At 43.8% G+C, this 72,089-nt stretch overlaps 3 protein-coding genes across 4 annotated transcripts in view; all 3 read left to right on the forward strand.

The window, feature by feature from the left end:
• The first annotated feature begins 3,542 nt into the window (after positions 1–3,542).
• On the forward strand, positions 3,543–22,268 carry mccc2 (methylcrotonyl-CoA carboxylase subunit 2). Its single transcript, XM_030359118.1, has 17 exons — positions 3,543–3,762; positions 4,917–4,983; positions 5,167–5,251; positions 5,472–5,573; positions 7,053–7,180; positions 8,161–8,273; positions 9,600–9,713; positions 11,939–12,003; positions 13,193–13,292; positions 13,891–13,986; positions 14,468–14,540; positions 14,636–14,712; positions 16,207–16,273; positions 19,525–19,681; positions 20,038–20,152; positions 20,817–20,902; positions 21,793–22,268. Exons 1-17 carry the CDS (start codon positions 3,631–3,633, stop codon positions 21,908–21,910), a joined length of 1,695 nt encoding a protein of 564 aa, XP_030214978.1. The 5' UTR covers positions 3,543–3,630; the 3' UTR covers positions 21,911–22,268.
• A 2,414-nt stretch (positions 22,269–24,682) lies between these two features.
• On the forward strand, positions 24,683–48,572 carry tmem8b (transmembrane protein 8B). Of its 2 annotated transcripts, XR_003977174.1 has the most exons (14): positions 24,683–24,856; positions 28,635–28,824; positions 30,146–30,353; positions 32,499–32,632; positions 32,897–33,165; positions 34,893–35,275; positions 36,731–36,827; positions 37,111–37,234; positions 38,701–38,843; positions 39,996–40,174; positions 41,421–41,567; positions 44,064–44,157; positions 44,285–44,401; positions 47,226–47,527. XR_003977174.1 is itself a non-coding variant. In XM_030359571.1 (13 exons), exons 1-13 carry the CDS (start codon positions 24,772–24,774, stop codon positions 47,565–47,567), a joined length of 2,418 nt encoding a protein of 805 aa, XP_030215431.1. In that variant the 5' UTR covers positions 24,683–24,771; the 3' UTR covers positions 47,568–48,572. The 2 variants fall into 2 exon arrangements, 1 of the variants encoding a protein (XP_030215431.1); XM_030359571.1 differs by lacking the exon at positions 44,064–44,157 and having other exon boundaries at positions 47,226–48,572.
• Positions 48,573–70,976: 22,404 nt separating this feature from the next.
• The window catches only part of tars1 (threonyl-tRNA synthetase 1), a 13,954-nt gene continuing 12,841 nt past the window's right edge, over positions 70,977–72,089 (forward strand). Inside the window, exons 1-3 of the mRNA XM_030358989.1 lie at positions 70,977–71,134; positions 71,465–71,545; positions 71,748–71,938. Of these exons, the coding sequence (XP_030214849.1) occupies positions 71,075–71,134; positions 71,465–71,545; positions 71,748–71,938 (332 nt within the window). The 5' untranslated portion in view covers positions 70,977–71,074. The remainder of the gene's footprint in view (positions 71,135–71,464; positions 71,546–71,747; positions 71,939–72,089) is intronic.

A 72,089-nucleotide genomic window follows, 5' to 3' on the forward strand; every position in this document is an offset into this window, starting at 1 on the left:
CCACACACACGCACGCACACGCACACACACACACACACACACACACACACACACACACACACACACACACGCACACACAGACACACACATACACGCACACACACACACACACACACACACACACACACACACACACACACACACACACACAAATACACACAATCTGAATCTAAATGAGGTAATGCTCATCGTTCAAGAGGGGGATTTCAATGGTGTCCTTTCGGCGTTTCAATGCGAGCCAGGGGTTAGCACCTCTATAGCGGCTGTCTCTTGGTTGGGATTGTGTATACGTTGGAGCGCCCAGGAGTGCTTTTAAGTGATGCGAGTTAGAGATGCGGAGGAGGAGGCTACACCATTACTGGAACTGATACTCCTGTTACAGCCCTCGCAGCCACACTTGTGAAGAGCCCAAAGGGCTATGTGTATGTGAACGTAGGAATGAGCCATACTTCAACGTTTTTAATGTCACCAGCACTTGGGCATTTCTATCCTGACAAATGTAAAAGTAGAGTTAAACAAACAAGATGAAAAAGTGTTATGCCCTGGGAGTGGATTTGCTACCATTATCATGATGATATATCATGTTCCTGTCAGTGCACCCTTCTCAAATACTCAAATTCTGACAAATAAATAGATGAACAGGAATGCTGCCTTTGCAGTCATCTATTACATATCTGGGAACACACAATTCTTGTTTAGTTTTTAAAGGCTGTTCAATTTAGTTTTTACAATTGTCTTTCCCTAATGTTTTCTTTTTAATTTCTTGTAGCTGCATATTTTATTCAAAACCATCCGAATGGCTAGTCTCTACAACCATCGTTCCACATTCCACGCGAGTTGTTCAAGTCTCAAACAGAAACAAACAGAAATGTTTGACTAAAAGAGGATTTTAAAGAACAATGTATTCATATAATTCACAATAGTAAATATTCCAAGAAAAAAGTCGAGCACAAACAAAAATCCTGGGTTGTATTTTTATTTGTATTTGATAAAATGTGAAGAGAAAGGCTTTCACACTTGCAATGCAGTATAAAGTTGTGTTGCTTGAATAATTACTAATTTACAAGGTTAGAAGCTCAATTCAATAATATGTAAAACATCAGAGCAAGTAATCGTAAAAATATAACACAATGATAATAGGCAAATTCCATTTTATCAAGTAACAAGAGTTATATCTCATAATCTTCTATTATAATGCTGTAGCATTTTAGATTGTGCGTTGTTATAGCGCCTTGTCAGACTAATGAGGAACTCAATTATAAGAGCCACAAGCCCAGGTTGAAGCAGAAGAGTACTTTTGGTCAGACTCTTTTAATAAGATATAAGATTGGTACGGACTTCCAGCTTCATCATTTATTCAAGTGGTTATATTTGACTCTCTCTTCCCCTTGGTGGGATATGATAGGACAAATGGTTCAATCCTGTTTTAATGATGTGGTTCTTCTTGGGAAGTGGACCATGCTGTTGTAAATCGTCTTCTGTGTCATTTTCTGAGGGGATGACCAGCCTGACAACAGTCTTAAGGTGTGTTATATACGATGGCTTTCCTCATACTAATGTGTGTGTGTGTGTGTGTGTGTGTGTGTGTGTGTGTGTGTGTGTGTGTGTGTGTGTGTGTGTGTGTGTGTGTGTGTGTGTGTGTGTGTGTGTGTGTGTGTGTGTGTGTGTGTGTGTGTGTGTGTGTGTGTGTGTGTGCGTGTAGATGTTAACACAAAACAGAGTTTCTCCACTGTGGGAAGACCGAACGAACAATCAATATTGCTTATTTTGAAAAGTATACATTTTCTTACGGCTTATTTGTCTTGATATTAGTAGAGAGGTAGCCTACCTCTGGAGCCTTTTAGACCCCTGGGGACCCGATTTCCCCACCCAGTTTTTTACTGGTTGATAATCCAATAATTTATACCACATGCTTATTGAATATAGTTGATTTGGTAGGGATGCCTGGTTAATAGGCTAATGTTAAACTGAACTCCAACATGATAAAAAAGTATTAATTCATTACAGTCATAAGCAGATTATTTGTTAATTAATGGAACAGCATTGGATCACAAATTCCAGATGACGGCTATGCCATATCGAGTTCATACTTCTCCTCATGAAAATGACGATCACAGAAACTTAAATGTGTTTATCCATGTTGACCACCTAATATTGTGAGCAGCCAGCCCAGTGTTGTTGTATGAATACGCATGGCAACGCAATCACGATCGACTGGCTTGGATGGTCGCTGCGCAACAGCAGACGAGCGGCAGGACGGCGGCAGGGACGTGATCTCACTCGGAGAGGAGGAGAGAGGATTGTACAGTTCCTAAGAAAACAGTAGCCGCCGCGTGAGTGGAGGTCACGGGCATTTCCACGCACGTTGATCGAAAAGGTGGCCAGTGTAGGAGTTGAAAGGGCCCTTCTGAGTAACGGAACAAAAAGCTCTTGTGTGGAAAGCTCTTCAGCCAATCTGCCAGCCGCACTCTCACTAGGAATAAAGCACTTCACGGGTCAAGAGTTTTCATCGCTTTTCATTGAAGCTTTTAGGCTCCGATCCCCCACTTAAAACCAACTTTAGCTTCCAATTATAATTCATAAACGTTTTTTTTTTCTCCTTCTATATTTCAAATCTGCATGATAGGCCTATTGATTACGGAACAACGTTGAAGATGTAACCGAGAATATGGCAGACTAATATTATCATTTCATTTGTACATTTCATGTTGTTTTCAACTTGATCAGGGCTGTTCCAGGACTGATTTGTAAAGAAAATGCTGCTTGCTGTGACCACTCAGCAGAGGTCTGTGTGTAGGTCACAGATGACTGATCTACCAAACCCACAGACATCTATTTAACCAGCAGGTGCTTTGTCGATCAAACTAGCGAGGACTGATCCATCCATCATACTTCTGGTTGGCCACTCCCATGTGTGATGTCACTAAAGGCGCGACTTCAAAATGTCTTGTAATGGCTTATCAACCAAGCCCCATGGGTTATCAACACGGTAAGATAGGGCCCCTTTAACTCGTTCTCTAGGGGTAACAACAAAAATGCAGTTTTCCGCTGTTTTGCTCTTTTGCACTTTGCCTTCACATTATAACTTTGTAACTTATCACAGTGTTTTCTTCTAAGAAGAATATCACTTACTTAGCTGAGATGGTGGGTCAACGTTTTGTCTAGTATCATTCAGTTTCATCTTATATTCTATTAACTTTACTTATATCAAGTGAGGTCACGTTTCCTATCTATCATGCAAATCACTAAGCATATTCTTGGTTGCAACCGTTTGTACAGCCTGGCTAAAAGATGTGGTAGGCATAGACTGAAATATCTTCCAAGGAGAATACTGCAGCTATTCCACATAACACATCCCATGTTTATTATCACTAAATCTTGAAAGATAACAACAATTGCATTGTCTAGGACCACATAAGTAACCTTTTCATTAATTTCCAATCTTTTTCCTATTTAACTTGATTAATTTCCAATCAAGTTAAATTGAAGTAAGTACAAACTCATGCCACTAGGTGGCGATAATAACCCCCACTTCAGTATAACACCAGAAGAAGAGATTTTGTGGTAGGGCTAACCTGCTAGCAGAGAAGACAGTTGCTTTGCAAGTGAACTGCTGGTAACTTTTGCAACATGCTTCTGCAGAAGGTCAGGCCATGGCTGCTCCGCTGCAGAAGCGTTGGCTTGGCCTCCTCCAGGACTTACTATGGGGACCAAGTAGCGACGCTCGGCTCGGCCCCTGACTCCCAGTCTGCGGACTACCAGGTACACATTAGTGCTAAACTTGGCTTATAAAACATGCATGTTTTGTATTTGACAGCTCACTTGTATGATACCTTCTTGGATGACTCGAAGACATTATATTATCCATGAATACTCACAGACGGTCACATGCACCTTATGAGCAAATCATATAAAATACACTCCTAGTTAACACTTTGCCGACTCACTTTCCTCGGTGAGGTCAAACCTTGAGACATTATGGGGTAAAGGTCTTAGCATCACTAATATGATGCCTATACTGTGCCCCCCACATTTTATTGATTGGAACCAGGTACGTTAGATATGTTTGAGACTCAGTGGTGCTTTAGGGTGATATATTTTAACCGAATAAATGACAATACATGTAAGCCACAATATCTCTAACACCCAACACACAATAGAAATAAACATATCAAAATACTAGGCTTTAATGTTATACTATGGGTGATACTTTTCCAAACTATTTTTTAAATAAAGTGAGTTATGGAATAGCGTTTCAATTATATTGTTATGTTGCTGCAAAACCAAAAAATAACACATGGTGGCGGTATAGTCTTTATTATTCTGTTGGTGTATAATTCCATCATCATTGCACAGAAGCAGATGCTATTTATTGAATCTCGTTTTTGCTGAACCCTGGCTAGACTTGACCATACTTGAAGAATTGAGGACCTATTATGTTATGTATAAGCTGTCAACATGTCATATATGGAAGAGCACCTTCAGATACACTCAATCAAAGCCCTAGACACTGAGCTGAACCGATAGAAAGTGAAGCATGATTGACACCTGTCTTGATATGTTGCCTACTAGTATAAATAATATACATGCTGGCGTAGAGCCACAGCAAAAAATAAAGAATTTACTAACGATGAGCACATTATATAAATGATTATTCCTGCTTCCATAATCCGAAGAATGCATGAGAAACCAAATCCAGGTATAACTTTTCCTGACCCAATCGATTAAACATAACTGATTTAATGTTAAATTTCACATCTCATCCATAGACATTGAGACTTTATAGTCGCCTGCCTCCTTTGTTAGCCACCTCAGCAGAATCTGTTTTTGTGGTAGATGCAATCTGTTGGCAACATCATAGTGTTCTCAAGGTTTTTTGTGAAATCCTTGACCGATTGATATATTTGTATTTTCAGAAAAATTATGAGCAAATGCAAGCTCTCGTTGAAGAACTAAAAACCCGGTCAGAGAAGGTCAAACTTGGTAAGTGTCAGGATTCATGAGAGGATAAAGCTGTAGACCCTACTATGTTATGAGGTTAATGTTTAATGTAATGTTCTTATAAAGCCTCATAATATGAATTTGATAAACATTAGGGGATGTAAAAGGGCATGTGGATCTCACCTGTGGTGTGATAATGAACAGAGCCTGCTTTGGTTGATTCAGGTGGAGGAGAGAAGGCCAGGAACCTTCACGTATCTCGGGGCAAGCTCCTACCCAGAGAACGCATAGACAGACTTCTGGATCCTGGGTACTACTCTGCTTCAACAGGCACTTTTACACATTTAGTTTGTTTAATAATAAACATCACATTCAATAGTTCCTCCATGACACTGTAGTCTCTATAATAACCCATGTGTTCAATGAAATAAAACATGAATCGCATACAAGTTTATATGTACTGATGGTTATTATCTAGTAACATTATGCTTTATATTTAAACGATGTACTGCTTCCCCTCTTGTCGCCAGGACGCCATTTTTGGAGTTCTCCCAGTTTGCAGCATATCAGTTGTACGGCAAAGAAGAGGTCCCAGCTGGGGGTATCATCACTGGAATCGGACGGGTTTCAGGGTAAGAATCTCTTGAATATCTTTTTAAATGAGGTCGGATGCCGTTTTGCATCCGTAACCAAACCTGGTGTCTCAACCTGCTAGTGCTCTGTAGCCAGCTAGACGGTTAGCCTCGTAATGAGTGACCAAAGGTTTGATGCCTACTTGCAATCCTCTTCAACATGGCAGTCCTCTTCTTCACTAAACTGTCCTGTCTCTCTCCATTTCTTAACCCAGAAAAATGCTGAATTTGAAACTTGAAACTTGAAACTTTCCACAGGGTCAGTTACTGTTTTGGTAACTAACCCTGACGCCATTGCACCAATATGGATAACAAGCAACAAGACTACGAAAAAATAATTGGCTGGCAACTATTCTATTCATTTTTATCAATAATCTTGTTGCCATCTACCCTGTTTTTAGACCTTGTCTGACTCTCTTAGCCAGTTGCCGCTTCTCGCAACACAATAGAAGTGGAAGCGGCCCAATCCAGCCGAGCCAGCTCTTAAAAGAAGTGTTGCCCGAGTGTTCTGCAGCCAAACAATCACACAGCGAATCCAAACGATCAATAGTTCTAACAAAGAGGGGCTGAACAAGTGTGGTCTGAAACCAGTCAAGTGCATCCCACTGTGGTCTAGCCTAAGTTTCAGTGCGCCAAGTCTAGAGGCGCCGTGTTGTGTTGACGGTGGTAGCGTCTGTGAGGTCACCCTTTGGCTTACACACAACCGTTTAGAGGGTGTAGATCATTCTCCAATGGAGCATCACAGTTTTGAAAGATTTATAGTGGATGAAACACACCATATTTGGCGAGTTGAGGGCTGGAATTTAATATGTCCGTCTTGTCTATAGCCAAAATGTATAAGCATTCTATTAAATAGCATTGTGATAGACTGAACTCCTCCCAGTTAATAGGTGGGAGAATAACAGATTAACAGTGTTCTGTCCACTCTTTCCTCGCTAGCTTGCTCTGCTACCGTGTGACATGACCTAGCGTAGCACAGCTGTACTATGGCGTGTCCATAGTACGATTCTTGTAAACAAAGAGAGGTTGTTGGCCAGTGTTTGTTATTTGTAGAACACATCCGTAACAGGATGTGATTTTATTGGTAACATTATTGTAATCGCTATCGATCAGCATTGGCTACAGATATGTCGTGGTTATTTTAAGCTACAAGCTAGTTGAACTGTTGCACATTGCAGTGTTATAAAAGAAAATAAAAAGGTCAACCAGGACCTCAGAAAATACATAGCATGAAGATGAACTAGCCACTGGGAGCCCAACCGAATGAAAAAAATATTTATTGGCTTTGCGAGATTGAAACCCCATTCCTTCCCATTGACCTAGAACGGCGGCATTGCTGCATCCGCCTACCTCGCACCGCCAAAAAGGCCGTTAAGAAACAACTCATCTCCTCCGTCATGGCTGCTGCTTGGTTGTGATGCACAAGCTCCATTACCAGGGATCCAGTGTATAGCTCTTGTGCCGTCTCATCCCTCACAGAGTGGAGTGTGTCATTGTTGCCAACGACGCCACAGTCAAAGGAGGGACATACTACCCTGTTACAGTGAAAAAGCACCTCCGCGCACAGGAAATAGCCCAGCAGAACCACCTGCCGTGCATATATCTAGGTGAGTGGGTGATCTTTACTTTTACTGGGTCGTAAAAGAGTGCCTAATCAGGGCTAGCTGTATAGGAGAAGATGTTGCCATGGGACACTTTAAAGCTGTTACCATAGACATGTTGTCATTAATTGACACACTACTTTGGAAACAGAACTTTGTTGTTGATGTTGTTGCTTCAAAAAGTGAAGAGAAGTTCATGTTTAAAGACGAAGGCAGCTCTTTATAGACTTTTTCCGGATTGAATAATGGGCAACATGGAACGAGTAAACGCTCCATTATCAGTGTTGGTTTGTCGGTGGACGCGGCATTCCAAGATGAAGCTCACGAATGTAGAGAGAGAGAGAGAGAGAGGGCGGTTTTAAGCCTGACCTAGTGATTCCTGCCTGGGTGCCGCCACCGAAGAAAAGCACTGCCCGGATGAAGCCCTCGGGGCTCCCGAAAGATTGGGCACCATTTATCGAGTCTGACACGGCCAAATAAAGCACTGCACGATTAATGTGCGGGGGCTTTTGCCTGCTTTTCCACTTATTTTCTTTCGGGGTGGATTTGAAATTTGTTATCGCTGTTATTACTTGCTCCCGTCTCACCAAAGGACTCTGTTTAGCTCCTATTGTTTGCGGAGCTACAGTGAAGAAATGATTAAGCCTATGATTATTGATGAGACGGATAATAACATTAGGCGTGTATTTGTTAACACCGGAGAATCCGTTAAGCGGCGCAAAATTGTATTTTACATGATGAATGAAAATCCAATGGGCCATATCTCAACTGGCTAATTGTGTGCGAGTCTATTGGCCCGGGGGGAAAAAGGTCTGTGTTCCTTCCTTCCACAATGCATCAGCTTTGATCAGCCTAAACGGCCGCACCCGGGGCGGGCGTGTAGGTCGGACTAGACTGTACAAAGGAATGAAAGGTCTTACAGCACATTGCTACAGGCCAGACATCAAAGGTCAGCCGATGATGGCGCTCTCTCCCTGCGTTCCCAGTGGATTCCGGCGGAGCCAATCTGCCCAGGCAGGCCGATGTCTTCCCTGACAGGGATCACTTTGGAAGGATCTTTTTCAACCAGGCAAGGCTGTCATCCGAGGGTTTGGCCCAGGTGAGTTTTGACGGTCGTGATTTTGTATTTTCCCTCCAATAAATTGTAGTCTTATTATATATATTTTTCCATTGCTTGCTCTGTGAACGAACCATTGAAACGAGGAAATGATTGATATCGAAATTGGGTTCATTTTATTCTTGTCGCTCCATATTTTAGTTTCTAGTTTTTATTGTGAGGCACATAGGAAGGCCCCAACTCTGTTAGCCGATTGGACTGGAAGTCATAGACCCTGCTGCGCTACACTACTATAACGTAATCATAGGGGATGAAAAATGGATGAAGTCGGGCAGAAAACAAAAGGCAAGTGAAACCGAGAGAGATGTAAAAAAAAAAGAAAAACGTCCTGGAAAAAGTGAATGCCACAGTTCAACCGAGTACTTGCCAACAGAGGTTCTCTGGTCACACCTCACACGGATGTGCAATCAGTTTTGTGCCCAGTTTGTTTTTGTGTTTGTTTATTTGAGTCTGAGATTTAGAGATGTGTTTCGGCGATGGCTGTGGTGGGTGAGAAGCGGAAGCTTCCGGAACACGAGGGCGGTTGTAATCATAGGAAGGTGATGCCTGCAGGCACATCGGTGCAGCGTAAATAGACGGAGGTCGAGAGGTGACCTGTGTCACCGCGTGTTTACCGGCCCGGGGATTCACAAAGAGCAGGGACTCTATTAATTCCTCTCGTCCGGACGGGGACTGGCCTTTCTGAGGGCCCGATGAAATATTTGGCAGCGTTGTCAACATTAATTACTGTGGAGTCTGGGATGCCAAGCGAGTTTGACCCTGTTTTGAAAGCCTCCATATTGAAAAATTATGCCGATGTCCCTTTATATCTCTTCTCCCCTACATCTGAAAGATTCAACTGTTGAGGCTAAAACGGTGACGTTAGTCTACAAGCCTCTATCTGTGAAACCCAAAACATACAGAGCAGAAGCTCTGGTTCATGTTTGAAGCGTGACCCAAAAATGAAAAATAAGGGTATCGTTTTTAGCCATGCAACGCATCTGCCACGTGAATGAGGCAGGGCTGTATTTTAAGATTTCTTGTGTGTTGCATGGACGATAATTTAATAATTGTAGCCCAGGGGCTTTAAGAATCATTCACCTCGCCCTGATAAATGAGAGCCGGAAAAGCGTTGTGGTCAGCATTCTTGAAACTTGGAACATCAGTAGTTTACCGACCGCTGCTGGTTTCGCTCCCGTCTCAGCCTTTACCCGTTTCAACTCCTCCATCGACCTGCTGTTTGTGGTCGACCCAGAACGCACAGCAAACCTCTGAACGGGCTTATGGTTTCCAGAGTGAGTCTGCTAACGCAACCCTTCCCCCTCACAGATCGCGGTGGTGATGGGCTCCTGCACCGCCGGCGGAGCCTACGTACCAGCCATGGCCGACGAGAGCATCATCGTGCGCAAGCAAGGAACCATTTTCCTGGGAGGACCGCCTCTGGTAGGGTCACGTCCTCGATATGTTACAGAGAACGCGGACATCAATAGTATGTTGCTCTGCGTGAGCGTGACGGTGACGGGTGACGTGGCAAAGGTTGATTGGACCCCCTGCCGAAAAAGACATCTGTACCGTGCTCAAGTACGAATGTAATTGAGCACGGTACAGGTGCCTCCCCCTCCGCTGTGCGCTGGTCTGTGCTGCGCACACTAGGCAATCTCAACTGTGCCTGAGTACGGTTGCCTCTTGTACAACCGTCGTCATACGTCACCACCAAGCGTCCGCTGCTTAGTAGAACCACACAGAGAACACAGTTGACCCTTCACTGACTTTGTTGCTTATTTGGAGTCGTCCTACTCAGATACAGCCCTCTCTCACTGAGCGTTTTAACACTGCCAAATAGGCCGTTTTATGCACGCCTTTTCGCAGCACGGTCCGCGCGTTTACACTCCCCGAGGTAAATTGCCTGCTTGAGCTAGAACCCCAATTTACCCTCCCGGACCCTGCACACATTGGTGGTTTATTGGGTTTAACTCTGTTGTAAATGCGATGGCTCCGCGGTTCCAGGGGGGGGGGGGGGGGGCTTGGGTAGTAGTGTCTCCACAGAGACAACGCAGCGATATGATCATGAGCAGTTAACTTCTAATTGGAGAGAAAGTGAAATCCGCGAGCTGCTGATCATGTGAGAGAAGGAGATGCATTCGTATGAAACAAAGACGTTGAAAGATGGTGCGATCTACGAGAGAGTCGCAGAGGAACTGTCCTTACGAGGCTTTTGTCTGGGGAAAAAAACAAAATGTTCAACAAAATAAAAAATATGTTGGCGTTTTTGCACTTGTAAATAGTTAATCGCGTTTGTAGCCTACACTCGGACGTGAACTGATTCTTGCATGCGGGTGTCTTCATTCATAAAAAAAAAACTAAACATTCGGGAGTGTGCAAATTATTCCAAAGAGGTCTAGACTCTTGACCATCGCACCAACGTGAACCGCTTGCCGTCATGTTTACTGTTTAATGGGAATGAAGGGTCGCATGGAGTATGTTATCCAGCTCAGGTTGCGTAGCCGTGCGTGTGCGCGTGTCGGCTCATGAGCATCTGTACTGTATTTGAACTGGACTTGAGTACGGTTGGCGTGCTCACACTAGCCAAACAATCCAGACTTGAGCACGGTACAGATGGGAAACAGACTTGGGCACAGGACAGATGGCCTAGTGGGAGTGCGCCCTTTCAGAGCTTTCAATTCTCTGGGTCAGGACCCATGTGGTGTTGGATTTCAGGGAAAAATAAATAAATAATGATGGATCAATTATTTTAATTAATGACTACATAGTATAATGAATATATGTAAGTATGCAAATTAAAATCTCCAAGGGATCATTTGCCTGTGGAAACACAGACGACCCACTATATGAACAACACGACGAGATTATAACGCACGACTGCGTTATGGAAGGATGGCTAATGAAAGGCCGGTGCCTCTTCTCTGGTTAGTTTCTCTGGTTATGGTAAAAGGCTGAGTGGTTGACGGCAGCGCTCATGCTATCTGCCTCTTGGCTCCGCAGTGTAGCACCACAGTGTAGCTTCATCACCACATGTAGATCTTGTTCCTGGAACATCTAATAGACTGCTGTCTAATCTCATCTGAGAGCCCTGATGCGGTAATGACCCAAGGCCGCACGGATACGCATTCAGGAACTCGACTGTTTCCTGGCCCGCAGACATCGGTTATTATCTTAGGAACTGGTCAGGGGTGTAGGGGAAACACAGAATCAAGATATCTTCTATGATTCGAAATTGATTCACAACTTCCAAAAATTGACCTTTGACTGTTAACATTGTTGCACTCATTTGATAGTACCTTTTCAAATATTAAAAACAACATAATCCTATTTTATACTTTACGTTGCAGGACGTCATTTGCACCATCGCCTTTCTTAGCACTGGTGTGGATCCGCAAATTAGCACAAGTATGTACTGAATCGTGAATCATATTGAATGAAGTTGATTTTGAAGTCTAGTCTAGACTAGCTAGTCTAGACTAGCTAGGGGCGGAATTCTTTCGGTATCTCATGATTTGGTTTGATTTTGTTTCTTGGGGGGTTAACGATTTGATTCAAAATCAACTTCATTCAATATGATTCACGATTCAAAATTGAGGGTCGGTGCATGGAACGTTTCTGGTACGGTGTACGCTTGTGAGAGTGAACATCTCTGCCTCGCGATGTAGGTGAAAGCTGCCACCGGAGAAGAGGTGTCTGCTGAAGACCTGGGCGGGGCTGATCTTCACTGCAGGTAAGAGACCGGTCTTTTATTGTAGGAAGCAGCCTCCCCATGACCTCCCAGCGCCCTGTCTGAGCCGCTGTTCCCTGTGCTGGTGCCACACGGCTAATGGACAGTGATTGGGGAATATATAGTAGTCGCTGCGAGATAAGGATGTGGCTCTGGATAGGACTGCAGTGAATCTAAAGGCTGGTTCCCATTTGTATGATCGCTAATCACATTTCATTAAAGCCCATATGGCTTCCATGTAAATTAATTGATAATTTGCATGAAATAATATGTATTATAATTGTTGTAATTTAGCAATACCATGCGTGAATTTACAATGCGTGTCTGCATGTGTGACAAGGCGCTACGCGTTCGTCACTCTCGTGCGGCTTGCTGACAGCACTATGGAGCAAGCGCTACGGCATGAAAGCAAAGGGAATATTTTTTCAACATCTCAAGGACGAAGTCAAAGATGGTTCAACTCACTGTTTTTTTTTTTGTGTGAACACCGCGACAATTTGCACCAATGATCATTTCTGTTCATCTGCTTTTCATTGTATGAATTATTTATATCCAACCATTTGGTAACCGCTACCAGTGATCAGTAATGTCACAACTTCAGTCGGTCATACTCACCACAGTTCTCCCGTCACTCCTGGTATTTATATCAGGGGATCGCGGTGGTCGAGGCTGTCCCATTAAAGGGGTATTTCCATTTCTGGCAATAGTATGTGTGACTTGTATGTCGTTGCAGGCTTTTAGAGTAAGGTAATGGATTTTTATTATATTTCAATCATACATTAAAGGGGACTTTTGACTGTTTTAGTATGTGATTGTTATTAAGTGATATTTATTTATTTAAGCCTGGGTATGGTTGGTGTTGGAGGGGGATAGGAGAAGGCCAGAATATAGTCTTGTTCTATGCCCATCCTTACAGGCTGGTAAGAGCCTTCAAGTTTGTTTTACTATGTTAGTTGTGTTTGTCTTAATGTAGGATGTATGTGAGATCAGCTAAAGCATTTTAAATAAATGGAAATTTCAACGCCTGCTCAACTTTAATCGAGCCTCCGACTATGATAGACCACGACAACACGTGTGTTGTGCAGTTAATTGTATCCTGAAGCATATCATACGTGATCGTTGATTTGATCTGTAATCTGCTAAGCATCCCATGTATGCTAATGTGTAATCAGATGGGTTTCCCGTTCCACAGGAAGTCTGGCGTTACGGATCACTACGCCTTAGACGACAACCACGCTCTACACCTGGCGCGGAAGGCCGTCCGGAACCTCAACTACAGGAAGAACATGGAGGCAGGTCTCGCCGTCATGACGACCGTCTGCACGAGCAAACCCGCGACGTCGACCAAGGCCTTGTTTCAACGTGTGACTTGTTTGTGAAATCAAGGCGTTGTTAGCCTGCTGAGACGGCAGTGGGAGTCCACATTTTCTCCTTGTTAGATGTATTTTGCGTGGCGTATTTCAGTGGTGACCCGCTGTGGGTAAATTATGCTTATCAAAACAAGCGAGTTGTAGTCCTTCGAACTGTTTAACACGTTTCCCTCGAGGACTTGTTTTTGGCAGAGATGTAAGAGGGAAAGCAATGCATATCATGGAAGTGTAGAGTAGTATTCATCATTTAACAGTTGAAAGGATAAGGATGATTTTCTTTATTTTTCAATGATCATTGGACTTCATGTTTAGTTACATCAGAAGTCAAGCCAATGTTCTGTGTTGTTTTTTTTTTGCACCGCATTATACATAATCAGCCGGGGACCTTCATGAGTGGGAGTCGGTGAATCACACATTGAGTTCTCAAAGAAGGAGAAGCAGCCAAAGCAGAGCCCTGTGACAATAACCCATGTCTAGGCATCCGTAACACGTCTGCCATCATTTTGTTCTCCCCCCTAAGGTGACCATCGAGCCGTCAGAGCCCCCTCTCTACCCGGCAGATGAGTTGTACGGCATCGTCGGGGCAAATCTCAAGCGTAACTTTGATGTTAGAGAGGTAACACGCGCTCACTCATGCACACACACACACACACACACACTCCCACTCGCACTCTCTCTCAGGTTTTGCACTGTCGAAGTCCAAAACCTTCGCCTGGATTTGAATTTGGCCTCAGTTGGTTGGGGATGGTTTGTGTGTTTGTGTGTGTGTGTGTGTGTGTGTGTGTGTGTCAAGTTTATGTTATATAAGAACAAAGCCATTTGAATATGTGTGTGAGCCCTTTCTTCATTCGGCAGTGCTTACAGTTTAGGTCCTGCCCAAATACTGTGAAACGTACCAATTCTTTCTGGACGAATAATCTGTTTGTTATACTTGAATCACGGTAACAAGCTTTGCCTCACAAACATTATTTGTCAAATGGCCAACAAAATGTGTTGTTTAACAATAGCTCTGCATGCAATCACCCTTTAACCGAGAGTTAAAAGTGATGTTTTATTCTGCATCAGTGTTAACTTTTCGCGTGTCCTCCTGGTTCCAGGTAATTGCCCGGGTCGTGGACGGGAGTAAATTTGATGAGTTCAAAGCGTTCTACGGGGATACGCTTGTTACAGGTTACTATATTCTTCCATTCTCTCACTGCAGTGCAGACATTCCCATTCCTTCAAGTTCCGTCCTCTGTCTGACTTTATTGTCCAACTGTTTTCAGGTTTTTCCAGAATCTTCGGCTACCCCGTTGGAATCATCGGCAACAATGGAGTGCTGTTTTCAGAGTCTGCGAAGAAGGTAATATTCCATGTCTCTTACTTTTGGCAAACAGTTCCTGTGTTTTGAGGATAGCAAAAAAAAACGTTGGAACCAACGCAGAAGGAAGTTAAAACAAATTAGAGGGTCGTCCAGTTGCCTGGATGAATGGCATTGAGGGATCGATTCTAAAGGCAAAAGCAACCGTCTCTTCTCCCTGTTTCACTTTCCTTTTGAACAACCACGGAAGTTTCATGCCACCGAAAGCAAGTGCCTATTTGTCGTCCACGAGAGAGCCTGTACTCGTTAGCCGGGGAGGCAACATTGCCACTTTGCATCGCTGGGGTCAAGAAATGCATAGATTCACACCGAGCGAATCCTTTTAAATAAAACCAATTTGAATCCGGCCTGACACGTTTGAGATGTGTGACTGGTGGCGGTTTGACCGCTGCCTCACCAGTCAATTGGAAATAACACTTCAGACTCGCTCGCCTCTTGATTTGGCAAGATGACATTTGAATAAATGCAATTGGATGCCTTGGTGGTGGTGGGGGTTGGGGCAGAAAAGCTAATATTTAGACAAACGAAAGGACATCAGCTGGTCCCCCTACTTCCCCGAAGTCCCCATCGAGGTGCAGAGGCTTCAATTATACAGTCCAACACATTTATAAAAGCCTTGTGTTCCCCCACCACCAAACAGATACTTCATAAAACAAAACAAGAAGACGTCTCTTATCAGACAACGGGAGTTAAATCTGTTGTGGCCACAATGGAAGACACAATCCAATCAGTTGAGACGTGACAGGTTTCCAGGACAGCTGTCAGAGCCGGCTCCTCGGTACCACCCGTCTGTGGCGCTGACAGGAGGATGGCCGCGGTCTTTGCGTAGCTATCATCCCGGGCCAAACAAACCCTGATTGTTATTACTTTAATCGTGGATCCCCATCTGTTTTAAGGTTTCTGGGATTAAAACGACAAAGGCAAAGCCCTGGTCTGATTTGTGTTCCACTACACCCAACGTTCCCTCACTTCTTGGCTCCTGGAGTACTGTAGGCCTCAAGTGTACCTGTTGTGGTGGATGGTAATCTCTGCTCCCGTTGACAGTCTAATGGTTCCGTTGTTAAACTCCTGATAGCCACTTTTGTAGTCATTTTGTATTTCTTTTTTTTAGGGTGACAGGCACCCTCTACCAATTGTACCAGGCTCTGCGATGATTACGCTACCATGTCATTTGCTCTGTCATCGGGACCAAATGTGATGCTGAATATAGAGAATGCTTAATATTTTAGTGCGTTACTGCGAAGTGTGAGAACCTTAAAAATCTCTCTGTGAAATGAATTGAGGCTGAGAAGGGAGGGCCTGTTTGTCTTGTTTTTGTTTGGTAGTAAGGTGGATTGGAGTCAGACTTGTGTTACTTAGTCATTTACTTAGTTACTTAGTCAAAATCCCATCTCTTTGTTTGAATTGTATCTTCTGTGTTCCTGGCCTCTACCCATGAAAATAAACATTGACAACTTTGTTTTTTTTCTTCTACAGGCGACCCATTTTATTGAGCTATGTTGTCAGCGTAAGATCCCACTCATTTTCCTGCAAAACATAACCGGTAAGTGTGTTTTGTTTGACTCGCTACTAGGGATGTCCGATATTGGCTTTTATGCCGATATCCGATATGCGATATTGTCCAACTCTAAATTTTCGATTCCGATATCAGCCGATACCGATGTCGATAATTGGGTTATTTTTCTTCAAACCTAATTTAGGTAACATTACATATCTCCTGTTGTGGAATTAACACAACATGCTTAATGTTATTGTGAAGCCCCACTGGATGCACTCTTGAATGCAACAAGGCTTTCCAAATGTTAACATGGTCTGTGCAAAATAAGAAAAATACTTCAACTTAATTTAAGGGAAAAGTGCCATGTTTATTTTTATTTTTATTTTATTTTTTTTTCAAAAAAAATCCGATACCGATATTGACAGATATTACATTTTTATGCTAATATCGGGCCGATAATATCGGTGGGCTGATAATATCGGACATCTCTACTCGCTACATTATTGGGTGTAAATCATCACGTGTTGGTTGCAATAGTCTTTGAGGTACTGTACAATATATTTTTTCTGAGCCACAACGACTTGAAAATGAGTGTGCTCCGTTTCATTCGTTTTTATTTTTGAAACCAGATCAACAAGTCGAACATTAACTTAATCAAAAATTATTTTTCGATCGGGCGAGGGGGACGCGGGGGTCGGCAAAGTTCTACAAATACTTTCAAGACAAGAGCCTGCTGTTGTTAGACTTGTAAGGCAGCCTTCAAGATAATCTACTCTGCATTATTCTTTTGTTGTCACAAAAACAAAGTGGTAAAAATATATAATTTGGTTATTGTATCGTAAGATATAAATGGCATTTCTCCACCTTGCTCATCCAACACCATACTCCAAGTCCCAGTCATCTGAGGGTGGTGAGTAGTATATGGTGTATGCGCCGGGGCCATTCAAAAGCCTTGGTTTATTCTACATTTATGCTGCACCTGGTGTTATTGGCACTATGTACCCTTGGAGGGAACAGGGTGTTACAGCTGACAAACAGGGTATCGCATTGGTTCTCCATTTGTTGGAGAAAATAGTAGTGCACTTATAGTTTGCCTGATGATGAGAGATGCATGAGCCTCCATTCTGATTGGTGCCACTTTCTCAAACAACACAGAAAATTCATCACGTAATGTAATTCATAAAACTATTTTATTTATCAAATGTTATCCAGTATGACATGCTGTTTAGTGAGTCAATGGAGTGAGAGCAGACAGTGTTCCACCCAAATTAATCAAATATAAAATGTCATTATCCAAAAACAAATGATATACAAATTATTAATGTTATATCTTTTTGCACATTCTGCTTTTGATAAAAAAAAATACCTTATAGCTATCATAAGGTATCTCGTCAGGTTAACAGCAGATTGTATTTTATTTATAAAATAGGAATAACTAAGTATTTTATCGACGTTGGAAGGTGAAAAAGACAAACCAAACGCTGCTTATAGCTTTTCTGTTGCTGGTTGAAGTAAAAAAATCAATCAAGCTGCTTTTTGTTAATCTGCTTTTAAAAATAAGTTTTAAAAAGCGGGGTACACAGATTCTTGACCCAGATCAAACCAAGATTTTATTTGGGCCTGTGAAGCGTCTTTATGAACTCTGAGTTTAAAGGAGCAATATGTAACAATTGTACTGTACTAAATCCTAAAATGACCACAATATGTCATCCGTGCTAAATCAAAATACTGTCACCTCCATGATCAACTGATCATCGAGTCTGCGCGCCTTGCGCGGGGTAAAAAAATAAAAGAGACAACTCTCCAATGTTGTGAATTTACCCATTTGTTACGCTCTGCATATCGATGATGCACTTTAACTCGATCAAACTTTATAGAGAAGATCTTAGCGTTGTAAAAAAACATATTTGGATCCTCTCAAACTAGCTGTAGGTGTATTACTGGCTGAGACTTGAGAGATACTGGCAGACTAGCTTCTCTAACACCGGGATTCCACCGGACGCGTCGCGCCGCAGAACGGCTGCGTCCTCTGCCCTGCGTCCATTCCTACCGGGCGCGTAACGGCAGCGTAGGGCTGCCTTGCGAGCCAGCCGTATTCACGCGAGATCACGCGATAATCCTAAACCTAATGTACTCACCTTCCACTCCCAAAACTATTGCAATTAAATGCCACGCTTTGTCCTTTCTGACATTTTCCTTATAAAAATGATGATTTGGTACATAAATGACTTCATGTTGCTGAACTTTGACAATGAGTCTCTCGTCGTCCATGTTGCCGACCCTCTGAGACCCTTTGATTGATTGACTGCTGACCTGGTGCCAACGGTCATGACGTAATAATGTTGATGTGAAGTTACATGAGCTGAGTATTGTGTTTTATTTTGAAAATTGACCGGATGCTCTATGGCTTTTACTTTTCACTTCCTGCCCGGCTCGACCTGCTCTGTCGAAATTGACGCGGTTTAGCAGCGGCTCGCGGCAAAAATAGAATTGGAAGGAAAGATAGCGCCGCGGCGCGGCACGCCGCTCCTGGGACGCTGCTGAAACGTTCCGCGGCGCGCCCGGTGGAAATGGTCTCATTGATTAGAGTGGAAGCGATCAGCAGCGGTGACCGCGGCGGAGCCGTCCCGCGGCGCGTACGCCTCCGGTGGAATCGAGCCTTTAGGCATTGCTCCCCTGATAGGGAGAACAGTGGCAAGGGGAGCTTGAGTGCAAGATAACAGGTCGGTTATGAGAGAAATTCTCTCAATGGCTACACACCTCCACCAAATTGCCTGAATTTGAGTAAGAAGCTACCTTACAAAGCGTAGAACCACTGAACACCTCACCAGCAGAAGAACACCTCAACATCTGGAAGGCAAGACAAAGAAAGCCTACTCCCACAGACGTAAAGAAACAACACCTGTTGAAACAACTCCCTCCAGGCCGGAAAGACAACTGGGTCGACTGCTAAGCGCTAAAACGCCTCAGTGGTGCAGTGGGAGGTTGTACTTCAGTAATGGGGACATCCCACCAGCTCAACCATGTGTGACCGCAAAAAACCGAGACCGTATAAGAGGCCCACTGTTGACAGTGACCAGCGCTAGAGAAGACCTGGCCATGTTCACTCTAGCCCGGCTTTGTGTAAAGAAGTGGGCAAGCACAGTCTGACGTAGGATAAGAAAGCAGAATTACCGGAACAAAGTTGTCCTTTGATTTGTGACACCCTGATCTCTGTACTCGTCTTCTGAGAAGCGTGGTTTTATCTGCATTTGTTTTACGTGTGTTTTTGTGTGATCGTTCCTTCCCTGTGCTAGGCTTCATGGTGGGCCGTGAGTACGAAGCCGGGGGTATCGCTAAGGACGGAGCCAAGATGGTGATGGCGGTCGCCTGCGCCGACGTGCCCAAGATCACAGTCCTCATCGGGGGATCCTACGGAGCGGGGAACTACGGCATGTGTGGGCGGGCTTACAGGTAACCAGGCCCCCCCCCCCCCACCCGTGGAAATTTCCGGTTAAATTCAGTGACGTCACCAAATTGTCAGATACGAACAATCCATTTCATGATCGCTGAACCGTTGGCCCGATGAGTGCAATTAAGTTCTTATCGCATGGAAGGTGATTCATGAAATGCGTCACAAGGGGGGGAAGGGGGGGGGGGTAACCATGACGATGATTCACCGTTAATGTATTCGTCAGCAACTTGTCTCTTTATCCATTTTTTACCTGACCTCGGTTGAGAGTAGAAGCAGTTGTTCTTCATGTTTTACATGGCTTGCTAAGTGGTTGAATGGGCCTCACACTGACCCTCTGCCCCCCCCCCCCCTGTAGCCCAAGGTTCCTCTACATGTGGCCCAACTCGAGGATCTCTGTGATGGGGGGGGAGCAGGCTGCCACAGTGCTAGCAACCATCACTAAGGACCAGAAGGCCCGCGAGGGCAAAGAGGTGTGTGTGTGTGTGTGTGTGTGTGTGTGTGTGTGTGTGTGTGTGTGTGTGTGTGTGTGTGTGTGTGTGTGTGTGTGTGTGTGTGTGTGTGTGTGTGTGTGTGTGTGTGTGTGTGTGTGTGTGCGTTAATTAATTAAAGGGGACATATTATACCACCAGGTGCGAGTGTGATTAGCCTTACGAAAATCTGCCCCTAATGACATCACTAGTGGGCGTGTCCACTAGGTGGACACGTCATATGGGGCAGATTTTCAAACGTCTTGTAAGGCTAATCACACTCACACCTGTTGGTATAATACGTCCCCTTTAAACAAATTGGAACAGAGGCTCAACCTGTTTTGTTGTTGTCTGTAAGGCGTTCAACAAAAATTGTCAAATTGTTGTTATTGATTATTTCACGCTACCTTTTTTGAAGAGTAAGTAAGAAAAGGGCTGTTTATCCAGTAAAACCGAAGCTCTCGAGTTTACTGGAGCGGTTTACTGGCCCGCCTCGGCCTCTCAAACATGGAGTTGACTATCAAAGGAGCATCGCAGCGTCTATCTACATAGGTCTATGGTGACGACCGCTACAATTGTATTTTATTTTTCGTAGGTGGAAGCTCTACTGCTAAAATGGGGGGTTTACATTCCCTCCTGATGCTAACTCGTGACAATCTCTCCCCAGTTCACGGCAGAACAGGAGGCTGCCATGAAGGAGCCAATAGTGCGTCGCTTCGAGGAGGAGGGGAACCCCTATTTCAGCAGTGCCAGGTCGGTCTCCCATGTTGGGCCTCCAGTAGTACAACACACCCTGCTTTCCATGTTCAGTAGGACAACACGCATGTCCACGTGCACCAAATCTGAACAAAGTGTATTTTTAAAGTTTGACAGAATCTATTGTATTGGAGAAATCCTTCACAAGGACATTTAGTTGTCACACACCTACCCACCCACCTACCTCCCTACCTCCCTACCTACCTACCTACCTACCTACCTACCTACCTACCTACCTACCTACCTACCTACCTACCTCCCTACCTACCTACCTCCCTACCTAATTTGAAAAGGCGGATTTCAAAAACACCACGGCCGGGTGGTACAGTGCTAAAAAGGAGTCTTTTTCGCTGACGCAATCTCTAGCCAGAGTTTCTTCACAAGAGATTTCTAGCCTTCAAAATTATATAAATTCTCTTTTTTCCCACTCCGTGCACCGCAGTCGCACCTCAGTCGCACCGCTAGCCTCTTGTTTGCGCTCGCCTGTGTCGCATCTGTCCCAACTAATTGATGAGCCATTACTCCCCTCTCTGCGCGTCCCGTTTCAAGCTCCAGAAGTTCCTCCTCTGTCAATTCGGGCTCGAACAAATAGGTTTCCGGATCAGTGTCTGAGAATGAATAATCATCCTTGATTTGTTCAAATGTTTGGAACCGGCCTACCACGGAGAATGACACACTTACTATGCTGCCAGCTCTTTGTGGGTGCTTCAAATCACTTGTGGTGGTGGTGGCGTTGTTGTCTCATTATCGTTGAGCACAGCTGAAGAAAAAAAACGGTGATTCGGGAAAAAGAACTTGCAGCACTGTGGTGACTTTTTCAAGTCCTGGTTCTGCTCGATTGTGTCCGGTGGTCTAACGCCTCGCTGTTTGTGTTTTTGATTGACAAGGCTGTGGGACGACGGCATCATCGACCCGGCGGACACCCGGCTGGTGCTGGGGCTGAGTCTCAGCGCCGCGCTCAACGCACCCATGAAGAAGACCCAGTTTGGCGTGTTCCGGATGTAGCGCTCTGCCGGTCGGCTTCGCCCCCCCCCCCCCCCCCCCCCCCGCGTGTGCTTTGACGAATCCACGGACTGTGGAGTGATGGGGACGGTTACCGGTGTGGAGAGAGTGATATTAATATAGATTTATTGGACACCATGACAGGATATCTGCGGTGCCCGGAACACTGTTAACTGCCTTTTTAATGGGCGCCTTTCCCGCACTAGGCGACATTAAGAACCACCATAATGACTTCATGTTGTAATCGTAAGCTTTGTGTGTGTGTTTCACAAAATGATTTTGTAAGTTAGGAAAAACACGAAAATAAGTGGTCATTTAAAACTTTTTGGGAATAAATGTCATGATTTTCCTGTATGGTCAATACTGATTATTTATTGTTTTTGCTGAGCAGCTTGTATGAAAATCAATAGGGGGCACTGTTTGGCTGTAAATAACGTATTTCAGTATAATGGAGACAGGCTAAAGGACATGTTCTTATTTACAACATTTGACAGCAGTTATTATACTGCATTGAAGGTGAATATTTCACCACAGTGTAGGAGGGTTAAAAGCAATCTGGAATCGGCCGGACATGTAGCTTTTCCTTTGTTGCTTTAGTTTAACAAAATCATTGACCTGAATATTATTCTCTTTTCATCGATTTTTCTTTGTTCATAGATGATTCTCTGTTCATGGTGTAGAGAATTCTATATTCAGTGTATGGAGATCATTTGATATCGTCTAAATGATACGTCTGTTTGATTATTCTTTATCGTTATAGCTATATATCTGTTTAAATAGACACCCACACCCACATACATACTTGGATGATTTTCTCTACTTGGTGTGTATGTAGGGGATTCTAAAAGTCTAGCAATGTAGCATGCTGGTCTTTAGAAAATAAGTATAAATAGTTTCCACTTTAATATATCGCTGCATTAAAAATGAGGGCTTTGCCTTTCCACACTAAGCAAGGCTCCTACACATAATACATAGAGCAATATTCCTCAAAGCAGTCCTCGAAAGAAGAAAATATCCCCACTGCTAAACTTGAGTATTTTCCCATTCGGTGGCTTCCCTTTCTGTCTTTCTAAATAATGGGTTCCACCCAGTGGCTCTTTGCCTCATATTTCACATCAAAAACTCGCTCTGGCACCAATACTAATTCAGATATTTGGCTGCTCCTTCACTCACATCCAGGCAAAGGAGAGGTGTAACGGCGCATTTAAAGTTGAAAAGCAGTCATGAATGTATTTTATTTTTTGTCAGGCCAGCACGGCTGAAAGGACCAGGCCAGGGTATGTCTTTGCCCCCCCTTCAACCCCTTTATCCTCCCCGGAGAAGTGAGACACTCACAGTGGGAATGGGATTGCTTTGAACACGAAGGGACTGGCTGGCTCGACTTCTGGAAAGAATATATTTGCTCAGGTGTGCAAGTGTGCGCGGGGGAGTCTGTTGCCAAACCCTTTACAACCTTACCTCGCCACCACCTCCACTCAGGGAGCTGGCGAGCCCCATCCTCTGGTTCTGACGACTGTTCTTCTGAATGCCCATCGCTGCTGGACGGCAAGGTGAACGAGTAAAAAATAATAATTTAAGTATTCATCTCCGGTGGGTGATTGATGGCTCCACCGTGATTATTCCCAAACAAGCCGGCAATACAATGCATTGACGAATCATGCATCTGAACATTTCTAACTATGCTATCAGGCGTGTGAATTCAAAGCACAGATAACAATATTGTCCCCACATGCACCATTCAGATATTTTTTGTTTATGATTTGTATTTTGATATGTTCGAAAAGCAAAACAGACCTCTTCGCATCGCAGATCAAATAAACATCTCCCTGACCCTTTGTTTTTGTTTTCATCAGCAGGTCAAAACGTGTTTCTAGGCTGAAGTTCAAAGAGTTGTCTGACAGCCAACAACTCGCTCCACTCTGCCGCAGCAGAGTGGCTTTCGTCCCGCCGCCTTTTTCAAGTCGCTCGCTGTCAGACGCGCTCGGGCGCGCACAGATCAAAGGCTTTCAGTAGCTCGCGCACTCGTCTCGCAGGCAGCCCTCACTGTTCTATGTTTTAACAACTCCTGTTCCTGCGATCGGGATCAAGAGCAATTTTCACTGGGCGCCCGCGGAACTCCCGATCTCTATAGCAACGAAGAAAATGACAGATCATTGTTTAGAGAGAGAACACGTATTTTGAACCCCCCTAATTAGAGTCGAACTGATCGGAAGAGCCGTTAATTCACTTAATTAACACTAACTAAACAGCCTAAGCTCACTGTAAAAACGTAGCTAACACTAATTTTGATGGGGTTCAAAGTTTATGATTTGAAAATATCTAGATTTTAGGTAGGCCTACCTGTCCATACATGCCCAATTCCTCTAACCCGTGTCTGATGCGCTCGTTTTATTTGCTCTGCATTGCAGACCCTCGCACTGCTGAGGACAATGTCATGATATGCATTATCACATAGAAACCAAAGGATCACGTTGTGTCACAACTTTTCTCGGGCTAATGGCAAATCAGTGGTCAAAATCTTTTATTTCACGGCGCCTCGGAGCTCAGTACGCGTCCTTTTTTTATTCCACTTCTTATCGTCGCCTTGTATAATTATAATATAGTCAACGCTGAAATGACGAGCGATGTGGTGCAATCTACGCCTGCATTCCCTTGCGACGGACAGACCGGGGCTCCAATGGGACGCGTCGACGACCCGAGTCGGACCAATCAGCGCCAGAAGAGGAGGCGCGGCTCCTCCCCCGCCTCGATTACGTCATGCACAAACAGCTGGTCGTTGGCAAATCTGAAAAAATGTAGACCTGGACAGCGACGGAAAGCTGCTCTCGGGCTGTAGCCCATAATAAACATTTTAGCTTTTAACGATGTGGCATTTGGAGCGTCTGGGCTTAAGATCGAGCCCGCCACAGCTCCTGGTGCTTGTTTACACGTATTTCTGCGCGCTGGGAGGTAAGTCCTGTACACAAGTCCTCCGGGCTTCATTAAGAGGAGCTGTTCTTTGTGGGGGTGCTGAAATTCTTCTTATCAGAAGCACGGGGCTGCGCTTGCATATTGCCTTAGGCTGGAGTGTTTTGTTTTTTTGTCATAGCATGTGTTCTTTGATCATAGACAAGCCACTGCAAGTACTTTAAGACTAAATACAACTGTTCGATTATTTTTCCGTAGCAAAGCGAGAGAATGGGGGTACTGCCAATGATGGCACGCAACAGTGATAGAGGCTCTTAAAGGTTGTTTGTGGTCGGCTGCATTTGCGATGTTCAGTTTGGAGAAGTATGCAAGAATGTGGTTTTCGGATCGTCCCTCTGCTGTTGCGTTCAGGGGGCTTCCGTGGCATCAGTCAAAAACGTTAAGATTTGCTCTCCGTCCGTGGCTTTCATTTATCAACAGAGCAAAATAGAAAGACTGGGAGAATGTGTGTCACGAAGACTTAAGACAGACCCTTTCCAAATGATTTATTTTGGTAATTCTGCCCAGTAAAAATAATGATATCGTACATGTCAATGTGTTTTATTTCTGATCTATGTGATGTCCCACTATGCGGCCTATACCGCATGTGTCTGAATGTGTTTTTCTGTACGTTTCCATCCGTCAAGACGTAGCCCCATGATCACCCGTTCACCGAGAGGACCCCGGACACAGGCAGCAGCGCCCAGTGGGGTCTTAGTGTGGAAGCAACAAAACACACACTCAGTCCGCACATGTATACCAACAACTGAGTATCCAACTGGCTGGGTTGTTGATCGAACAGCTCGTAAAGGTTAGGAGGTGTAAAGGTGTAGGCGGACATGTGGGGCGATGCGGTCCCTTGGCAGACTTGTTGCCGTTGTGCTTGAAGGGAACGTGTCTGCTCGCCTATATATACCGTGCATGCTGTATGGAGCTGGCGATGCGCACCGGCCACGGATCTATAGTACGGTGATGATGCTGTTCACTCTTCATGAGCGCCGTGTTGTCTGTTTTCACACCACATTCAGATGCATGGCTTTTTCAGATAAGGTGCATAGAACGCGCAGACTTTGTCCCTTTGTTCAGATGCATAGGCTACGTTAGAAATAGCACGTGTAGATTGCGCCATATAATTCCAGACACATTGTCATTGAAGGTGACAACAAGCAGGAGGAATACCGAACGGGGTGATGTTCAGATGCCATGCTATCTGATTTAAGTCATTCAAAACCCTTAAACCTGAGACGGAGAGTTGAATGCATGTGCTGTATCAACCTCCAAAGTTACACGTATTTATATTGCAATAAAATACATATCGCGATATAACGTGCAGTGACATAGCCTTTTGAGGTGAACAGCTCTTTACACACAACACCTACATTGATATGATCACAACACCCGTCATTTTAATGCCACTTATGGTCAATTATCAAAACTAATGTGGGCACTATTATATTAATCTGTATGCAAATGTTTATTCAAAGTATATATATACATATTTCTTTTTCTGATGTATTAATATAGTCAAGGAACACATTTTTGTTTTTGAATGAATTATTGTAATCTATTTCCTGAGCCGAACAACACTTTTAAACAATAATGCCCATCTATTTTTCCTACCTCCTTTCAACCATGAACGACTCGCGGAATGAATAATCTTAGGTCTTGTTCTAGGGCTCCCTGGATACTGGTTGTTAAGGCATGGTCGTTTTGTTTGAAGCTGATGCTGTTGCTGTTGTTAGGGCATGTGGAATGTCCAGGCTCTGTTGCTATGTCAGAGATTTTCCCGTTTGAATGTTCACTGACACTGTTTTTATATTCATGGGCATGTTGAACACTCCTGGGCGTCTTTAGGTCCTGGTCTCTTTCTCTTCCTTTGAGAAAAAAATCGGACACACTTCTATTGAGAGAGGTGCGATGCGGCCGCGCCAAGGTTATCTCTTATCAGTGATTTTGTGTGCGATGTTTTTCACATTAGTACCTGGCACAGCGCTCACTACTTCCTATCGTCATAGCAGTAATGGCTCTATCCTGACCCACCACGACCCGACCACCCTAAATCTGATGTGAAAGGGGCGAGGATATAAGATAAATATCTTCTATTGGATGTTTGATGAGATCTGCCCTTGTATTTTCACTATAAAGGTATTTTCAATTGGAGGCAAGGTAGCTGATGCACTTGGTGTGACCTTCCGGCCCTTCAACTAGTGTAACACTTTGCCATGCAATGGAAGATCACAAAGCAGCCCTTGTAAAGTGTGCGCTTTACAGCATATGGCGAAATGTTTGAATTGTCAAATCACGGTCGTCTTTAGTGTATTTCGTTCCTCTAACAGTGCAATCAAATGAATTACCTTCAGCTTCAGATTTTTATATTTCTTTGGACTTCAAGTTCTCACATAGCTGTAAGCCGCCAAGGTTCTGGTGTGTGTGTGTGAGTGTGTGTGTGTGTGTGTGTGTGTGTGTGTGTGTGTGTGTGTGTGTGTGTGTGTGTGTGTGTGTGTGTGTGTGTGTGTGTGTGTGTGTGTGTGTGTGTGTGTGTGTAAGTATGTCTGCAAGCGTGCAAGTGTTTACACGCAAGTCGGTAAGTGTGTGAAAGTGTGTGTTTGTAGAGAGGGGAGGAGGAGGAGGGTGTGAGTGAGAGTGAGAAAATACAGAAACAGTTTTCTCCAAGGCGGAAGACACTCTGGAGCACATTGTGCATTCCAGGAAGACACACATCCACGCTACACTTTCACAGCCCACTGAGCCCGCTCTCCGGAGGGTCGCTTGCTCTGCCTCGCTATCATCATTACAGAAAATAACATGAGCAATGCCAATTTCCGAACAAAAAAAAAGAAAAGTGAGGGGCTTTACAACCGTGAGCATGGAGGATGAGGCCCCGCTGTTTCTCCAAGTATCTCGTTAATCAGAAACATGTCAGCCGGTCGACCTGGATTTTATTTTTCAATTGACAAATGTGCACACGCAAGGGTGTGTATTTCTGAAACCCAAAAGAGATAATTGTTTCGGTTTTCCTGTTACTGTAAATGTCGGGGATGTATTTTGAGCAGAATGTGGTAAAAGGAAAAGCATAATCAAATGTATTGTATCTAATGTTAATTAATATTCCAGAACACAAATACAAAGAAGAAGAGGCTTAAAATAGAACACAGGCACGCTGCCCTCACTCTGCATGACAAAGTGTCTCGTGTGCCTGTCATGCTTATCCCAAAATCACAATATCTCCATCAGTAATGAATTGAGTCACACCTAATTCCTCCCAATTTGAGCCCCCCCCCCCCCCCCCCCCCCCCACCGGCCCCAACACCCTCCATCTGCTGAGCGGGTTAATGTCGGGCCGACCCACGTCGGTAATGTAGCAGATTACACCTGTCTTCTTGTTCCCCCGCCTCTCACACACAGCCTCATCCACACCCAGTAGTGGATGTAATCCAAGGATTTTGACATAACGCACCCCCCCCCCCCCCCCCACACCCATCTCCCCCCCCCCCCCCCCCCTCCCCCCTCCCCAGACCCTTTGAGGAAAAAATGGCTCAAACTCTGCAATCGCGTCTGTTGCGATTGTAGTCGCTACCAGCTAGAAACTACTTCCATCTTCCAGCCCGTTTGGAGTTTGCCATTTTACGACGTGCAGAAGAAGAAGAAGAATTTGTGAAGTGCTTAGATCAAAGGATGATTACAACATGCATATCTCTGTGTTTATATATTTATATACGTATATATCTCTATATATGCACACTCCCTCACTGTTCATTCTTTCCTTTACCGCTTTCCCCAGATTGCCTTTTTGTGACTGATTACTTCACCCGAACGCCTCGTAAGCTGAATGCTTTCAACTCCTTCGCCAGCGTGGAGCTCTTCCACTTCCACGTGCCGGAAGACACGGTCATGGCCGTCTGGAACCTCATCACCTTCAAAGAGCAGGGAGGAACCTTCGGGGACAGCTGCCCCGACCACAACGTGACTGTGTAAGCAAACCTCGCACTGGGTTTTATGTGTGTGTATGTGTGTGTATGTGTGTGTGTATGTGTGTGTGTGTGTGTGTGTGTGTGTGTGTGTGTGTGTGTGTGTGTGTGTGTGTGTGTGTGTGTGTGTGTGTGTGTGTGTGTGTGTGTGTCTGTGTGTGTGTGTCTGGGTCTGGGTCTGGGTCTGGGTTTGTGTTAGTGCGTTAGCGAAAGCTTTGATAAAAAGACTAAAAAAGTCGTTTAGCTCTCGCTTTTATCCAACGTGAGTTACAGTGGTTTCATGAAGTGGTCAGATAGAAGGGGTAAGGTAAGGATTACGTTATGAAGGGGTTCGGTTATCAAAGGGTTCGGTTATGAAGTGGTTGAGTTGGAAAGGGGTTAGGTAGTGGTTTGGGAATGAAGGAGATAACTAAGGTTGAGGTTATGAAGGGTTTAGGTTATGAAGGGGTTAAGTTGAGAAGGGGTCAGGTAGGGGCTATGTTATGAAGGTGTTAGAGAGGGGGTAGGTTATGTAGGGGTTCAGTAATGAAGGTCTTAGTTTGTAAAGTGGTTAGTAGGGGTTAGGTTATGACGGTCAGGGAGGGGTTAGATTATGACAGGGCTAGGTAGAAGTTGGGCTATGGAGGGGATATGTTTTTAAGGGGTAAGCTTATGAAGGGGTAAGGCAAACAACGGTAAATAGCAGATGCTGATAGTTGGTGGGTAATCTAACAGTTGTTAATTTAGATTAATAGCTATTGTTTATTTGTAAAGTGCCCTTCCCACATAGCTCATCAAATACTTTCAACAAACAACTGTTTGATCTCTCCAACAATACAGGTTTATAGAGGTCTGGGGCTAATGCTTTATTCAACTCAAATAGATTGTCCACTAATTGAGTGGATTTGTCCTTATTTAAGATATGAAGGTTTCTATTTTTAACGTGGGAGAACCTTTCGCTGTTGGTGCAGTTTTGGAGTTTTTCCGATTGGATTGTGTGTGATTTAAGTATATACAGCCTGTATATATTTTTGCCCGTTGACAGCAACTTCATCTAAGTCTGCATTTGCCTCACTGTGTTTATGCTAATATTTATGAATAATCCTCTGTGGCTAGCCTTGGGATTGACATGTTATGTATTGTATTCCGTCTCTCCCTCCCTCCCTTAGATCCCCCTTCCCTCACCCTCCCTCCCTCCCCTCCCCTCCCCCCAACCCCCTCCCTCCCCCTCACCTCCCCCCTCCCCCATTTACTGCCTTTCCCCCCTCCCTCCCCTCCCCTCCCGCTCTCCCCCCCTCCCCCCCTCCCACACTAACCCTCTGGGCTGTATTTATCTGCTGATCAGGTACTTCAGGGCGGGGGCTCCTCCTGTGATCAACCCCCTCCACACCCACTTCCCGCGGGACACGGTGGTCCCGGGGTCCTTCGCTGTCACCCTGACGTGGACCCTCCCCAACCGCACCACGGGGGCGTTCAACGTGACCAGCCCGCTCCCGGGGGACTGGTTCCTGGCCGCCCACCTGCCCAAGGATGAGGGCAAGATCTCCGTCAAGGTTAGACGCATCAATTACCCAAATGACAGAAAGGCATCTGACACTACATGATTAAAACGCCCACACACACCTACACACACATAGTATATACGTATATATATATATATATATATACACATATATGTATGTAGTATAACTATTATTATTATTTATTTATTTTGTTTTGTTCGTTTTATATCGATAAAATATCTGTATTTTTATGTATATGTAACATAATACACATTTGTTTTTGATATGCATATTTATTTTTAAATTTCTATATGCATGTATATATGTGCGTGTGTGGTTTCGTGTGTACGTCTTGCGTTCAAAGAGAAGCCCCCACCTCAGAGGTACCAGAGAACACAAGCCGAGCAGAGGAGGAAAGGCTGTTCAGTGCTGGTGCTCTGACCTGCGGAGAGCAGAGCATGTGCATGCTTTCGTTGTCTCCCTCCTCTCCCTCCCGTCTCATCACGTACGCCTATCTGCCCACAGAGGGCGAGAACAAAAAAAAAGCCTTCCGCACAATTTATGTATCGTTTTTTTTGGCCGCGTGTTTATCTAGTGGCCCCCCCTGCTGACTCGGTGATGGGTGGTGTAAACGTGCCTGAGGAAATAGGACTGCTACAGAAAGCCACCAGCCAACGTGGAACATTGCATTCCACTCAAAGTCATTCACAAAGAAGACAATTAGGCTTAAAAGTTGGGGGGTCCGATTCTAGCAGCATGCTTTGCATAGACATGGTGGCGCCATGGTGCAGTGTGTAGCTATCAGACAATCTACTCTGCGGCGTGCAATGCTTGCTACATTATGGAGAGACAAAGAACCACAATCCCTCCGTTTGGTGCGGTTGGAATCAGGCAGCATGTTTCCAAAGGTTCAGCAAGACATTTCTGGCTGATTACATAATTAATAATCCGATATATATATTTGAGGAAGGTTTATTTTACAATCATATTTATCATTCTTTGAGTAAAGTTATCAGTATTATTGATTCCATTCTAATTATATTTTGAGATCCTTGGCACTATTTGACATCCCTATTTCAAATTCATTTTTCGCTCACATTATCTCTAATAAATTGCTTCGCCCGTATCATTTTTTTTATCATTTTTCAATGCACATTACGGCTCGGCGCATTACCTATCAACAAGAAAAAACTCACCTCGACGAAACCCAAATCACCTCATTGAGTCTATTAACTGAGCCATTTACCTAGAGGATAATTGTGGTCATTATCTCGACACCATTTCTATCAATTCGATTTGCGTATGGGGTGCATTAACGCGGCAGATTAAGGAAAGAGCAGGTGGTAGCTGGCCTTATATGGCCTTAGGGTAGACACAGAGGCATCTGATCCCTGTGATCAACAAGGTTGGCCTCTCTAATTTCTGCATTGACACAATGGTCGTATTTTTACGTCTTTGGAAATAATTCCGAAGTGGTGAACATAATGAACAGTTTGAGAGCATAGCAACATAATAGGCAATAGGTTTGCGGTAAGGTTGGATAGTGAAAAAAACTGAAATGAGAAAAAGGACATGACAAAAGAATGAATATAATTAAGAGTATTGCCTAGCAACTAGCACGTGGAATTCAGCAAATTCGTAGATAGTTTTGTCTCATTAATTTTTCAGTTTTAAGACCGTGTCTCTGTTGGAACATATGACAATGTAAGCGGGATGTATTAGCGCACAGCATCCGGAGCAACTGGGAGCTTCCACACACAGGTGGTGTGAAGTTCCTATCCCACAACAAAAGCTTGAAGTTTCTGTCCAATAGGAATGAAAGATTAATTTTGGCACATTTCCCGCTTTTTCTGAGTTAGATGTTGGAGTCACCCCAAACTTTGTTTTCGGCATGCCAGACTCTTTGTGTGTGTGGATGGGTGTGGGCGTGTGTGGGAGAGTGTGTGTGTGTGTGTGTGTGTGTGTGGGTGGGTGAAGTATGTGTTGTTTTCTACCCAGATTGACTTTATCTGAAGCTCACCACTCAGTGTAACTGACATCAAGTCATGTTGCAGTGTTCTTCAGTGTTGTTTTTCTTCCGAAAAGCCTCCCGACAACTCCCTGACGGAGACTCTAGTCTGCCAAATCTTTGTACCGTTTTGTAGCATCCAGATAATCATTGCAGCTCTTGTTGTTGTTGTTGTGTTACCCTTTCAGGGTCTGTACGAGGAATGCCAGTATCTCTTTCAACCCCAGCTCATCGTCCAAAGACTCATTGGGATTGCGGTGCTCTATCCAGGATACTTTATCGACCAGATGATCCCCGTTCACAACAGATCTGCACTTTATAAGTGAGTGATGGACTGTTGAAAGATTGCCTCAGAAGGGGGCAATTTACCTGCATCCCTCTGAAGGCTCAGCTAATGCTACTCTTTCAGTATATTATTAGGGTGTTATATTTTTTTCCCCATGTGGTTTAACAATAAATCCTACTGGGTGTGTGCTTGCGTGTGTGTGTGTGTGTGTGTGTGTGTGTGTGTGTGTGTGTGTGTGTGTGTGCGTGTGCGTGTGCGTGTGCGTGTGTGTGTGGGTCCACGCACGATGTCTCCCCGCAGAGTGTTTATCCCAAGCTACGTCTCGAGGGTGAAGGTCCAGCTGGTGAACTGCAGCACCAAGAACAAGAGCGGCGACAGCTGCCCCGTGGTGCTGAAGATCCGGGCCCGGGCGCCGCCCGTCCACAACTCCAGCGCCCTGGACTGCAGGGAGTGGAGTCCCTGCGAGCTGGACTCCCCGCTGCCAGCCTGGGGCCAGTGGTACTACGTCCTGGTGGAGCGATACCTGAGCGACGCCGACGTCTACTTCCGCATCGGGGTGCGGGTCACAGGTGACGGGCCGTCCCCCGACTCAAATACTTGTTTTTTGTCTCCGCTCTCTTGTGGCGGTGGTGTTTGTGTTTCTGCTGATTCCGATAATTATTTTACCTTTGGATTTTAACAGCGGTATGTTGGACGGGGCCGCTAACGGCCATTCAAGCTTTAATGACGAGGAGTATAAATACATTCCACTCGACCGCACACACACACTGTGAGCAACGGATCTTACAGCCAATTTGTCGGCCACTTGGCGTCGAACACGCTGTCGGCGTTGACCGAGGTGCCCTGATTCTTTGAGCCTTCTCACGCTCGAGATATGAACACGAGTAACTCCTATACGAACCCAATTCAGTTCCATTCCTTACTTCTCTGTAACGTCTGGCAGTGGAGTGCAGCGGGCCGTCCCTCTCCTTTCCTTCGCGAGCGTAGTGGAAGCTGTGGCCTAATATTACACATCATGTTTTGACAGCAAAGGGAAAAGGCAGACGGCCACCAGAGAGACTCATCGCGTGCCTTGTTCTCGAGAAGATTAAAGCAGAACTGGGCCAATGCATGTGCGATTCGCTAAGAGGCCATTCATGCGGTGCTTGAGTGCTGCATGATGGGGTATTTGTTGATTCTGTTCCGGTTTCCCCACCCCCTGTTTCCTTCTTTGTTTATTTAGAGTTGTGACGGCTAAAATGGTATGTCGCCCCCCCCTTCCCTATCAAATCAGTGGGAGGTCCACAGCTCCACGCAATATATGGTGCACTTGTCACCATGGCAACACGGACACTAATTATTCAGACTCTCTCTCTCTCTCTTACACCTTTTCTCTCTTTCTCTCTCTCTCTCTCTCTCTCTCTCTCTCTCTCTCTCTCTCTCTCTCTCTCTCTCTCTCTCTCTCTCTCTCTCTCTCTCTCTCTCTCTCTCTCTCTCTCTCTCTCTCTCTCTCTCTCTCTCTCAGACTCTGACCAGCTACACTTCACTTGACCTTTTGCAAATTTGCTCTTAAATATAAATGTAATAGAAAAACTTGAGGGACCATCTATCAGTGGTAGATAAGTTTTCCTCCTCTCCTCTCAGATCCTCGCTTATCAGACCATTATTGTGATTGTGGGTTCATCTGTGTGTGACCATATAACATCCGTTACAAAAATGTGTGTAGTCGGTTAAGTGAGTGGGGTAAATCGAGGTTCTGTTATTGTTTTCTATTGATGGCAAATAACCCATTTAACAACGGATACCAGAGCAATACCCGAGTGTTTTTAATGATGCTTCACCTGCCTCACCAGATATACATACAAATATTTACCAGTTTTAATGGACTGTGCGGAAACTATGCAAATTTGCTCAGGCCCGGAAAAAGCTTCTGAAATTGTGCTGTGGATGTGTTTGTGTTTGACAGAAGGGTGTCACTCACCATTGAGTATTTAGCCGGCTCAGCGAGTGAAAGCGTACTGCATGTTATTACGACCAAGCTTTTCTCATTAAAGAGACATTGGGCCGTTCTGGACCTTGTGTTTACATTAGGGAAAATTCAGCAAGGATGTGCTATGCAAACATTTGCAGAAGACACGGTGGTTCAGCATGCGTAATGCCAGGGAGCAATATTCCCGTTTGTTCCAGCTTTTATTACACACACACCGTAAAATAACTCCATTAGAGAAAACTATATTCCGTAAACCTTCCGTCGGTTTGATCCTCAATCCATAACCGGGTTGCTATTCAATGCAAATCTCCTTGTGCGCTCGCACAGATTGCTCCAAACCCAACTTATCCCGGGACCACGCGTCGCCCAGCTCGGCCCTGAACATGCCGCAGTCCTTCGGCATGGCCATGGGCTTCTCCCTGTCGGAGACGCTCCCGATGGCCGACCTGCCGGCGCTGTCCGGGAACGCCAGCCGGCTCGGCGCCTCCGAGGACCCCGTGGTCTACCTGTCCCCCAGCTCGGACCCGGAGATGTGCTGGCCCGTCCGGCCGACGCTGCGCAACGAGCTGGACACCTTCTCCGTGCACTTCTACGTCTTCTTCGGCCCCAACATCTCCGTCCCACCGGACCGGGCCGCCGTCTTCGCCATCAACCTGATGCCCGTGCTGGACAGCGGCGGCGTGCTCAACATGGAGATCAAGCTCAACATGGTGAGACGGGGCCCCGTCGGCAGGGCATCGACGCCGCGGTCGATACGCTGCTCTGTAGCGGACCAGTGGAGGCCGGCGTAGTAGTAGTGCTTTGGAGTTCAGGCTCGGTGAATCCTGGCCCAAAAGGAGGGCTTTTGAGTTCAGTGTCTCAGGTGGAAGGGGGGGGGGGGGGGCATTGTGTTATGCCCGCAAGCGTGTGCACACACAGCGCACGCGCGCAGACGTCACACAGGGGTGCACGCACGCAGACATCACGTAAGCACGCAGACTCGTATAGATCACATACACGCACACACACACGCACACACACACACACACACACACACGCACACACACGCACACGCACGCACGCACACACACACAGACACAAGAAGTTGAGTGATTATGTGTAGCCAGCAGCATCAGGCTGAGAGTTTGCGTTACAAAGGGCTTGGCTTTGGAGCAGCGTGTCTTTGTACGCGCTGCCATTGTTTTCCCCTTCAGGGATTGCAAATGAACAGAACAAAGCCCGGGTTTGTGTTTGGTTGGTGGCGTACAACACATCTCCGTGCAACATCGGGACAAAAAAGAGCAGCAGGAAGCGGGCGGCTCTGATGAGATGTTATTTTGGATGTGTGCATGTTACACCACGTGGCCAGTTGTTGTGCTGTTGCAAAGGCTGTGCAGGGCTGCCGAGCAGCCAGACAACCGTAACTAGTGGAAACCGAAGGGATCTGTGTATTTGCTTATGCTTAATTAAGGCTAATTGCTGACCGCCAACTTTCCTTTATTTATGTTTATGGTACATTCCTTTTGTTTTGGCAATGTTCTTGTGAGGGGAAATACTTCTATAACTACTATTTATACTATTACCACTACTACTGATACTACTACTGATACTATAACTAATTATATTACTGCTACTATTACTATATTGCTACTCCTGCTGCTACTACTATTACCGCATTACTGCTACTGAGATTATGTAATATGTGTGTAGCAAATAAGTCTTAAGTCAGGAAGCATGAAACAGCCTCCACAATGTGCGAGTGGTCTCCCTTGATGGATTCGGTGGCTCCTTGGTGGTTTAGAATGTCTCAGACTATAGATCTTGAATGAATGAAGAACTGTCTTAATTAATAAGAAGTTGATAGCCTACACACACACACACACACACACACACACCCTAGAGCTGTCCCGCGTATGGATATGATACATTTTTCATGTGCAGTTATGTAATGATTCTACAGTAACCCGCCATATCTGTATTTTTAGATGTATTGGCAACGTCTTCATTTAGCTACTGCAGAGAATTACCAAGACAGCACTTCCAGTTCTTTTGTTAGATTTAAAGCATGCAAGTGTTCAGCTAAAGGCAAAATAAGACACAAGGAAGAAATCCAAACACCTAATTGTTGGTACATCTCCAGATGGATGGTGGTGGATAAATAATGTTTGTTGGCTTTTTATTCTCAGTCCACAGTAAAAGGAGCAAACATCACCGTGTTCGGGTGCCTGAACCACGGCATGCCACTCTTCATGCGCGAGAACTCTTCCATCAAATGTGAATCAGGTAAGTCTGTGACTTTACAGTGAACTTTGGTTATGCATGTCATGAGGGAACATGCAGTTCAGGGGGTATGCACCTGGCTCTAGGATACCTCCCGGTAACCCACAGACATTATGGGTTGAATCCAAAACCAGTCGGCCCGGACAACCTAACCTAGACCATCCTTTTCAGTAATTCATGAAAAAAAGAGATTGTGATTTAATGAGGTGGTTTATGGCCTCTCCTCATAACATTGGTGCATTTTTTTTAAACAACTCCTCTCCCCCTGTGTGCGTTTCTCCTCCAGAGTCGGCAGCGGGTTTCCTACTCACGGTCAACGCGTCGTCCAACATCACCAAACTGAGGATCCCCTACCCCCAGACGGGAACCTGGTACCTCAGCCTGCGGTCGCTGTGCGGTACAGAACACGGGTCAGCACTCAACGTTTTTCCCTCACCTGCTCGGGCGGTTCCATATCAAGGTTCACCGTTTGCGCTGAAAAGATAAGATGGCGATAAAGACATAAGGGATTTTCCGTTCACTTGAACGATTTTCCGTTCCGTTCACTTGAACGTCCCCCCCCCCCCCCCCCCCCCCCCTGGTAATTTGTTGACATTTCCACAAGCCAACCTGTCGATGAAGCATGTTGAAGCTCAGGTCACAGAGGGTTGGGGGAAAGCTTTTTGTAGGGCAAACAATGGCGCAGGTTGATTATATAGAAACAAAAAGGCGTTGAATCAACAGAGGTACAATTCCATTTTCGACTAAAAAAGGCCAGGCAGCACTATGGCAATTAATACCAAGCTAAAAGAAGCCTCATTGATTTGTTTTGCTTGCCTTGGCGTTTAGCAGTATTAGTTCTTCCAACCTTTATCAAATGCATCTAAGCCCTATGAGCAAGAGGCCTGTCCACAGTTAGCACGCCATCTGCTTCGCGGCGAAGGCCTTTTGACTTCACAACAACACGGTAACATGCCTCCTGTCTATGCCAAGTGAGGACAATATTGCGGGGGTTGGATTTAAGAAAAAAATAATTGTGATTTTTACTAATATTGTGTTTAGTCTATTGATATTTCATTTATTCAAAGTGTTCACATTTATTTAGCAATTGATATCGGCTATGGCGGGTGTTAAGATGTCAATATTAATGTGTGTAATGATTCATACCGTAGCAGTTATGCAAACTCAGCACTATTGCCAGGGCAGTAAATTAACTGGCGAAAATGTCCTCAGAATGAAAGTGAGCAGATTTTTTAACCAGCCACACGGGGATTCAATTAAATCAGCCTAACAGATGGTGTGGGATGAGGTCTCATATGCACACCAGATCATTCAATAGGTCTGAAAGCATTTGGTAAAAGTGTATATTTCTATTGCCTCAATCTCCTCCCAATCATACAGGCTCAATCTATTACATCGCATTAGTCACCAAACGGCAGCGGGGATCAAAACAAGCAGAAAGGTGCTCCTGATTGCAATTAATTGGATAATTTTTTTTGGAAATGAATGAGTTCCCCTCCGTGATGTTTTGGATAACATTTTCATTTTCATTCTTTTGACTGAGAAAGCAACAGAACAGAATCCATGAAGTTACATGAGAGACAGAGAGAATGAAAGGGAGAAAAGAAAGAGGGAAGAAGATTAAAGAGTTTGAATGAAAACAACATTGTGTAAATGAAAGTCTGACAGAAACACATATTTTAAAATGTAAATGTATCCTTTATTTATGGCGTTCACCCTGAGCGATTATACCACCCGTGCCTAGAGCACAAGGGAAGCAGATTATGCGCGGCTTGCCCTCAGACGTCCCAGTGGCAACGCCCCAGAACTGAAGGTCACCACCTGAGTGTCCTGGCTAACATCCTTTGCGGTGTGCGTCTGTATTTGAATTTGGCAGGTTTGAAGCATGCCCCAACGTGACAGCCGAGGTGTACCTGCGCTCCTACCTGACGCCCTGCATCAACGACTGCGGGACGTACGGACAATGCAAGCTGCTGCGGACAAACAACTACCTTTACGCCGCGTGTGAATGCAAAGCGGGTGGGTGGAACTTCGGGTCTTCATTCCAACCGTTGTTGTTACAATTATTATTGATGGTCGATGGTGAAGATATGATGAGAACGGTGAGAGGGTGCGCTCGGATACCGTCGTGACGATCCTTCAGAATTTGACACGAAAATAAATCTGTCTCTGTTTTAGGAAGATTGGAGGGAATCGGATATCAAACATTGTGCGGTTTCACTTGGGAATGACTGACATTACGTGCTTTTGGTCAGGTCTTCATTAAATCTCTCAAAAGATTTAGCATATTAACCATCCTTTGACAACTCCTTACATTTTATTATAAGCTCAACTTTTTGAAAGAGGCTCAAATTACAGATATTGCCTTATTTGCTTTTTATTATTTGCTGATTACCTCATCGTCTCTCACAACCACGGATCATTAAATCCGGTGTGAGGATTTGTCTTTGTTCAAATAGTTGTCCCTGGCAGTCATTTCGTATTTGACACCTGCCGCTCGTCCCGAACCAACACACAGCCACACAAAAACACTTCTGCCTGATATCCTGTGCATGTTTCCAACACACTTATCTAATCTCAGCCGGAAGGAAGTACAACCCATGGGCCAGAGCAGGTGTGTCATTCTCATGCTGCATCAGCCATTGGCTGTACTTCCCTTACCATTTCCAAAGCAATGAAGTACATGCTCTTCTTGTTTATGAGGATGATACTAAATGTATTGAATGGTTAAATCTCTTGGTTTCACAACCAATAATTTCTAGGAAAATCAGAACTCAGTCATGACTTGACTTGTTTTAGCTTGGTTAATAACATAACAACTGTACCTAAGCATCATACCTAAGTCACAATTGACTACCTAATCCCTTACCAGATGCTTCTATCTAAATACTTTCTTTTTAGGTACATTTCGTAAATGATCAGGTTATCGTCTAGCTCAAGGATGCCTACAGGTACACTGTGGGCATTGGGGTTTGAACCCAGAATCTTTCGACTGGTAGTCTTACACACTAACCACTAGACAACAATATCACGTACTCATGGACATAGAAATGTGCCCCTCGCACCATGTTAATGCATGTGCTTGTGTGCTTGTGTGTGTTTGTGTGCGTGTGTGCGTGTGTGTGTGTGTTTGTGTTGGTGCCTGCGGTGTGTGTGTGTGTGTGTGCTCAGGCTGGGACGGCTGGGGATGCACGGACAACTCGGGGGCCTACTCCTACAGCTTCCAGCTCCTCTCCACACTGCTGCTGTGTCTCAGCAACCTGATGTTCGTTCCTCCGGTGTTTATCGCCATTCGCAGCCACTACCTCCTTGAGGCGTCCGTTTACATCTTCACCATGTTCTTCTCTACCGTGAGTACAGCCACGGCGCCTCTGGGGAAACCCCTTGAACAAACCGTGGCTTGGTGGAAAAACCAGTGGACAAGTTGAACGCAGCCTGGTTCGGAGTGTATCTCGATAGAGGGGCTTTGGGAAATGTGTCAATGTTTTTTTGGTCTCCTGTCATTTGAGTCATGAACAATGTTGTCGTGTTTTGTGATGTTGAGGGAAGGACTGAAGGTCAACTGTGTTTAACTTTAATGCCTGGCTATCTAGCAATATTAGTGTAGTGCTTTCGTACTCCAATTTTCTCTTCTATTTACAAAATAGCCGTGCGTTATGGTTCCTCTGGACTTCAACCTACTGTGGTTGGTGTAAAACAAGTTCGTAATTTTAACTGTCTTTGTTTGGTTTAGATCTAAAAAGAAATGCAACCGGTTCAGTTTGGTTGAGGACTAGTGAACAATTTAACCAAGTTTGGTTTGGTTTAAAAACTAGTTGACTGTTGAACCCAACTTGGTTTGGTTTAAATCTTATTAACATTGTTTGGGAAATGCACAGTTTTTGTGGGCTATTATTTGGGTCAATAAAAATGTCATTGTACCGTCTGCTGTTGAGGAAAATCCGAAGGTCAGATTTGCTCAACATTTGAGGAGGTTATGTATAAAGTTGAATAATACAAACAGTATATTTAAAATTGTTATAATTGAAAAGGCAACCAATTTTGACTTTCGAATATAAATGACAATAGTGTTGCGTTCTGTGTCCATAATGCACTAATTAAAATGTAGAATTCTTTGATGAAACCTTTTCCTGAAAGGATAATTTATTTTACCTTTTACATTGATGACCATGCAACTATAGAAAACTGATACTAAACAAGATGCTTAATTGCCTCGTGCAAGTGAAAGAACAAAAACCTGCTCGCTTTGCAGTTATATTGTTTCTGCTTTGCTGGCGGTTACTTGCCATTTATCGTGGTGAAGATTAGCATCACACTGTGTAACAATCAAACTAGCTCGTAGCTTAAAATCACCTGGACATATCTGTATTGTCAATGCTGATTGACAGCGATTTTAATAATGTTATCAAGAAAATCACATCCTACAGGTGATATATTCTACAATGAAAAAAAATGCTGGCAAGCCCATACCTCTGACAACCCAACCAAGCCGAGATCCGTCAGTTCACGTAACGCAGAGCTAGGCAGAGTAGACAGAACGCTGTTCATGAGTTTTTTTGAATTCTGAAGACTTTTGTCCCTTATCCCGTCCCATAGTTCTACCACGCCTGTGACCAGCCGGGCATCGTGGTCTTCTGCATCATGGAGTACGATGTCCTGCAGTTCTGTGACTTCCTGGGCTCGCTGATGTCCGTCTGGGTCACGGTGATCGCCATGGCCAGACTGAAGTCCATCATCAAACAGGTAGTTCTTCACCCGGCACGTGCGCTCTGATGCTTTGAAGTGGAGGACCACAGGATCTTAAAACGTCATAACATATCGCATATCGTATCACAGAATGATACAAAACTACCCGATTCTTGACAGGAAAACGTCGAAAAGTATATTTATATCTCAAAGCTCAGCCCTGATACTCAGGATCACCTCAGGATTGTAGGAATGTGGTCTGAATCTCCCTCCCCCTGATGCTTTTGTATGGGCCATGAGAGTGTTCAGTAATTGGTAATCACTTGGCTCTGTAGCCAGTAGAAATTTACTCCATCCATTAAATCGGCGGGAACGAAATGAAGGAAATCGATAGACTGAAATACCATGAGATTGCAATGGAACATCGTTTTCTGATGCTTAATGCACACACTGATAGACTCAAAGACCCATGTTGAAGTAAACGACCAGATTTCTGCTGTCCGTCAGTTTATCATAGACAATGTATGTCCTCCCTCCTAATCACTTTTGAGGAAAAACACTTTTCTTCTATTTATTTCATGGATTGGGGGGGGGATGAGTTCGGGACTAATTGTGCCCGCTTGGGTGCGCTTTTAGTATTATCTCCAGCATGCAGTCTGGTGGCGTCTAAATGGATGCTGCCATATTGTCAGTGGGTGTGTTTAGGTACGTGGTGCCAATCAGGGATTACACAACTCGCAAGAGAGCAGCCGGAGGGGAAGAGCTGTTGGTCGGCCGTACTTCCTCAGATATTTTTGGAGCCCCGTGATGAAAAATAAAATGATAGCGTGTAAACAGTAACAGGTGCTCTCTCTCCCCGGGTCACTCGCCACTCGCTGGCTGCTCATCAAGACGGGGAGCGTGTCAGGACGTGTGTGTGTGTGTGTGTGTGTGTGTGTGTGTGTGTGTGTGTGTGTGTGTGTGTGTGTGTGTGTGTGTGTGTGTGTGTGTGTGTGTGTGTGTGTGTGTGTGTTGTTTTGGTGTGTGTCAAAAATAAATGAGTGAGACACACAGGGAGAGAGAGAGAGAGAGAGAGAGAGAGAGAGAGAGAGAGAGAGAGAGAGAGAGAGAGAGAGAGAGAGAGAGAGAGAGAGAGAGAGAGAGAGAGAGAGAGAGAGAGAGAGAGAGAGAGAGAGAGAGAGTCCGAACATCTGCTGTCCTCCAGAGCTTTCATTTTTGCTGAGCGCTGCACTACACAGTCACTAATCACACCGCACATGTCAGGAATCACAAGTGGAACCGTGTGGATGCTAGTGTGTGTGTGTGTGTGTGTATGTGTAAGACTAAGTGTGTATAATTTAACTTGTTTGTGGGTGCAACAGCAGGAGAAGGTTAAAGACCCTGCAACACCTGCTGGTGTGCAGGCATGCGCTTTTGTTTTTGTGTGTGTGTGTGTGTGTGTGTGCGTGTATGAATAATGATACACGTGTGTGTGTAATAAAGAAACACACTCGCGTGTGCAGGCCCACTTGTGTTTGTTGCGTGTGCGTGTGCACCTATACGTGACTCTATAAACATGCAATGTTAGTTTGCTCGTCTCGCTGTACAATAGAGATAACAGCGAAAACACAGCCCAAGACCACAGCAAATTCTCACTGTTTCCGTATGGATCTGTGCCACGGCAAATCAATACAGCGGGAAGGAACGTGCTGGCGTGCTGAACGTACGCTGAACTCACACACACACACACACACACACACACACACACACACACACACACACACAGCCCCGCCCGACCGGAGGTTCCAGCATGACTGATGACCAGCGTAGCCTGGATTCGACTGGCTCTGCCTCTCTGCTCCTCTCTGTTCCTCTCCTCTCTATTCCTCTTGCTCTGCGCCAATTAGTCCTATCTCTCTGCAGACGGGGGCTGCCTCCCCCGCTCCACACCCTCACCCCGCCGTCGCGCCCCCCCCCCCCCCCCGCCCGCCCACCCATTCCTCATCTCCCCCTCTCCCCCTCTCTCCCTCTCTCTGTACCCCTCCTCTCGCTCCAACACTCATCCAGTCCTCCTCTGCCAAGGCCACAGAAGAATATGCTCCCCCAGGCATGGGCGCGCTTGACATGCAGACGTAAGCTGCTCGGGGCATGTCTAGTGGGGTTTATTGATTGATTTTTTTTATTATTTTTTTGCATCTCAAGACTTGTTCAACCCCCCCCCCCGCATCCCTCCCCAGCATCACCTTTTTACTGGCTGTTGGTTTTTATTGTATGGTGCGTGTAGGAAACACAATGGCGGCATTGCTAAGAATACACGCCCTGGTATTAGAGTTCTTGAGCGAGGTTAGTACCATAAGTGCATTTGCTGGACCACTCTGTATGCATTATTCAAAATAAAAAGTATTTTTATTTTTCTTCATAAAATACATAAAGGTACAAAATGATGAATCCTTTTTACATATATTATACTGTAATGTTTCATAAATTGTTGCATATATTGACTGACTATAGAACATTTCCGTTCTTTCTCATTTCGTGTTCTTTCCTTCTCTCTAATACACTGGGATGCACCAGCACTCCTCACAGAACTCCGTCCCTCCAACTCCCGCCCATCTCCCACTCAGCTCCATCCTCCCACCGCTATGCTCACTCCTCATCTGAATAGACAGTGAGGAATCCCCCTTGCTTTTGTAATGATATTAACCTTTCTGTGAGAGCAGCCCGATCGGGATCCACCTGCGCGCTATCCGGGGCCGCTGTCTGAGTGACTGTGTGTCTGTGTGTCGTTCCCCCAGGTGCTCTACTTGCTGGGAGCGATGTCTCTTTCCATGGCTCTTCAGCTGGACCGACACGGCCTGTGGAACCTGCTGGGACCCAGTCTGTTCGCCCTGGGGATCATGGCAGTAGCATGGGTAGGTGGAGTGGAGGATGCATTTACATATTTGCCTGGATTTTGTCCAAATGTACTCACAGCCTAGTGAGTGTGCGATATCATAGTTTTTTATAGGTGTGTTTTTTTTTTTATCACATACACAAATCAGGTATCTTTTGGGTTGTATTCAAAGGAATGTACCACTACGGGGTGTCTGGTTATCAGATAATAATGCACCAAGAAGTCCATTATTTTAATAATGTGAGACCCTGGAGAGGTACATTCCGGTTACCACAGATACCTACAATGATTAGGTATTAGTTACTTTAATCTATTATGTCATTTGGTTTTTATCGACTTAATTGGCTGAAATTGGAATCTCTTTCTGTGGCGTTTTGAGCATATTGTTTTTGCATTATGGGCAGCTTAGGTTAATAGCTGCATTGGACCGTTGATTTAAATTCAGGATGTCTGTTAAAAGGCAGAGGCATCCCATTATTAAAAAATAATGCACAACCTTGGAACATTATCGACCAATCGTGGTCAAGTACTCACCAATTCTGACTACAGTTCCTTGTGATAAATCTTCTGCCGAAAAAACACTGCTCAATGGTAAACATGGATGGCTGTGTGGATACAGCTTTTAAAATATGTTTTGTAGGTTTTCCCCATATCTTCTCCTCTGAAGGGGAACAGGTTTCAAGTGATTTCACCCTATGATTTAAAAAGGGGGCTTCGACATGCATCCCAGAGAAGTCCAATTTGAGGGTCCACATATGTCAGCCTCAGGCAGCCTTTGTCCTTCCAAGTGTTCTGTCTGCAGAACAGACACGAGCGGCTGGCTTAATCTGTCACTTAGGGTTACAGCGGAGTGGAACATGGAAGAAACGTCTGACTTTTCTGACCAATGGAGCCACTCCTTATTAGCATGCAGGGAGATTTAAAAGTTTTGCGGCAGGCGGGTATTAGTCAAGGCTTGTAGTTCCATTATAAGTCAGCTTGTACTTTCACCGACTGTTCAGCGAGTCATAATGTACTCCCTGGATGGGTAAGATTAACACAATAGTCTTTATGGATGGATGTTGAGAAGAACAGAAAAAAGCAACCAGCCCAAAAAACAACCGACCCTTTTTAAAAGTCCCAGAATTCTGACGAGGGTTTAAGGACAGGGTTTTTGAGTTCTGCTAAAAGCTTTGCTTTTAGTGTAGAGTGGGGGTTACCGCCAGTCAGCTCCACTGGTCCGGTGAGGATTCTGCAGAAATTGTTGATGTTTAGATGATATTTAATTTAGCCTAGTGATTCCTTCAGCTCCCCTGCCAACGCTGCCTAGGAGTACACATTTCACAGACATTGGCCACAATCCTTGACCGTCGTGACTTTCCATATTAAAATGGCCTCCCCTATCACATTATATACCCTTATCATCCCTTCCCCCTCCCCCAAACATGTGTCAATTGTTGTTGAAACAGAATTAGTTTCAGAACCAATCCAGGGAATATATTACGTCTCATATAATCAATGAAAGGCAGATTCTATTCTACAGAAATAGATAAGAAGGAACTGAGTGGAATGAAAGGGGACGTTATTAAAACGGCACAAAATAATGATTCATCACGCCGGCAAATTTAGAAACCGCTTCTTTCCCATCATTTTTTTCCTGCCGTTATCGTGGAGATCAGTTTTCGAAGGGACACCGATGATGACTCTGTCATGTACCCAGAAAACGCGCTGCGACCGTTTAACAGCGGCCCCGAGGACGAGCCCTGCCTGGGGCCGGTCCTGGGCCCCCCCCTGGGCTGGTGGTTTCGGTGGCGGTGTAGCAGCAGGCCCCCGGTCTCCGGGAAGGCCTATTCATGTCAGGCTGTAACCGTTCTGCAGCGCTTGGCGTTCACAGTGATTGCAGACACAACCGAATTAGACCAGTGGAGCGCGGCGGTGCCGTTCCCGGGCCCGGGCCGTCTGTCTGCCTCCCCGCCCGGGGTGTCGCGTGGCCACAGTGTGACGCGGTACGCAGGGAGTTCAGCTCTTGTCAGATGGGGAGGATTGCTGGGTACTTTCACTCTTTAAGTGGACTTGTTGCCTCGTGTGTTTCAATACTTTTTTGCAGACATACATTTATATGAATCTATATATATCTATATGTTTAAAAAGTTCCACATTAGCCGGCAGGATTGTACTTACAGCGTGACCAGGGACTGAAACCGAGAATGTAAAGTATAAGAATATTTAAAAACGAGACAGACATGCAATAGTGTGCTGCTGGGAGTAGACAGGTGTATTTTTCCTTCGTGTTGCGTTTACAATACAATACAATTAATCACATTAATTAGTTCTGATTATAATGGATAACGGATGTCATGTCTTTCATATGGCCTGAAGCTATTATTACATCGGTCTATGCCTCTTCTCGTTATTCTGAAAACGATACCAATTTGTGTGTTGTATGTGTGCGTGTGTCCGTGTGTTTCTGTGTATGTATATGTGCACATGCCTGTATGTGCATTCAATGTGTTTGTTATATATACGCACGCCTGTGATTATGCATACATGTTTGTGTGTATTTGTTTGTGCATACGTGTGTGTTTCTCTGTGCATACGTGTGTATGTGTGCATACGCATGCGTGTGTGTACAAGTACATACATGTGTTGATACATGCGTGCGTGTGTGTGTGTGTGTATGCATACGTGTGTTTATGTGTGCATACGTGTGGGTGTATGTGTGTGTTTATTTGTGCATATGCGTGTGTAGGTAAATACATGTGTGGATACATGTGTGCGTGTGTGTATACATTGGTGTTCACCGATGTGTGTGTGTGTGTGTTTGTGTGTGTGTGCGCGTGCGCGCGTGTGTTCCCCCCCCCCAGACGGTGCGCACCGTCCGCCGCCGGCGCTGCTACCCGCCCACCTGGAAGCGCTGGGCCTTCTTCCTGTTCCCCGGCGCCATGATCGCCACGTCGGCCGTGGCGCTGTACGCCTTCGTGGAGACGGAGGAGAACTACTTCTACATCCACAGCATCTGGCACATGCTGATCGCCGGCAGCGTGGGCTTCCTGCTGCCGCCGCGCGCCAAGCCCGACGCCAGCGTCACGCCGCTGAAGCACCGCCGGCGCGGCTGCGGCTACCAGCTGTGTGTCAACGAGCACGAGGAGATGGGCCTGGTCGACCCTGCCGCCATCATCTCCATCAACAGCATCTGCACCAGCTGATGCCCTCCGCACTGGGGCGGCCTCATCATCTTCGTCGTCGTCGTCGTCCTCCTCCTCTGTCACCGACCGACCCCCCACCCCCCCCCCCCCCCCTCCCACACACACACAACCCCTACAACCACTTCCAAGCCTTCTACTGTACCTGAGAGACACACTTCATTGCCTTCTTTTACTTGGGGAGTTCACACACGGGAAAACAAGCCACAGAACTTGAAACAAGCAATGTACATATTTTTCTGCGCAGATCGCGGCACACTGTATTTTTTTTCTTTTTTCTTTTTTTTTTTTTTTCTTTCTTTTCGGTGTTGTTGTTGCCATGGTAATTATTATTGACCCACTTGTAATTATTATATTTACTACGGGGATGTTGAAATTGTTCTCATGAATTTTGTGGATGTACAGTGGCACACTGTGTTTGTGAATATGTATTTAAAGTCAGAGCTGGACCACTGCTGCTACTTGACGGTGACTGTACTACTGCTTATGTTGAGTATTTATTGAGGCCCACTAAAAAGGGCCGGTTACTTTAGTGTTTAGGGGGGGGGGGGGGGGGGGGGGCGCGGGCGTAGTGGTATGATTAATAAAGAACACGGCTTTTAACAACCTTCTTTTGGAATATATCTTTTGCACTGAGAAACAAAACAAACAAAAAAAGGATTCTGTAACTTTTCTAATATCTAGTATGTAATATTAAATATGGAACAATTGGCATCCCTGCGTTTCAAAAATGTAAAAAATGTAGTTGTCATGTGGAATGTTAGAATGTCTTCTTTTTGGGGTTCTGTTGCCATTTCTATTTATCGCTTTGACACGAATGTGCTGATTGTTCTGTCGCGGGAACATTTCCAAAAATCCAGCTCCCGTTGGGAAGTGAGTGGGCGCCACACTGGATTCCCGCCACACTTTCTTCGAGACCTCATGCAAAAGAACTCACTGCACCCGTCCCTTTTTACCAGAACCTGTTTAACACTGGATTCATAAACAATAAACGTGTCTTTTTCTTTATCTTCCTCGTCAAGTCTCTCCATTATATCGTTTCCCTCGCCTTCCATGTTAATGCAAAGAGTGGGAGTGAAACGTGACTCACGGCTACAGTAGTCGATGCGTTGCCTTTCCTGTCTGGAAGCGTTATGACTGTGGCTCTCTTTGCATGAAGAGCTGCCAACCGCTCCTTTGCTCAGGAATAGCACAAGATAAAAACAAAGAGTACATTGGGTCTCTCATTGTTCGGAGATAGTACAAAGGCATCCATGAACCAGAACAAACACATACACATTTGTGTGCATACATATATATATATATATAGTTAAAACTAGCCCACAGCTGCCAGCTTTCATGAAAAGTTTGGACTAAGATTATGTGTGTTGAGGTCGAAATTACCCAAAATGCATAAAATTGCAATGAATATATATGGATATATTAACTTCAACCACAGGTTGTCTTAAAGAACAGTTGGCCTCATTAATAGAGCATGGAGTTAAGGAATTAATCAAACCCTTCACATTTTCAGCAACAGTGTGTGTGTGTGTGTGTGTGTGTGTGTGTGTGTGTGTGTGTGTGTGTGTGTGTGTGTGTGTGTGTGTGTGTGTGTGTGTGTGTGTGTGTGTGTGTGTGTGTGTGTGTGTGTGCTTGCTGGCGCTTGCGAAAACCCAAGCCAGTCCGACAGCTAGAAAACCCAAGCCAGTCCAATACCTTGTAAATCCTCGGAAATACGATTGCTATAAAACCCCAGCCAATCAGATCACTCGAAAACCCCAGCCACTCCGATCGCTCGAAAAAACCCGGCTAGTCTGATTGCGCGAAAACCCCAGCCAATCAGATCACTCGAAAACCCCAGCCAGTCCGATTGCTCGAAAACCTCAGCAAGTCACATCGCTCGAATACCCCAGCTTGTCTTATCTCTGAAAAAACCCAGCCATTCAGATCACTTGAAAAAAACAGCTGATCAGATAATTCGAAAAACCAAGCCAATCAGAGCTCTTGAAAAACCGAGCCAATCAGATCACTCGAAATATTAGCCAATGAGATTGCTCGAAAACCCCATCCAATCAGATTCTCGAAAATCCCAGTCAGTCCTACAGCTCAAAACCCCAAATCAAGCCATAATTTGTAAATCCCTGGAAATCTGATCGCTCAAAAGCCCAAAACCTCTGATATCGCTCAAAAAATCCCAGTCAGTCCAATTGCTTGAAATCCCCCGCACCAGAAAAAAGTGTTAATGTAGGCCTACTTAATTTAATCAAAAGAAATTTGATGTTGAACCATTTTTTTCCTTACAGTAGGCCTATAGGAATATGAATGTTCAACTAACAGGTAAAAACATATTTTATTCAGGAATGTTCTCTGTCAAGCAAGTTGGTTAGAGCTTATGGGATGTTAAAATGCTGATTAGAAAGACAGAATTAGAATTCAGCTGCGACACAAGATATAATTCCCTCCTCAAAAACATCCTTACTTCCAAAGCTCAGAAATGTCGTTCAGTATGACAACTTGAGCCAATGCAACTTAATCAGCGGTACCTTATACTTTCCGTTCAAATAAATTATTGTGATTTATTTAAGGAGGCACACATTGATGTTGCATCATTGGGACAAATATATCAAGCCAAACCGAGAATTATAGTAAAAAAAGACGAATACAGGCTGTCAATGGCAGAAATTCAAAATAAGAACTGAATGGTAGTCGTGCAGCCACCGACTTTTGTGAAATCAGTGCCCATGTAAGGCGTGCCATCAACGGCCCACTCAAGAGCTCAGGTGCCATGCCGTAATTCCGACGCCTCATTTTTCCGACGTCTCAATGGTCCGAAATATTCCCCATTAGATCGACATGCCACTATGCCGACGGTTCAATGTTCCGAAAACGGAACCCATTGGTCCGAAGGTCCGTTTGTCCGACTTTTCAAAAAGGAGGCGCATTAGGCCGACGGTTCAATATGCCGAATAGGCCTACATATAAAGAGTTTTATACCTCGCTCGCGCTCTCTCTCGCTCTCACTCGACAGGCCCCAGAGCTCATACCAGGGGTCCATGCTACAGCTCAGTAATAAAGTCTAGGCTAGTCTTCACGGAAGCCTTGTTTTGCTTCACATTGTAGAAACCATGTTGACATGAAAGCACGTTGTGGCTGCAAATCGTTTGGCTATGCAACGCTTCGATTATGCCATGGAGCGACAGGGAAATGGCACTCGCTCGTCTTCCATAAGGAGTAACCGGCAGGGCCGCCAAGTCTTCAGAAAACCTTGGAGTGAGGATTGAGCTGCACATGTTTGGCGCTAGTTCGGGTCGATACCATACCACGCACTGAAAACATGTCTGCTTAGATCAATTTCCCAAGTTTCGTAACTTGTAGTCCAACTAAGAAATGAGGTGTGGTCAAATATCACTATTGACCACCGGGTATGGGACTTTTTGACGGTGCTCCCACAAAACCCCCGCCATTGCGGCAGTATTTGCTTTTAAATTGGCAATAGGCCTAGTTGTTCAACTTACTTTTTTTCTCTGCATGACAACTCGAAAAAAGACCTCGGTCACCTGAATGACGTGTTTAAATCATGTCAATAGGTTAAGAAGATCCCCTAACAGAAATATATATATTCTACCAATATATATATTTTAGAATATGGACCTATTGTGTAGCTATTCACCTGTATTGCGCCCCGGAACCTTTTGTTTACGTTTCACCCGGTACCCTTTTAGAGGCGCAGAGCAGCAATCACGGCGATGCGTGTCTCGCACGTAGTCGCGTCGAAAAGGTAAGTTGAATATGTCTTAAAGCCTGGCTGTAGATTATATAAATTATATAAATGTTGGGTTCATATTGAGCCTTTTTTTATGTACGTTTTATCGTTCATGTGTCTTACACCGGTCGTATTTCTATGCCGTTTTATGTCCGTGAATAGTGCAAGCTAACAGCTGACCCATGAATGTCCGGTGAAAGCAACTTTTCCCTCTCAATTTTCCCTCGTCTTGCACCCTTGGCAAGCGGAGCGAGGTATGTTGGTTTATTGTAAGCCTTTAGTGTGATTATGTTTAATTTTGGTGTCTTTATGTAAGCGAAGCAAATAATGCACACGTTTAAGTTTTCTTTGTTGTGCTGAAATATGTTTTCTATAATATGTCATTCTTAAATTTCCTGTATTGGAATAATATTTGAATTCAGTGAATATTGTAAAGGTCTTTCAGATGTTTATGCAGTTTGCACACAAATTAATGTTATCTTAAGACTAGTGTCGCTTTCTTTTATTTGTGAACATGGAAATTGTACTGCACTGATGTTAATATATTTGTGTAAAAGTGTAACCATTTTGTGTTACTTGTTCTAGTTTCACGTTGCTGTATCAACAAAAGAATTCTCCAATAAAAGGTTGCACCCGTCAGAGACTCTCCGGTTCTTTCGATGTCAAGGGCTGCTACAGAATACATTTGTATAGGCTAGTAGGTGGGCCCTTAACTATGATTATTGCAGTTATCCCTTGATGACCTACTTACGCCACTGTCAACTTGCCATATTTTATGACAATGAAAAGCAATTGACGTTGCCCTCGTTATTTAGGTAACTTCTAAAATTACAATTATAGACAACAAGGTTCTATCATTGAAGAGGTTTGTATAATAGCAAAATAGTGCGTAATTAAAGTGAGAAATAGGTGTGAGAATGTGTGAAGAGTTCAGTTTCAAAATTCAATACAATGTCTTAAAGCTCCAGGAGTCCGCAAACGTCTGCAATCAATCTGGACTTCAGGAAGTGAGTGTCAAGTGAAGTTTGTGGCAAACTTTAAATATTGAAACTTGAGCGAAGGACGAATTTGAATCGTTCGTGTGAGTGGATTCACGCAAATCTGCGCTCTGCTGGCGTAAATATGCATCTATTCGTTTCCGTGCATTGTCTTGTTTTTGCTCCACGCTTTTGTTTTTGTTGTGAACGCGCCATTGGCAGCTATATGAACTAGCCTGTTCTCGTTATGTGATAAAAACAGCGTTGATGTCAGTTTCACACTTCTCTATTTTATGCTCGGTTCTTGTCATCTAACGCTATACCCTATGAATATGCATTTCCATATGCCCTACCTCCCTTTCTTTAATATTTTTAGCCTAGAAGGGAAAAAAAGCCTACCTGGAAAAATACTGGCATAACACCACAATGCTGTAAAGTTGTGTGAACCAATGTCCTTTTATTTGGAAGATTCAAATGACCATACAGCTTTGTTTTTAATTACTTTTGATTCATTAGGTCATAAAGAGCATACATTAAAATTGTTAACAGTTACCCCAAGATCTCTCTCAGTCTAACTTCAACTAGGCTACATGTTTCAATTGGTTCAAAAACACAAATACCTTTGAATCCCATGTCATTTAATTTAACATAGCCCCTTGTAAAATAAGTAAGCAATTGTCTGAATTCCAATAGCAGCACGCAAACCTGATTTTCATCGTAATACATAATCTCGTTTGCACACTTAAAGATTTAACTGAAAGCTATAATCAGATGCTAATGTGTGTAATCTCCGCCGTGCAAAGAGGGTGACGATTATCTCAGTTTTTATATTCTTCCAAAGCAGAAAACTAGACAAATACTTGTCCTCCAAATTAAGGGGGTAACTAAAAGGGATTTAATGACGCGTTAAAAGCAAAGCGCCATGCTCCAGGTTTTTTAAAATTTTAGCTATAATTCCCTGCGGTGCCGCTGAGAAGGCTGCGGGGCTCTGGAGACAAGTGCCTTCATGCTCACAACAAGGGCCAGAGTTTACTACGTGACGGGAACAAGGAGTCATTGAATGTAAGGCCCATTACAAGCTACCATCAATGACACCACGAGGTCCTGCGTGTTGAACCTTCCAAGCCACAGATACAGCTTGCCCTTCAACTGCGCATGGAGTCAAAGCGAGTACCTGTTTCCTATTCATAGATTCTGGGCTAACATATCTAACAGGATTATTACTCTGGCATAGCGTAGCCCTAGAGCACTCCAGCCCTTTCGACTTGTCTTATTTGCATGGCAATTTATCAGGGGATAATTCCTGCTTTCCGTGAGTGGCCTCCCGCTAATAGTGTAATGGGCTGAAACACGGTGCTCACATTTCACATCCACTTGCCAACTGGTAAACGGTGCCATTGTACCGCTCGCCCTGTTATGTCGACTTGGAGATACACAGCCCCGTCGCAAATCCCATCTTGAAATCCCGGCGGCTTCAGAGAGTAAGCTAGCGCTAAGTCGAGGTCATGGCATTAAACAAGTATATGTTTCACAGGTGTATTATAATCCAAAACACCCGGACAGAGCATTTGATGCTAAAACTAGCTTGGCCGAATACTGGTCAGACTTGCATTGCATCATTTTGAAAACATTGCGTGCATTGCTGCGACCAGGACCTGTCTGGCAGATCACAGGAAACAGGTGTTTCAACAGCAAATGGTTTCAGACAACAGACATTTCACAGGAAATATCATGTCCTCTTAATACACAGTCATTAATGTGCGAATCAGATGAAGCAGGACTCAAGTACCACAGTCATAAATGTTCTACTTTCAAAAGCATTGACAATGCTTATTTAGCAAATTCCCATATCAAATGAACACAAGGGATTCACAAATCAGCCACCAATCTAGACTTTTTTCCCAAACTCTCCCGAGACAGGCTTAAATTGAGACAAATCAAACAGGCATCAGAGAGCTTGAGTGATCATTTATTCCATTCACACAGGAAAGGAAAACAAAAGTCCAATTATGTGCTTCCTTTTTAAACACGAGTACTGGGAGAATACTGATTAGCAGACTGCCATGTCCCGCAGGGAAGTAGATTTAATAACAGTACAGAGCTGAACTAGACGCTGTGGCAGCCTGGGAGGAACTGTTGCCTCCTTTGATAGTTTCCACCACCAGGCCTGATTTGGACCATGCAGGGTCTTCCTATTAACGCTGGCCCCCTTGTTTCGGAAACCCTGCGTGTCATTTGTTATTGAAATAAAATATATAATAATACCAAAAAACTCATACCACTAAAATATGAATGAATAAACACCACTGGGTGCCTTTTTATAGCGATTGTAAAACAACAATGGTTTTATATTGTTTTTTATTATTATCACAATGAAGAATAAAGCTCAAAAATGTTTCATAAAATGAGAAAATATGTAGGCCTATTGTCTCCAGCTTGGCTCAGGCACCGGCTCTGCTGCTCTTTTACCCGCCACCCTGTCAGTGTCATCAGCCCACACCTCAGAACCCAGCCGCACTCACCCTCGTACCCGACTCCTCACCCAACCCCACGCATCAGGCAACCCGCCGTCCGCGGGCAGCATAAAGGTCACGCTGCATTCTGAGGAATTGGCTAATCCGTTTGGAGATGCTCTGCAGAGTGAGGGGCACGATGCTGCAGGGAGATTAAACACAGGCTGCGGTATCTGTTTCCCCCACCCTCTGGGCACCTGCCACGGCAGACAGGTTAATGACGGCCTAGCAAAGTCATGACGGCGATTTAGTTTAGTGAGAGTGGGAATGACGCTGGCAAGGTTATGCTCCGTAAGTATACGGCTCAGATCCACTTAGCATCCCAAGCATTGGCTCTGAAAGCCAACATTCATTTGGTCAATTGGAATATTTAGTGAAACCACTCTGGCGGTGGCTGTTGTATGTCGCTCCAGTGTTGAGGCATCGATGTAATGTTAACAAAGCACAGCGGTCGAGCAGTAATTTGCTGTGATGAGTTGGACGACGTGGTTTTCAGACCACATGGGTCAGGGCGCATGCTCGGAAGATAACCAATCCTTTTGCCGCTGTTTCAGATCAATATCATGCGGGCGATATTGTGTTATACAACTCTGACGACTTAGGATCAGAACTTCAAATTACCATACTATAAAAAAATATTTCCCAGCCTGACAACTAATATATCATGTGTACGAAAATATATTTTAATAAAAAGCTCACTAAGTCATTTTAATGTTGGGTAGTTTGTTGGTTAACAGATGCCCAAGAGAAGCTAATGGATCAGAAAATAAACCCATTTTGATTAAAAAATGTTCTTTTGGCATCTGGCATTTTAAATAGAGTGTCTAACTGGCATTATGCTGGGATTTCAAATGTATCACCCAAAGTTATTATATTGATTTAGAATATATTCTGAGAAGTAATTTGATTCAGAAGATGTAATTCCTTCGTTAATAATATTTTCTGAGTAATGACCTGACCCATTAACATAACTACCATAACCTATTTCTTCTATGCCTGAAATATTGCATTTCCTCCTTCAGCACACACACTCTCAGCCTTTACTGCAATCCATGACTTCAATGGAACAGCATCAGACTGAGGTGCCATATGAATTTCTGCAATATCAGTATTGGTTTTTATTTATGAATCCCATGTTTGCTTTAAACACAACTGACATCACTTTGATCTGTAGATAGGATCACCACGGTAACAAAGCTCAAGAAAGGTGAGAGTGTTTTCATCTTAAAGCTGGGGTAGACAAAGGAAGTCAAACCTATATTCAGTCATACTTTTTTTAATTTATCTTTACACCCCAACAGCAATCAATAAATGCTCAAGACAAGATACAAATCTGTTATCTGTAGCTTGGACAGGCCTGGTGTAAGCCTGAAGGTAATGATTGGATGGCATACCTATCAATCTACCCACCTACTCGCCCTTCTGCTGACGCTCTCCCGTGCACTCATTGCGAATGACCGGGGTCTTCTTAAGGTCAGGCCCACTGCCTTCAGAGGAAAGCCTTAAGGGAGGGGTGGGATTTCTTGGGTTCGATACTTAAAAAATCAAGCTTAATCTGCTGGTTTCTCCAAAGCGGCGTTCCCCAGCTTTAATTGCTCTTAAAGAGGAGATAATGAGGAGATAAAGGGGAGATAAACACATGGGTAGTACATCACACTCATTACAGGGTCTGCCCCATGGAGGGATTATACCTGGAATGGTAAAGTCAATGGGGAAGATAGCAGTGACACAGGCCGCAATCGCACGCATGAATATGGCATGGACCTAATGTTAATGTTACAGTGTAGTTTACTCTGCTATGATCCCTCTGAGAAAAGAGTCCTGCATTTCACAATGAGATCAGTTCACCAGTAACAAATAATGGGTTAACTGGTACAACCATGTGTAATAAAACCATAGAGCGAAGAGGGCCATATAGCTACAGGCTGGTACAGCAATTAGTGTAATTATTTATTTATCGCATATTCATGTGACATAAATCTAATGTATGGATTCTGTTGTTTGCCAATAGATGAAGGTTTAATTATAACATGATTTACGAATTAATGGACGATATTGTCTATAAATGTGATTTATGAAGTTTTACCGCAAACCATGCCTTGAGCATCTGCCCTTTCTCATTATGGAAGAAGGAAAACTGTTTTGCTGGTGATCTGACAAACAAACAAGATGAACAGTATCTCGGTTGAAAACCAAGTGGTTTGTGTGTGTGTCTGTGTGTTTGTGTGTGTGCGTGTGTGTGTGCGTGTGCGTGTGTGTGTGTGTGTTTGTGACAGAGAGTGACAGAGAGAGCTAGAGAGAGAGAGAGAGAGAGAGAGAGAGGGGAAGATGCTCCCATGTTACTGCAACTTTCCATAAGTTGCTGTCTTAACAGGCTTCACAGCTGGCAAGCGGTTCCAGTCCTTTGGAGGGGAAGCATTTCTGATAGGCTCATCGCTTGCCATAAGCTCAGAGTGTTACCAATTAGGGCTTCAGGATCCAGTTCGGGGCGGTCTCAGGGCTCCAGGGACAGAGCTGGGTCACTGATCACAACACACCATATGGGGTTCCGCTGTGGGTTTGTGCTTTCGGATAAAACACTAAAAGGACGAATCGAACATCGGTGGAAATGTCTTCGGTAATGTGTCATCAAAGTTTGTCGATGTCGAGTGAAAATGTGTTTTGATCACCGTGCAATATATATATTTTTTTAATTTGTTTCTAGTGTCATCAAAAAAATCTGTCTGGCAAAACAACATGTTTTTTGTTAAAATACTCAATGATACGTGGTCCATGTGGATTTTTATTATAAAAATAATGTCAGTTTGAAGCCTTCCGAAGCCCTGACACTTTAGAAAGAGAAGAAAACTTTTCCTTTATATATGTGTGCCAAGATTGTTTACCATTTTAATGGAAGGTAAACAATTTTGTCACAAGGCTGTTAAAAATCCTTATAAATATATAATGAATACAGAAAACAGTAAACAATAAATGGCATCCATTCCAAAATGTAAATATTATTTTACTGAATATATGCAACATAAGGAAGAACACATATCACACACATACACACAACACACAGAGCAACACAAATAACCTTAACAAAAGGTTATGTGTCTAGGTTATGTGTATTTCTCCTATATTTACTTCAATATTTCTCTCCGAAGCAATAACAGATTATTGTGTATAATGCATGAAAACATGCATTGTCATAATAAATGGATGTAGTCATATTTTCATGACCTCTTCTCCAAAGCTTTTGCTTCCAAGCCGACAAACAATATCATAGTATCAGGTTTTGTTGCATAAATCACATCCGTAATGGCCTATACACCAGCCAGTTAAAATCGATTTTGCGAACTTCTAATAGGCCAACACTATTCTTATTTATTCAATATATCCCCATTCAACATGGGAGAGATAACACATTGATCAATAAAGCTCAAATAATCGATGTAGCGTAACACTTTAAAATAGGGTACATTAAGAGTGCAGTAATAAGCAACATGTTAGTTTAAAGTGTTCATGTCAAGGTATTAATTTATACATTAGCTGTGTTCGAAATCGTTCCCTATTCACTCACTCACTATTCCCTATATAGTGTTTTTGATATAGTCCACTATATAGGGAACGAACAAACGAGAATTCAGACATTACACTGAACATTTCTAAACGTCACTAAATGCGCCGGGTATTTGTGTGACGCAGACAGATGCACCCACATCATGTAAACAAACCGGGCACTCACGAGTAAAGCTGGAGGTTGCATTGATGTTGAATGTTATATTTCCTTGATCAAGCTTTTTTTTAATTAATTTTGAATGTTACATTTTCTATGCTAATTCCCAAATAAATTGTTGACTCCATCATTAAATGTATTAGTTTTCGCGGTTATTCAGCCTCTTCTTCTCCTCCAAAAAAAACAGCTCTGCATTGTATTGTGGTACACGGGAGTAACATGTAGGGAACATTGTATGTTCACTCAAATTTTGGGTATTTTAAGTTCACTATATAGAGCATGAACTTAAACAATGAGAATAGAACACCACTCCAAAATGGCGAGCACCCTATATAGTGCGCTATATCCGTGATAGGGAACGATTTCGAGCACAGCTGTTGTTTAACTTTATTCCCTATACTACTGCAAAATAATAATGCATATAACTGCATTAAGTAATGTTAATTAAAGGTTAATCAATGTTCCAATATAGCAATGAGGCAAAACAGCTCTGCATCAGTTGAGAACTGCTTGTACCATATTGACAACCACACGGCGCCATGTCGAAATCCTTGAATTCTCAGAGCTGTGAGTGACATTTCACGCCGATTTCCATCTACATCTCATACAGCTTCAAACACGCAAAAAGGTTGAGGCTTAACATTCTCGATCAATAAGGTATTACAGTTTATCACCTTGGCACTTTAAATCGCTAAATACGTACGGCTCCTGCCACGGCACAGACACCTCCACGACGACGGCATGTGGAAATTCACAAATTCACTGAGCTGAGCGAGTGACATTTCATGCCGATTTCCATCTACATCTCAAACGGCTTCAAACAAGCAAAAGGTTAAGGCTCAACATGACACACCAACACCGATATTGTCCCCTCAAACATTGTCCCAGGTGGCCCAGATTGCTGTTGAGGCTGAGATACCCTTTACCATCTCAATGGCGTCTGAATTTAAGTGAGTTCATCATGGATGCCCTTCAGCAAACCATGTTGTGTGTTTGTTTTGAAATTTCGTCCAACAAATTCTCCCGCTCACCACGATAGCTATCTGTTTATGCTAATATCGTATTGGATGTCGATTTTTGGGATTGCATTCAATGCCCGAATTAGCTATCTGTGGATCCAAAACGAGTCTGTTACTGCTGTTATTGATTGGCGTGTTCATGTAATATTCTTGCCAAAGGCTTGACCTATTCCCCTCCTGCTATTTAGAATCACTGGCATTTTATTCACTAAAACCTGCTTAGCATTGAGATTTGACAACCTGCTTTTCACATTAAAACTGTTTTGAATGATGGCATTATAAAAGCTTTTTAGGAGATAGGCGACAAATGGAACTTGAAGAATAAAATGTTACTGAAATGTTTGCATGCTTTCAACCTATGTATGTGTCAGTGTGTGTGTCAGTGTGTGTGTCAGCTGTGTGTCGTGTGTGTGTGTGCGTGCGTGCGTGCGTGCGTGCGTGCGCGCGCGTGTGCTGTGCGATCATGCACTTCTGTATGTGTACGACAAGAGATACTTTCTAGGTCGGAAAAAGTGAATCGCTTTCACTTACAGCAACATGATTTGCTATTCTTCTGTGGGCAAATCTCTAATCACATTTCTTCTTGACTATTTATTTTCTTCATTCCTTTCTCCACAAAACCCAACAGGGATCTCGAATGAAAAGACACCATCAACCAAAGCCATAAGCCAAACATGCACATTAACAATGTTACACTTCTTCTAAGGAAACCCATCGAGTGTTACCGTATCCACTAGCTAGAGTCCAGGAGAAGTTCCCATCGGCTTTAAAAATACTTGTCTACTTCTGGATTGAATTGGTTGAATGATGCAGCAGCCTTGAGTCTGAGTCCGAGCTTTGCATCCATCTGCATCCACCATGCTCATAATTGGCCTATACTAAACACCTGAATCTACATGCAGTGAAGGTGTTTATACTCGGGTCACCAGCGACGACTATCTTCTAGGAATCATTGACCGCGTTGGAACTATCACATTTACAGTACTTGTTCCTATTTTTTCTTAACCCGTTTACTTGTGAAAATTATCTTCAGAGATTCATTAATCAGACATTTCTGAAATCATTACTGTGGTTAGATTCATAATAGCACTGTTTCTGCACAAAATAAAGCGGTCCTATTCATTACAGGATACTGCACATATGCACTCAAGTCGAGGATATTTTCTTTTCAAATCGCAATTGAAAGGCAAGTTTGAGAGTTTTCAGTTGAAGGAAAGTTCCTCCGTTTTCTCTGTATTGGATAATCGTTGAGTCTGCTTACATAAAAATGGGAACAAAAAACCAACTACCCCAGCACAAGGTTATGTGTGCAGGTAACATGTAACCTATAAGAAGGAAGGCAGATCAGATATGAGAGAGACTCATGTGTCATATGCTTTTGTGTGTGGCTTCTCTCTGCTCTGTCTCTGCGTCTCCGTCTCTGAGGCCTCCAATGACACTAATCAGAGTTTCCGTAATGGCAATTATTACTACATGCTACCACGGGAAGATGAAATCTGACAGAGGTGTCAAAACAGCCTGCAGTGTCACCTTGAGAGGAAGGAAGTCGCATCGTTAGCAGGGCAATGCGGGGGAGAAAGATGCACAGTGAGTTTCAATGACAGAAATTGAAGGCATCTCAGGAGTCGTGCCTGTTAAGATAATTGCAACCATGTGTTCACAACAAAAGCCAAAGGTGCGGCGCATGTTCATACAAAGTCGATGCAAAGTCGCAAATTTTGTGGATTCGCGGAAAGGCACGGAACCGCGTGACATGGTTTGTTCGGTATACAGGTGATTCTACCCTCGCCAACGACGCAAATTTGCGTGTTCGTTCGAACTTGGGCGCGAATTTCGATTGATATCGTGCAAGTAAAGTTTGCGGTTCACACAAGCAACCTTGCCCAAGTAACTTGAGTACAATATTCTTTTTGGTGTGAACGCACCTTTGAAGAACAAGCATGGTAAGAATTTTCACTATCATAGAGCAAACGCTTTAGAGAGCAAACGCTCTCTAAAGTATTGGCCTAGAATTGTATGGAATTTCTGACTTAAGGACAGCGTTTGAGCGGCCTCCTGTCCAAACGCAATGTTTATGATTGATCATTTGTACAAAACCACAATTGTTTTTTTTAAATTAGATTTCATGAAATGCTGCAGTCAACTAAAACATGTATTTGATTTGTTTTATGTCTGTATGTTTTAACGTCTCCGGGGTGATGCCAAACATCTCCGGCCCGAGCCGGACAACAAAGTCATAATTCTATTGTAAAGTGAGAAATATGAGTACCACATTAATTATAAAATGTATTTATATAACACCACAGGATGGCTCTCTGGTGTGTGCTCTAGTCTCTGCTGGAGTGCTTTTGAACATCAGAGGCACGCTATAGAAGCCCGAGCATTCCTCTAGCTGCTCTTCTCGAGACAATGCTTGTTTATGTCTGGGGGGGGGGGGCAACATTGTGCTTGCGCTTGTGTTTTGGGTATTGCTGCCATGAAATAAATAGCAAACTTACACATCATAATTCATCCGACTTCAGGGTCGACGACGGCAATAATGAGGACAGTTTTATGAAAAGAGCTGCGAGTTGCCGAGCCCTTTGGTTGACCCGCGGTAAACCTGCGGTGCTGGCTCGCATGAAAATGCTCTTTGATCCGAGCAGTCCGTCTGATTCCCAGATCCGACAGCGGTGCGCCGACTACGGAAGGCTGAAAGGTAATCTTTGTTATTCTGCTAGAAGTCGTGTTGCCCCAGAGGGAGAGGGATGCCAGACTGTTTAATCAGCCATATTAACATTGCATTATTTATCACAATTACAGGAGTTGCTCTACACAACAGCAGTGGGTGAGTGTGGGAGGGCTGGATTTGACTGAGCCCAGGGCAGCTCTCAAAGAACATTATGTATCATGCAGAACCCTCTGAGAAGACATGTCTCCATCTGCCCTACATAGTGTCATTTCGGGAGGGGAAACAAAAGTGTGCTCACACTCAGAGCAGGGGGGCCCTCAAACACACATTCGACATCCAGATGATTGTCACACAGCAGTTCAGCCTTTTTCCAATCCTCACTTACTCATGTCCAAAAAAAAAATTGGGACATATAATCTAGGGAACTGGGATTCGGTTTATCTTGTTTCCATTTCCGCGTATGCATCTCGCGCAAATTTATTATGAGCAAACAACAAACGAAACCAACGGAAAACACCCGCACGGGGAGAGCTGTGACAGATATATTGCATCTCCACAAATGAGCAACCCCCAAAAAAACGTTGTTTTCGGCTCAGAACAAACAATGTAGGGCACCCATCTCTGTATACTGGTTTTAGATTGCTGTTTATACCCACCAGAAACAAATAACCCTTTTTTTTTTTTTTGCCCGGATGTTGTAAAGAATCTTTTGATATCTTCTTTTTTCCCCCCCCCCCCCCTCCCAAAGCCCTCCCTCCCATATTCCATTTTCCGTGGTGGAGTCATCGTCCCGGCACAATTCTCCCGCTTGCTCTTTGAAACAAACAAGCGAGCTGCTCTCCTTTAACTCGACGTGCAGAAAGGGGAGGTTGCCATTTTTACAGGTATCTCCCCGGGTCATCCATCACGCCGGCAGTACCGCGCCGGCACTGAGCCATGCTAAGGTGGGACTGATTAAAGCCAGAGAGGGCTCGCTGTGCACCACTCCCCAGGGGGACCGGAGGCCCTGGGACCCCATCCATCTCCGGGTTTGGCTGTATTCATGTGCGCTCTCTGGCTCACTGGCTTCTGTATAGTGGTCGTCCTCCATTACTCCCAGTGCTTGGACCAGGGGACCTTGGCGAGGCAGACCCTGTCTCATTATTTGCTCTGCGATGCCTGCACCGGCCTTTGCTCTGCATGGCTCTCTCCGACCTGAATCGGGATGATGTGGTTACGTGAGTTGTTGGCGGTGTTTGTGATGTGAGTGGTGTTTGAGGATGGTTTTATCTCAGGGAGATACCCTTCTGTGCCGTCTGCTCGCTGAAATCAATAGGCGCTGGATTCCAGTGTCTTCTGCAATCTTCACACCATCTGTAATGCTCTTCAAAAAGCGTCTGGGGGCATTTCAAAATGTCTAATAACACAAACTATTTAGAAGTGGAAAATGGAAATTGGCTCCCAAATGTTTTCAAATTCTTAGAAATAATTCATAAACTATCTAAGATGTTGTCGCAAATAAATTCAGAAAATAAACCAGTAACTGTCATACACATATTGCATTTGAAGCAAAAGAGCTCAGTCTTGCCATTATTAATATTTTATTTGCTGTTCTATTCTATTTGTAGTTTAACTCACATATTTACGCTTTTACTTTGGAATGTGAAACATTTTTGATAGATACATCTTGGATTAGGGCCCCAAAAGTTTACTAAGCTGCTTTTTCGGCTTCATTTGCTGCCCTGTGCGAGTATCAAAGATCCAGTTTAAGTCTCTCTCTCTCTCTCTCTCTCTCTCTCTCTCTCTCTCTCTCTCTCCTCTCTCTCTCTCTCTCTCTCTCTCTCTCTCTCTCTCTCTCTCTATTTCTCTCGCTGTAGAGCATGCATGACAGGATAATGTGGGATGTATATTCAATGAGAATTTGGATCAAGATGGAGACGGTTTAGTTTACCTGCATACATTTCAGAATAGAATCCATTCTAAAAGTTTCATTCATTTGGTTGTAATTACCAGAATCTTTTAATTCTCACAGCAGAGCCCCCTAGACCCGGTGGGTCTATGCGTGCTGTATAGCGGCAGTAGATCTTCTGTGTTTCAATCTCCTTTCCTGCTGAGCCAGCCGACTGAGCTCAACGATATAAAAGACAAGAAAAGAGAGAGCCTAAATATTCATGGTAACTATCTCTCGCTGACAAGTACACTCTCGCACACGCACACACACACACACACACACACACATGCGCGCACACACACACCAACACACAACCATACACACACACACACACACACACACACACACAAACACACTGAAACACACACACTGACACGCACAGTCGCCTGAACCCACACGCACACACCCACAAACTCTCTCTCCCACTCTCTGCCTCTGTTGTAAATGGCCCATAAACTGTCGCCATTTACAGGGGAGATGGGATTTACAATTACATTTTGTCTTCTAGAGAGCTCATCATTTCACACAAATCTAGGCTTGAAATAACCCGGGCGCCTTCCCGGGATTTCTTGTTCCCTTCTACTCTACGCCACCATCCAAATACGAAGAAAGAGAGAAGAGAATCTAAAAAAGCCCCCCGGAAAACTATTTTATTGAACCCTGCACCTCACTGCCTTTATTATTTATCATTCACGTCATGTGATGAATTAACTGTCGTCTTGCCTTTTCAAACCTATGCATTCAGCTGTCCTCCAAATCACTGATGTATAGAGATATGTTCAGTTGCATCTGCTTTTGCTTTTGAACAGGGTGCAGTGGGTGCGGATATATATAGGGGGGGGGGGGGGGGGGGGGGGGGGGACTCAAAGAGAAAAGGGTACATATTGAGTTCATGGTGAGGTGTGAGCTGACAGCACCCACACCAACACCACCACCACCACCATCATTCCCATCCCAGCCACACATTGCCGGTGTTCATCCAAGTATGGGGCGGAAAGTGCTGACCTCCTGAAGACATTCTATGCCCATCATCAATTTTAAATGCATATCACACAGGAAGAAAGCAAATACGCCCCCAGTTAAGTAATTAAAGTTATTAATGCATTTATTTTGGTTTTCAAAAAAGGTAAGGAAGTTCATTCTTCACCGGGAAATACACTTAGTTCAATGTTGGATTCCATGATTGATATTGTAAGGATTGTGTTTCAGTACAATCGTATTTGCATTTTGAAAAACTACGAATTGCCTCCTTCACACCAAAGCATTGTCGGCACATTTTAATTGAAGCCTGTTCCTCTTGGTTTACGATTGATGCGTGATGAAACATAACTAATTGCACTAATAACACGTTTGACCCGATCCCTCCTTTTTTTCTGTTGTTTATTCTTCATCGTTAAATGCTGTTATGGATGTTTCTTCATCCTCATCATTGATGTTTTCTTTCAAGTGTTCCAACAAATCGTTTTGGTTTAGCTCCGCAGTCAAGGGTCAAGGACCTGTGAATTGAGATAATTGAGTCGCACAGCAGTTGTTTTTGCCTTTCACATTATCATATTTCTATAAGGAGCATTTTGCAAAAGGCTTTAGACACAGTAGTGCTTAAGGCTAAAGCACGAGCTTATGCACATCGCAAAAGAGCCCCTCTGAGAGCATATATCTGGAAGAAAAATATGCAAATATGAGCATTTGAATGGGTAAGTACTTCACTGTGGTTTTTACTACAAAACCAAAACCTCCTATAGATGTTTTTCAAATAACTTGTACGGCAAGCGACCAAAGTGTAGAATGCATTAGCAAGAAGATTTTAAGTTATTAAAAAGACTCTCAGATAAGGGCACAAATAAGGCAAGAATTTGCAATAATAAAACAGCATCTGCAGTTCCAGGGAAGGTATAAATGGGAAATATAGCATATGTATCCTGTTGGTCATAGACAAAAGGAGAGTATGAATGGACATATCATATATCCTCATCAATATTATTGTGTCTGGGCTTACAGGTGGTTGGAGAGAGGCAAGGGCAAGTGAGAGCATTACAGCGATAGTCCTTTCACACCAGTTAGTGACTGGGGGTGTCTCGTTAACTAGACACTCCTGGGTTCAGTATGGCCTCTGAAAGTCCCTCCCTTTCGCCCTTTTCCTTGACCGGGTTTCACCGATTTTGGGAGAGCATTAAAAAAGTCAATGCTCAGCAGTCCAGCTATAATCCAAACGTAGCATTAAACTGAACGGGCCTGCGATGGAGGTTGTGTGTTTTCGTGCGTGCACGTGTATTCGTGCATGTGTGTGTGCGGGAAGGGTTTCGTCGTTATTTACTGACCTGCGATATTGGATGGCTGGTGTGACACACATTACGCCGTCCTCATTTGCTGAGGAGAGAATGTCATCTTCAGACCATCTTGATTCGGCCACTGATAGTGGGGACAGCAATCCAAGGTTGACGAGGTCGCTCACACCTGAGGAGATCCTGTGTGTCCGGAAAAGGTTACTTTGCAGACCTCTGCTTTACTTCAACAGCCATCTACGCCACAAAACATCGATTTTTGTCAACATTCAATTCAGGGTATGTATTTTACATATATAGATAATATCCATACATCTATACATACTTTATTTACTAAACTACTTCAACCACCACCAAATCTAACATTTAGCAATGTCTCCAAACTGTAAGCCCCGCTAATGCACAAAGACTATAATTAATATATGGATAAATAGAACCAAGTGAATTTGGTATGGATGCAGAATAAAACATTGAGAAGGCATTTGGAGGGAAGATGGATTTCTTTGCGTGCGGAGCAGGGAGTCAGTGGAGGCAGGAGTCGCTGCTATCCATATGAAAACTTCAGTGAACAAGGTGACAGTAGCCCCTGTGTTGAAGGGTGTTCGGGTGTCATTGTGGGTGTGGGTGCTTGCATGTGTGTGCTCTTATAAGTGTGTGTGTGGGGGTGCTTGCATGTGTGTGTGCTTATTGGTGTGCGTGTCTGTGTGCGTTTATGTATGCGTGTGTGTGGTTCTTATGTGTGTGTGTGTGCGTTTATGTGTGTGTGTGTGTGTGTGTGTGTGTGTGTGTGTGTATGCGTGCTCGTGTATGTGTGTGTCTGTGTGTTTGTGTGTGTGTTTTTTTTTTTGTGTATGTGTGGTGTGTGTGTGTGTGTCTGTGTGGGTGGGTATTGCAGACTAGCTGGGGGTCAGCTGCATAAAACCTTGCTGTATTGTAGACGCAGCCTTGGATGTACTGGTGAAGGGGATCTCTCTACTGACACCCAATGGCTGGCGGTGTAAAACATGTAAGGTATTCAAATAATGTAGGAAATGGTTGATTCAACCAGAATTCACCCATCTCTTGGCAAGGCTTCCTTTGGATCGCATAGTCAAGCACTCACAAAGCATTACTTCTCAAACACCCTGCACAGAATCTATAAGCGGAATCTGCAACCATTCAGCCCCTATTGAAGGCATAAATCTGGGAATCAGACCAATTTATCTGCATTCATTGCATATTTAGACTCATGGAGCATCTGACTATTGTTATTTCCATCTTTGTAATCTGTATCATTTGTCAGTGCTCCATCCGTCACTCTGTTCCGCAGTCTCATTTGTCCTTTTTAATCCTTTAGATGTATTACACTGTTTACAGGATTAGAAAGGTAACTTCCTAAATGGGTTTGATTATCATTTGCATACAACCTGCTTAACAAGTGTAAAGTCTAACATAATCCAATTTATAGCTTTTTTTCTAATCATAATTGATCTATTTTATCCAATTACTCGGAAATTGCTTCTGGATGCCCTTGCCACCAAGAACTAAAATAAGGGAATTAGAAGCTGATTTAGAAAAATTACCTGCATCTTACTCAATGGGGTGAAGAAATCAAATACAAACACAAACAGAAGTGACCTTTTTAGTTTGAGTTCCTTTGGCAACAGATTTAGCTTTTGTCTTTTTTTTTTGCGTTCATTAATTAAACAAACCATACTGAATCCCTAATTTTCCAAACGTTGTGCATGCCCTTCTGGCACTCCAACAATGTTCAGGTTTTTTTATGCGGTGCCAAGAAATAGAACATGGTGCCGCTGACTTTTCAAGTGCTTGGAGGTTAATTATTCATCAGCCTGCTCAGCTCACACACAGCCAATGAACAGCACGTGAGCAGGATTTGCCAGAGCCTCTGCTTTATTCCCTAGGAGAGGGTCAGAAGTTTACAAACCACATCCAGGCAGTAATTGAAATGCACATGCTTTCCGGGCAAATTGTGTCGGGAAGAAACTGGACGAAAACAATAAGAAAATCCAGACATTCTCTCCCCAGCAGTCAGGAAACAGATTGCTCCTTCATAGTTTGTCAAACTAATGGTCACCACCACTTAGATAATAAGGAAAACACTGTATGCAATTAAATGAGTGGTTTGTGAACATGATGAATGCATCATCTCCTTCGAAGGTAGGCAATCAATAAAGATGTCTCCCCTTACAATCGCATAAAATACTTTGGGATAGGATTATAAGTAGGGGCTGGCAGTGGTGGTTGCTCTATATTTATCATTTTGAGTACAAAACGTCGTACAATATTTTGAGATGCGCATGCGGATAACAATCCTTCCAGTGGCCAGAACTGCTCTGGGTAGGTGTTGAGGATGCGCAAGTCCCATGTATTTTGCTTCCAGGTCCACTGAATTCCAGTGGAGCTCTGTGCCTTCATTAGCTTACTACGGTAAGCAGTTTAGAGTCTATTTTCTAGTATTTTGCAGCCTACGAACCTACCAAAACCAAAAGGCCTACATCCAGGATCACAACTCGGTTTTTACTCAATGTCATTCACATGGCTGTAATTAAAAAAAAAATATTTAAAAATAGTCAATTTCTTAATCAAGCTACTATCAATAACAGCGGTATAAGGGGTTTTCTTTTATTTGTAACATACTTTCTTTGAAGGTTTATGGATTTAGTTTGGTGCTCCACTGTAAACCTACTCCTCAGATCTCACTGTGAATTCAATTATTCATATGCTATTACATAATATTGTGCTTATTAGTTCTGGGTGATTCACTCCACTCTCACAGCAAATATAGATTATTTAACTGTAGAATCCTTATTTTTTTATAATATTCTTGCACGTAACTTAGTATAGCAATATAATTGAAGCAATAACTATAATAAATATATATAATAAACAAACACTGAAAGTTCTGGACAAAAAACCAAGGCAATTCCATCACTGTGCAATTTTAAGAAAATTCAATCTACTGATCTGGGAAAATACGATCAAGCACATAAATTTACAATTACAATTAGGGCATTTAGCAGACGCTTTTATCCAAAGCGACTTACATCGTTTAATACACACATTGACACACCGACGGCAGAGTCAACCATGCAAGGCGACAGCCAGCTCGTCAGGAGCAGTTAGGGTTAAGTGTCTCGCTCAGGGACACATCAACACTCAGCTAGGAGGAGCTGGGGATTGAACTAGCAACCTTTCGGTTACAAAAATGCTTGTCTCTTTTACAAAATCATACATGGCATGGCCCCTCCTCCGCTCAGAGAATTTGTTAACATCAACATCGGATCACAAGAGGTGTCACGAGAGGGGACTGCATTATTCCATTTGGGAGTAGTGCCTTCAGTCAGTCAGCCTTCTCTGTTGCAGCCTCACGTGAATGGTATAAAATCCAAACATGTATCAGACACCTAAACACATATCAGTCCTTTAGTTCCAATCGGAAACAGTGGTTCATTGATAATATGACCTGCCAGCACTAAACTTGACCTGCCTGCTCTTGCCTCCTTGTGTTAGTGTGTCTGTGAATTTGTTCTGCGTCTTGCAACTTACTTTCTTTGCTTGCTTTGTTGCATGCCGACCGTTTGTTTGTTGTGCATGTACTGTCTGCTTTGGGGGGCTATACTGCCTCGATGTCTAACACATCTGATGTTGCTATAGGTCCTAGTCTACCTTTTTTATTTTGTATTTGTCTGATGCTGACTCTTGTTTGTCCTGCATGCTTTATGTATTTTAATGCTTGAACTACTGAATACTTGTATGTGGTTATAATTAATGTTTTATCTGTTGCTTTTATATGTTCTCTTTTTTTCTTCCTGTTATTTACTTGTATTTGCTTTTTAGGGAGCCTATTGTTACATCTGGCCAAGGACTGCAGATGGAAACTAGCCTTCTGTCTAAATCTGGCATATTTACAGAAATGTTTATTAATATGCACTGTCCCTGTCAAATAAACAAATGAAATAAACAACCTAACATTTCCCAATGGTATTCCACTAATTAATACAACTGATGTCTGACCTTACATGAAAATATTTTGATAGTTATTCATGGTCCATTCCTCTACTCACAGCAAATATGATTTTGATTATTAAATATAGATTATTATTATTCGATTTTACTGAAAAGTTATGAAGTAATGCAACTTAAATGTATTGTAGGCCTTAATTATCTTTTCTAATTGGTCAACCTTACAGGAATTTACCTTCATAGGTTTGCTTATGAAACACGGTCCTATGACATTAAATCTTTTTAAGTAATAGCAACTAAATTATGTATATTTTTTTAGGTTTGCTTGTGAAACCAATATAATATAGATCTATCAAATCAAATATGGGTAGATTTGATTGTAGATCAAGTTGAATAATTCCTATATTGTTTATATTCCTTGCTCTGATGCGTTGCTCTCTTTCATAAAAAGAGGAAAGAAGAAAAAAGTATGTACACTGCTATCACAATAAATATGCGGAGACTTTTTGGAAGAAATATTATAAGTAATATCTATCGAATGAATAGTTATTTGGCCACGCCCCTCTAAAGCAACGTTGCATCAGATTTCCGCAATTTCCGGGCACGTCACTAGCCAGCCGGCTCCTGAGAATTCACAATAGCAGACACGTTTACCTTGAAGTTATCTCTGCCGAGAATCGTTTTGGGTTGGAATGGCCGATGACAGTGTGGTGGACAAAATGAGCGAAATGCAAGTAGACGAAGGGAAAAAGGTGATTATTAAAATGGGCATTATAAAGACCTAACTTTTTTAGCAGCTAGCCTAACTATTAGCAATCTGTCAGCTTCATGCTGTCACAGCCTTGCGTTAGCTACTGTAGCTAGCTCGAATATTAAGCTAAATTCTCTATTTTACACTTCAGAAACCACAAGATAGCTTCCAATGAATCCCCATATGAAAGGACCTGTATGGAACGCTTTCGTTTCTGAAATCTATCAGATTTTGCAGCTACATAATGGCTCGAAACGTTTGCAAGTTATCGTTGCATTCACATTATGTGAATACATATTCTGTGTTAATCGATTTATTTTTACCTTGCCAGAAAGGAGCTGGTGGTGGCAAAGACGGATCGAAGAAGAAGGCTAAAGGTGGTGCAGGGGGAGACTCTGCTGCAAAGGGGGAGGTGAGTTTCATCCATAATTTCTAATCACTTTTGTCATTCATGTATGATGACAAAAGTGTAGCATACAGAAGGGCAGTATAGGAGGATATTGTCATACAATGAGACACGCACACAGTCACAGTTACACGGACATGCACACGGGCACACTGATGTTCAACCATGTTTTCCTCATCATCATGCTGCATGTGTTGTTGTGTTTCAGCTCTCCCCTCCACCAACGTACATTGAGGAGCGTCTCTCTCTCTACACAACGCTTAAAGCTGAGCACGACGCACTGCAGGCCCAGAGGGCTGAGAGTGACAGCAAGCCCATCAAGGTGACCCTGCCCGATGGTAAAGTGGTGGATGGTGAATCCTGGAAGACCACCCCCTATCAAGTGGCCGCTGGTATTAGGTCAGTCTGGGACATGTTTTGCAAGTTTGAACCTTATTCACTGTTGTTCTTTCTTCATGGCTCACCTAGTATAACTTGAGGGCTCCAATGCTATCTTTGGGATCAATGTTCTTCCCCAGCAGACACACACACACACACACACACACACACA

This window comes from Gadus morhua, chromosome 6 (genome assembly GCF_902167405.1).
Source record: "Gadus morhua chromosome 6, gadMor3.0, whole genome shotgun sequence".
Classification (NCBI taxonomy): domain Eukaryota; kingdom Metazoa; phylum Chordata; class Actinopteri; order Gadiformes; family Gadidae; genus Gadus; species Gadus morhua.

Excerpts from the sequence above, each read along its gene's own strand:
- tmem8b (XM_030359571.1), top strand. The coding sequence starts at position 24,772 with ATGTGGCATTTGGAGCGTCTGGGCTTAAGATCGAGCCCGCCACAGCTC. Across the intron at positions 33,166-34,892 it reads CATCGGGGTGCGGGTCACAG|ATTGCTCCAAACCCAACTTA; the intron begins GTGACGGGCCGT and ends GCGCTCGCACAG. Across the intron at positions 38,844-39,995 it reads CGCGTGTGAATGCAAAGCGG|GCTGGGACGGCTGGGGATGC; the intron begins GTGGGTGGAACT and ends GTGTGTGCTCAG.
- mccc2 (XM_030359118.1), top strand. The coding sequence starts at position 3,631 with ATGCTTCTGCAGAAGGTCAGGCCATGGCTGCTCCGCTGCAGAAGCGTT. Across the intron at positions 14,541-14,635 it reads CGGGGATACGCTTGTTACAG|GTTTTTCCAGAATCTTCGGC; the intron begins GTTACTATATTC and ends AACTGTTTTCAG. Across the intron at positions 19,682-20,037 it reads ATGTGTGGGCGGGCTTACAG|CCCAAGGTTCCTCTACATGT; the intron begins GTAACCAGGCCC and ends CCCCCCCTGTAG.